Source organism: Vicugna pacos, chromosome X, assembly GCF_048564905.1.
Source record: "Vicugna pacos chromosome X, VicPac4, whole genome shotgun sequence".
Taxonomy (NCBI): Eukaryota; Metazoa; Chordata; class Mammalia; order Artiodactyla; family Camelidae; genus Vicugna; species Vicugna pacos.
The window spans coordinates 77295173-77367261 of record NC_133023.1 but is presented as its reverse complement, the minus strand read 5'-3'; the positions used below and the strand labels follow the sequence as shown (position 1 = coordinate 77367261).

Here is a 72089-nt window from a genome sequence, read left to right as displayed (position 1 = left end):
GACCTCTAGGTACCAAGACCCTGGGTAGCCTCAGGGCCATCTTTTCGATTAAGCATAGTAGTCACAATGCCTAGGTCTCATGATACTTTCAGGGGTCCATGAAAATTTAGGGAAGTGATGTCACTCAAAATGGTAGAATAGCAAACTCCAGGGCCCTGTTCATCTACAAAGCAACTAAGCTGGCAAAACTGTCAGACTCAACTTTTACAGAACTCTGGAATCTAATCAAAATCTTACAACACATCAGGAGAAAGCTTAATGAAGAAAGAAGCTGTGACATTTTAGTAAGAGAGAGCTATGGCATTTTAAATAACTCTCTTCCCACCCTCATCCCTCAGATCAGCAGCAGCCATGAAGATTCCTGGTGCAGGTTGCTAAGTGCCAGAGGGAACAGTGCAGACCTTAATCTCAAAGAATAGTAATTGTGTGCTTTGACTAGTCTGGCCAGCTCTGTGAAAGACTATATCAAGGGCTTCCCTTTGTTTTTTGACTTGGAGAGTTCTCAGGGCTAGCTTGACTTCCCAGGCAGCATTTATTGACAGCATTTGTGATGGTTGGTTTTATGTGTCAACTTGGCTGGGCCATGGTGACAGATATTTGGTCATACGTCTTTCTGTGTGTTTCTATGAAGGTGTTTTTCTGTGTGTGTGTTGATGGAAATTAATCAATAAACCAATCTATAAGAAGAATAGAGGAGAATTTTATTTGAGCCACTATAGCCCAGGAGACAGCCTCTCAGATAGCTCTGAGGAACTGCTCCAGAGAAGCATGGTTTTCAGCACAGTTTTGTATCTTGTCAGAAAAAAGAACATCGAACATCAAATATAAAAGAAGTACATTCATTCAAGATTTCAAAAAAGGCAGATCAGCACATACACAGCAAGTCAGTATGGCCTTGGTGCCAGGGAAGGAGTACTAGCATTGATGTCCCAGAAAAGGAAAAATGTATCTCTATTTTCCAAATGGACTTGGTTTCTGGACAATGTACCCTTTTCTTTAATGATTAAAGCAGATGCACAATGTATGTTTAATAAGCCACAAAACAGGCTGTTCTAGTTAGCATAAATCAGCCATCTCAGCAGAAGCCATGTATAGAGATGGGGTTATATCAGCAGAAACACTGCCAGCCTCTACTGAAGGGGACAGAGATGAGACAAAATGAAGGAAGGCTGTCAGACATCTGGGATTCTACAGGGCAGGACAACAGATCTATCCAGCTATGAACATGTGTTATCCTTCAAGAAACCATTCAAAGCGAAGTAAGCCAGAAAGTGAAAGAAAAATACTGTATGAGATAGTTCATATATGGAATCTAAAAAAAAAAGAACATAAATACAAAACAGAAACAGACCCATAGACATAGAATACAAACGTGTGGTTGCCAAAGGGAAGGGGATGGGAAGGGACAGACCGCGATTTCAAAATTTGTAGATACTGACAGGCATATGCAGAATAGAGAAACAAGATTATACTGTATAGTACAAGGAAATATATACAAGATCTTGTGGTGGCTCACAGCGAAAAAAAAATGTGACAATTAATATATGTTGTTCTTCTCTCCAACCTGGAAGAGTGAGGAATGACAGGATCAGGTTCATGATCAAGTAAACTTTATTGTAGCTCTGGTATCATTGGGGAAAATGTTTACAAGACTTTCTGAGCATATATGGACCCCTTTCTTGTCTCCACTTCCCCACAGTGCTCCCTATGCCATTCCACCCTCTCATCAGAGAGGCAATTTTCAGGAAGGAGACCAAGCTCATGTTAACATGGAGACAGAGCAGAAGCCTCCAGAGAGAAGAATGGAGAGAAGCAGGCGGGCTGAGACCATGGGAAGCTGGTTCAAGATCACAGTGAGTGTCCTGACTAAATGGACCTAATACGTAGAAGAAGGTGAACAGAGGGAGTTGTGTTGGAATCGGGTAGAGATGGTATGAACTTTTCTGGGGCAGAGGAGTTGGTTATGTGTCTTGTTATTATTAGAAGTTAACATCCTAGACCATCTAAGAGAAGATTCAGAGAAGCAATATGAAGGGAACAGACTGACTGCAGGGAGCATGGGAGAGGTTGTCTAAAAGCAAAGGAGGAAACTACTGTCAAGATGGAGCAACTTCATACCACAAAGCTCAGTTTGGCTCAGGCTGAGTGTGGGAGGAGGCTGCGTCTCTGGGGTCCTTGTCAGAGGGGCAGGCCAGGTCTGCCTTAGGTAGGGTCTCTTGGAACTTTACAAAAAGAAGTACGTGTTAAGCATATTAAGTTGATTATTTCAAGAAAAGTGTTTGAGGGGAAGAAACGATATTTAGAAAATCCACATGTGGTACAATAACAAATATCGACCTAGCGTAAAAAATTATTTAAAGCTTGAAAAAAAAAAGTCTGAAAGGAAGACCTGGTTGGGTCTTATCTTAAACTTATATTCTATTGTATCAATTTCCTCTCCCATTTTTCTCTTTGCCCCCCAGATTCCATTTGGCATAAAATATGAGGAGAAGTGGCTGCTGAATTTGATTCAGAAGTACTGCAGTGTCCCCTTCACTCCAGTTGAAGTAAGAGAGGACGTCGAGGCCAATGAGAGGAAACGGGGTAGATGGATGGTCCAGATGAGAAATGACTCTGGTCTCATATTGTCTTTCTCTTGTCACTCCCCGTAGTTTCATTATAAGCAAATGCAGGCCCAGTTCTTTGTTGAGAATGCCAACGTTGCCTTTGCTCTGAAGAATGTCAGTGGCAAGATTTGCACTGAGAACAATGAAAGGGTATGTGTCAAGGGCACCTGGGAGCAAGAGGGCAGGGCAGGGGCATGGTCTTGCTTGATCCCAAGGCTCAGATTTCTGGTGCTTACCCAGCCCCTCTTATGCTCCCTGCAGATATCTGTCTTTGTTGACCCCTGTGATGCACCGTATTCTATGCAGAAGGAGCTGCAGTCAGAAAAGGTGGAGCAGATAAAGGTAATGCAGACTCAACACAAGTTCTGCCCCACAGCCAGATCCACCTATTGCTCCCCGATCAACACCTCAGACTCAGAGCCACTGAACCCCGTCTTTAACTCTGCAGCTGACCATGAACAAACTGTTTGATGCCTCCCAGGCATTTCTTAACAGCCAGAGACTCTGCTTTGGATCTGATATGGCTATAGCAGTAATCCCAGGGCAGGTGAGGGCAGAGGGGTCTGCCTGGGAAAGACCTTCGGGATCGTAACTCTGGGAGGGGTTGGTGCAGGCAGGACCCTCTCAGCTTTCTGTTTCCCTCCTGTTGGCTTCCTGGAGGCTTGATGACCTGTAATGTTGAAATGCCACGGAATCCGAGATATCGCATGCCTGCCCCTCTGCAGATCCGTGGAGAGAACATGCCCAAGGTGAGGACTTAGGCCCAATGTTGGGACTGATGGTGAGGGTGGGACAGATTAGGCAGAAGAGGCAGATTGGCCTCAAACATCCCCTGTTGGGGTCCTCACTCTCTTTCTCCATCATAGATTTTGTCCTTGGATTTGAGCAACAAGAGACTCTGCCAGCTGGGTGGCCTGTCTGATGCTACACAGAATGCTTCTGACATCAAGAATTTGAACGTCTCCAGTAGTGAGGTGAGGTGTGGTACCCAGATCCCTCTTTGAAGAGGAGATGGGAGGGCTCATGGGAAGGTGACAGAGGAAGCGAAGTGAATTTGTTGGAAAAGGAAGGGACGACTGGGGGTGCAGTACCATCCTGGCTCTCTTTCTCTGGTTCGTGTGGTTTCTCTACATAATTACAGGCAAAGTCTTCAGGGGAGTTGGGCAAGGGCCAGAGGCTGGAACAAGATGGAATGTGTGCAGATAAAAACCCTCTGTGCACCACCCTTCCTGATAAGTCAACCAACATAAGGTCAGATGTACCCTCTGTCACCTGAACTATTCCTGACAGTGCCTGTTTGCAAAAAGCAGCAGTCTTGGTCCTCTCAGAGGGCCACAGGCCCTATGCTATCCTCTCTGTGTCACATAGGTGACAAAGGTTCATATGGCATCCAGGAGGCCCCCAGCCCAACATATGCATAGTTTCCATTTCCACCACAGGTCCCTGGGACGAGCCAGTTCCCCTTCTTCTCTCTTCTTCCCTGATCCACCTCCAAACCATTGGAGAGGTTCTTTCCCTTCCCTTCACTTTGCTTTCTCTCTCTCCCTTGTCTCTATGCCCCTATGTCTCTGTCTTCTCTTCTTCATCCTTCACTTCTTTTTTGTCTTAATCCCCCTCCATTTCCCTCCCTGCCTCACTAACCTCCTTGGCCCAGCATCCTGGGCCATCCCTGGTGGGTGTCCTTGTGTTGGCAGGATGCAGGACCCCCAGGAAGGATGAAGAGCCCCTAGCTCCAACCTCATTCCCTCTTCCCTCCAAAGCCTACAGTGGGGACCTGCAGGAAGGGAGGGAAGGGAAGGAAGCCTGCTTCCTTGTTGCTTCTTGTGGCACCTGGAGAACAGAGTCAGGGCAGTCTAGGTGGGAGGTACCCAGGAGGGAAGGAGTGGAAGGAGAGGGATGGAGGGAGGCAGGCAGGTAGGGAACACTCTTCTGGTGCATCAGTCCATGTGGAAGGTGCCCAGGGCCGGGGAGTGTAGGTGGACACACTGGACTGTGTCTGGTGTAAGTGTACTTGCTCCCACGAGAAGAGACCGCTTTGTAGTTTCACTGACTTTTCATCTTGGCAGCTCCATCCTGGAATTGTTCCCCAAGTTATTACGCTTGGTAAGTGTATTCCTCAATCACTGACTCCTCTAACTGACACTGACACTGCCCACAAACTACTCTGAACCCTTTAGGTCTTGCCTGAGTTCGATTTTTGAATGTGACCCTTAAACGTTCTGGGGGCAGAGGGAGGGTACAGCCTCTGTGGGAAGCTCACAACAGCTCTGGGTCTTCTTCGACCACGTCTGCCACAGCCTTCAGGGACCTCGTGGTGATGACCCGAAGTGTAGTCCTGCCCTCAGATTTTCCAGGGCCCTTCCACAGTTGACCTCTGACCCTCACCCTCCTGGGCCCGTCCTTTTCCTTGACCATCCAGAAGTGCCTCTTGGTCTGCACCACTGACTTCCTCTTCCCTCTCACAGGATGGCCAGGAGACACCCCCACCAGCTAAGTTAGGTGTGGACACCCGTAAGAGCTTACCAGCCTGCGAGGTGAGCACGGAGAATCAAGCAGGGCTTTGGGTGGTGCGTGAGGAGAGGGTATCAGCCCTGGTGCTGAGGACTGTTTTGATTCCAGGAAAGCAGTGAAGGATCTGATCAGCTGAAGAGTCTGATCCTGCAATTCCTGCAGCAGTGAGTACTGCTGGCAACCTGAGGAAGGGGAGGGCTGGGACAGCTGAGGCCACCCAAGCTCAGCTCTGCTCACGGGAGTTTCCAAGTCTCATTTGAGGTCCGGACCACAGAGACAGACTGTGCTCATGGCTCCCCGACAGGTATTACTTGATCCACGACTCTGGAGACCGACAGGATCTCCTGGGTGCTTATCACGACGAGGCCTGCTTCTCCCTGACCATTCCCTTCAACCCCGAGGACCCAGCCCCGTGAGTATCACAGCTCACAGTGTGCTCCTGGGCCGTGTGGCTCCCCAGCAGACGCAGGGCAGCTCCTGCAAACCCCCACACTGGGGCCGCCCACCTCCCCCTGCTTCTCTTTTTCTCCCAGGAGCAGCTTGTGGGAGTACATCAAGGACAGTAGGAATATGAAGAAGCTTAAGGACCCCTGTGAGTGTGTGATGAGGAGGCGGGGCGGGAAAGGGGGCGGGAAGGGGTCAGTCCTAGGGCCCAGGGCGTGGCAGCCCCTGACCTTCCCTCGCTTCTCCTCCCCCCACAGACCTGCGGGTCCAGCTGCTGAAACACACAAAACGTGACATTGTGCGCTCCCTCTGCCTGTTGCCCAAAACTCAGCATGACCTCAGCTCCTTCGTGGTGGACATGTGGCTCCACACGGTGAGCATCTGCTTCCATCTTGGGCAGGACCAGTTGCTTCAGGTGGGTAGGAGGTTTAGGTGGTGACTGAGCGCCTGGGCTCTTCCTTTTCAGGACACAATGCTCTGCTTCTCTGTCAACGGGGTGTTCAAGGAAGGTGAGTGTGTGTAGACCCCCGTCCCCAGATGCCCCACTGCTCCGTGCCCCTGGCCGGGCTCCCTCTCAGCACCCTCCCAGCCACCCCGATCCCTCTCCTTCTCTTCCCGGCCCCTCTGTGTTCTCCAGCCCTCGCTCTTCCCACAAAGGACCCAGGTCTGACCTGCGTTCATGCCTGTCTGCCCCGCACACCCTGGGCGTTAGGGACACAGGCTGTGGAGTTTGATGGCTCTCATCCCAGAGCCTTCCTATGAGATCCGGGGACCATTACTTAACCTCTCAGTTTCCTCATTTGCAGAATGAGGTATTAGCATCCATGTCTTGGGCAGCAGTGACAAATGCATCAATGAACTGGTGAAGTGGTTGTCACGGGCCCGCGCACAGTAGAGGTCCTGCCACCGGCAGCAGGTTGCTCCTATAGCTGCCCTCCACATTCCCGACACCCTGGCGCCCAGTGAGCACCTGTCCCCTCAGCATGAGTTTCCAGTCAGACTCTGTCTGCAGACCCCTGTGTGAGCGTGTAAAGCAGGTGGGGCTCTCGGGGGTACTGATGTTTGCTTTTTGTCGTTGAAGTGGAAGGAAGGTCTCAGGGTTTTGTTCGTGCCTTCACCCAGACCTTCATCGCTATCCCTGCCAGCCATTCCAGGTGAGTGCTGTGTGGTGGGTGGGAACCCCCGTCCCAGCCTGGGCTCAGGGGTGTGGGAATGTGATGGTGCCCACCTTAGGTTTTCTCAATACTGTGGAAAGCCAGCAGGTAGATCCAAGGAGCAGTCTAGCCTAGTGGTTAAGAAGGGCATGGGCTCTGGAACTGGAATGTGGCTTCTCTCCTTGGTCCCAGCACTCATTGGCTGTGTGACCTTGGTCAAGTCACGTGGCCTCTGTGCGACTCAGTGTCTTCCTATGACAGCGGGGATCAGACTGTCTACTCCCTGGGCTGTTGTAAAGGGTAAACATGAAACTGTCCCTGAGTTGCAGGGAAATGTCCAAATGTCATGAAGATGGTGGATAATCTCCCTAAAGGTGGGCTTGTGGGAGGGGCATAGGTACCAGCCAAGGAACATGCCTCTGTGTGTGTATATATATTTATGTATATATATGTGTGTGTATATATGTGCATATATATAAATATATAAATATGTATACATATAAATATGTACATAAAATTACATGCACTTTTACCATCTATGTAGACTTTGTAACTATCACTACAAACAAGGTACAAAACTATTCCATCTCAAGTTTCCCTCATGCTAGCCTTTATAGCCATATCCACCTTCTGCCTGGTCCCACGTCCCTAAACACTATTACAATTTTATAAATGTCATATAAATGGAGTTATGTAGTATATAATCTTTAGGAATGGATTTCTTTCACTCAGCATAAATGCCCTGAGATCCATCCAAGTTGTTAAGTGTATCCATAGTCTATTCTTTTTTATTGCTGAATAGTATTCTATGGTATGAATGTACCGTAGTTTGTTTAGCTATTCCTCTGCTGAAGGACATCTAGGCTATTTCCACTTTTTTTAACCATTATTAATAAAACTTATGAACATTTATGTACAGATTTATGTGTAAACATATATTTTCATTTCTCTGGGTAAATTGCCCTGAGTGCAATTGCTGTATCATATGGTAATTGCATGATTAGTTTTGAAAAATTGTTTTGCCAAATTGTTTTACAGAGTGCCTGTACCATTTTGCATTCCCATTGGCAATGTATGAGTGACTCAGTTTATCCATAGCCTTGCCTGCATTTAGTGTTGTCAGTATTCTTTTCAGCTATTCTGATAAGTGGGTTTAATATTTTATTGTGCTTTTAATTCACATTTCCATGATGACTAAAGATGTTGAATACCTTTTCCCATGCCTGTTTGCTCTCAGTAAAATGTCTGTTCACCTCCCTTGCCCATTTTATAATTGTATTAAGAGGCAAGAAAGTGTATCTAGAGGGCAGCCCTGGCTCAAGCTAACAGGCAGAATAAGAGAATGTGAGGCCCCACGAGACTCACTTTTCTTGACTGGGAGGGCAGAAGTGGGGCTGAAGCTTCTAAATGTGCCTCAAATAAGAATTGAACTTTGATTTGGAACAACACTGAGAGGTGGGAGAATCTCTGGGTCCATCTGTGGAGATCTAGATAAAACAGGAAAACAAGGGAGATGTGGGATTGGAGAAAAACAGTGGAAGGAAGGAGATATGGGGGCAGGGAATGCCTTCTAAGTAATGCTAGATTCATCACTGTCAGGCTTCTCAATGGGATGCAAAAAACTATTCTCCTAGACTTGTGGTCTTCAAGTCTGGATATCTATTAGAATCCCCTCCAATGCTCAGACTCAGCCAACTGAATCAGAATCTCTAGGGGTAAGTTCAGTCATCAATATCCTTAAGGTTCTCCTCAGCTGATTCTAGTGAGCTGTCAGAATTGAAAATGTTATTTGCTGGTGTATTAGTTTGCTAGGGCTGCCATAACAGGATACCACAGACTGAGTGGCCTAAACAACAGAAATTTATTTCTCACAGTTCTAAAGGCTGAGAGTCCAAGATACAAGTGTCCACAGGTTTGATTTCTTCTGAGGCCTCTTTCCTTGGCTTGAAGATGACCACCCTCTTACTGCCTCTTCACATGGTTGTCCCTCTATGCATTTGCACCCCTGGTATCTCTTTGTGTATCCTAAACTCCTCTTATAAAGATATCAAGCATATTGTATTGGGCCCATCCTAACAGACGGTATGAGAAATATCTTGCTCTGAGAAATTCAACTCCCTTTTAGCTACTTTCCTGAAACTACTAAACAACACTTCTACAATCACCTCATTGGGCAGAAGTTGGTCATGTGACCATATTTAGCTGCAAAGGAGGCAATAAAGATGGTCTTTTACTGGGAACATACTTTACCAAATAAATTTGGGGTTCTTTTATTAAGAAAGAAGAATTAGTATAAAATATATGGTATACTTTTATACCCAAGGCAGCTAGAAGCACTACCTCAATTACTGTGTTCTTTCTACTCAATTTTATAACAATTTTCATAGGTTATAACAAAAGTGCTGCTTCAGAGAGACCTGGGGTCATTATCCCATCCTCCCAAATCCCCTGTTCCAGACCATGCTTGGGTTATCACAACTCAGCATTCATATGTTTAATCCATGTCAAACACTCATTCATTCATTCAACAAATACTTATTGGTTACCAATGAAATGAGAGGTATTGTTATAGGCACTGGAGATAATTCAGAGAACCTGACAGATAAGGCCATGGTTCTCATGAAGCTTACATTCTAGAGGGGTTGATACACTCAAGAATTAAGCGCTATTAAGAAAATAATATAGGGAAATGTGACACAGAATGACTAGGGTGGGAAAGGTAAGGCAGGATTTTCTGAGGATGTGGCTTTGTTCTAATACTCAAATAGTAAAAAATAGTCAGCAGTGGGAAGATATAGGAGCTGAGCCCTCTAGACACAGGGAACAGCAAGAAGAAAGCCCTAAGATGTGAGCAAACTTAGCACTTTTAGAAAACAGCTTGTATGCCAGTGTGTATTGAGAGTACAGTGTTAGTAAATGAGGTTAAAATGGTAAGAAGGGCCCAGTAGCAAAAGGTTTTGTGAGCCCTTCTAAGGACTTTGGGTTTTGTTCTTATTACGAGGGATCCATTGGGTACTTTAAAGAGGGAAAGAATATTATTATAATCTACTTTATTAAAGCTCACTCTAAATGTTCTTTGGAGAACAGACTGAAATAGAGCTACCATAAGATCATGGAGATGAATTAGGATGCTGCTACAGACATGAGAGTGAAAAGTTACAGTCTCATAGACAAGGGTTTTAGCAATGGAAGGGGTGAGAAAGGTTTTGAAATGGGATGTATCCTGGAAATTCTGAACGTTGATGAAGTCCATGTTTGTGGTAAAGGATATTAAGGAATTAAGTGTGTCTCTTGGAATGTGAATCTTTGCAGCTGAATTCAGGTGGTTTTCTCAGCTGGGGAAGTGAGTGGAGGACCAAGTTTGGTGCAATGACTGGAAATTGACAGTTCTGTTTTAACCATGTTGTTTGTGAAGCCTTTGGAATATCTGAGTGGAGCCATATGTTTGGGTATATAAGTCGGGAGCTCCTGAAAATAGTCTTGTCTGTGGCAAAACAAAACAAAATGAAAAACAAGCAAGTTATCAAACAGACAAAAACTTCACTGTGCAGCTTAACAGAATAATTCAGAAAATACGTTTTGATTCCACATATGAGAAGGATACAGCTCTAGATTCTAAAAGGGATACAAAGGCATATTAAAAACCAACCTTACTGAGCTATAATTTATGTTCAACATAATGTATCCATTTTAGGTGAATTTAGATAAATGCATTCACACTTATAACCACTACAATCAATGTATGGATCATTGATAGGAAGGTTTTTGAAAACACTGTCACTTTCTTCATGAAGCTCATCATGGTTTTAGAGAGAAAGAAATGCATACACATAAGTTAGGGAAAGATATAAAGAGGTAAAGGATAAGTTTCAGTGATTGGAACAGTTCTTGAAGGTTGTGGCTTTGGTGAGGATATCCATTGGGAAATGCTTAGTTCTAATGCAAATACATTTGGGGCAGGAGGCTTGCCATCAACATAGGTCAAGGGAGAAGTCAGGCTAGGGTATGATAAGATTTTCTTGTCCCAAAATACCTCACCAAACTGAAATGCCCATAATTATTCACTACTTTGGCTTAAAATATTTGTAATTATCTTTGAAATATGAGTGATAAAAATGCACATAAATTTCTCAAAAGAGATATCTTTAGGATATACGGAAGTCAACACTCTGCTAGCATGAACATGGAGTAATTTGTAGGATTTGCTGGCTACCACTTCATTAGAGGATAGGGAACTCTAGGACAAATGAAGAACTAGCAAAGCAAGTACTCAGTAGCCATTTATCTCCTCTAATTATATTTTTTGACATGAGAAGAGAGAGACTTCCTGCCTTTAAGATATTTTAAATCACTTCATGTTGGTAAGCCCCATTAAGAAGCATAAGACATTTGTTTTAATCCAGAGAAAATGAGAATTTTATTGGAAGCATGAGTTCATCTAAGGATTGGAGGAAGCCTTAGTAACTAATACACGTGGGAGGGGCATATACACAAGGTCCTTGGGTTAATACAATTTTAATAACTTGTTTATCCATATTTATGAAAACAAAACAAGTACAAAGTGACCATGGTGTGAGAGATGGAGGCTATGCCTGGGTCTTGACTTACCTAAGTAGATATAGCTTTGCTACTGTTGAATGTCTAACCTTCTAGCAACAGAAACTATTGTTGGTCCCCAAACATGGGGACTAGTTGTATAAATTGTCCCTTTTCACTCTGAAGAAGACAGTGAGTCTTTTTAGAGGAAAATACATGTACTCCAGGTAATTGTTTGCCTTCAGGGTCTCAGCCATCACCTCTATCTGAGAGCATACAGAATGTTAGATCCACTGTCTGGCATGGGATTCCCAGAAAACACCACATTAGATGAAGAGACCCACTATAAAGCAACAACATGTGGAAATGGACAAATGAACATGGAATTCACTAGACATTTGGCATTCTGCATCATCCAGAAGTTGCTGCCTGGGAGAGGATTGGAGTGAACTACTGAAGGCCTAAGTAAAGTTCTGTTTGAAGGCAATATTTTAGTAGCACTGGGACTCATCCTCTAGGACTCAGCATACACCATGAGTGAGACTTTTGTGTGGTTCTGGTCCTCAAAAGGAATAATACATGAATCTGGAAAACAAGAGGTATGAGCAGGAGTGATCTCATTTGCCATAATTTCAATTAATTCTGGTTGGAGAAATTTGAGTGCCTGGTTCCTAGAATTCTGAGATATTGAATTATAAGCTACAAATGCCGCTTGTGAATTTTGTTCTCCTTGTGTCCATCAATCATCCTGCAGAAAAAAGAGCCCCCATATTGGCAGAGGTAATTGACTCTGATTATCAGGAGAGGGTAAAGATATTATTACACAAGGGAGCAGGGAGAAATATGTTTGGCTCCCAAGTGATCTAATGAGTGCTTCTTGGTATTTCTCTGCCCAGTTTTAACAGGAAAAGAAACCAAGGAAGAAACCCAGGCCAGGGAAGGGTTAAGTGATGAGGGACAGGGGTCTGGATAATGCCACTCATAATACATTAACATTATCAGATGTGAGTTGAAGATGAAGGGAATCTAGAATGAATAGTGGAAGGAGATGAGTATTAGTTCTCCACAAGACCATCTGCAAAAGTATAGGCTGGTAATGATTATCTCCTAACTTTCCTTCAGTAATATAGACCCATTGGATCCTAGAAAATCTATTCCCTAGACATAGATGTAGAAAGAGATCCAATCAGAGCAAAGGTAGACTGTGATGAACACAGAATTATGCTGCCTAGATTCTCCCTTCAAGGAAGGACTTGTGCCCATCTTGCTGGCATAGTAACAGATAGCCTTCAGCTGTCAGTAGTTTCAGGGATAACCTCTGGTGCATACAGCTGTCTTGTCCATAGTTATGCCCTCCTTATGGTGTTCCTTACTGATGGGGGTAGGGTATAAAGGCTCAGCCATTTAGGCCCAATGCTTGACAAATCTGGTGGAACATTTTAGCTCCACAGCTCCACACATGGTGAGCAAAACCTATCACTAGGCTGGCATAATAGACTAATTTTTCCCTTGGCCCAATCCTACTTCTTCCTCCTCCATTCTACAGGTTTTGATTCCTGTAGCACTCTTTAATAAACATCCAGCATGCTAAATTCAATCTCAGAGGTTGCATCCTAGAGACAACCTTGTGACCCCCGCCAGCTCTGCTGAATGAACACTTGCATATTTGTCTGCTATGTTCAATACTAGATCCTTAGAATCTAGAAGAATGCCTAGAACATAGTAGAATCTCAATAATCATTGGTTGAATGGGAATGTAAAATGATACAAACACTTTGAAGAACAGTTTGGAAGTTTAAAAAAATTAAACTTAGATCTATCACATAATCTACTTGTTCTACTCCTAGATAATTATCCAAGATAAATGAAAGCATAAGTCCACCCAAAGACTTGTACATGAGTTTTGTAACAGCTTTATTCATAATATCTCAAATCTAGAAACATCTGAAACATTTACCACTTGCTGAATGGAAAAACAAATTATGGAACACTACTCATTAGTAAAAGTAATAAACTCATTAGTAAAAATAACAAAAGTATTGATACACTTAACAACATGAATGAATCTCAAAACAATTATGCAAAATCAAAAAATCTGAAAGAAAGTTAGTATGAACTCTGTTCTTCCATTTATATAAAGCTCCAGAACATGCAAACTGATTTATAGTAACTGAAATCAAAACAGTGGTAGTCTGGGATGGTGGAGGGTTTGCAGGAGGGAGTCTAGAGAAATTTAAAAATTGGGCATGAAGAATTTGGTGGGTAATTAATGTGTTCATTATGTTTATAGTGGTTATGATATCATGGGTGCATGAATGTATCAAAACTTAGATATGTACAATTGATTTCATATCAATTATACATAAAAATCTGTTAAAATAATTATTGATTGGATAAAAGAATAAATTAATAATCCAGGACAGTCATTCCCCAGAAATCTACCTCAAATGCACATTCTCTGCTCCACATTTCACAATTCAGGAACCAGGCTTCTGAATGTTCACTCTCTGGGGGTCTTAGGAATGGGCTTAAGAAACATGGCTGCCCCCTCCACCCTTATCTTTTGTCTAGAAAGCCCCAAAACTCGGCCTCACCCTAAACCTTAGTAAAAATTGATGTGAAATAAGTCTTTTTAGGTAAGCATCTCTGATCTTGCCAAGACTAGGCAGCAATGAACACCTTGATATTTCATGGACAAAAAAGAGGGACTTGGTGAAATTGCTGGCTCCAGGCAGTAACAACAGTGCAGCCTGCACAATCTGTTCAAAAGAGACACTGTGGGCCATGGCTGAAAATCCCTGTGGTGAGGAGGAACTATATTGGAAGTTATGAGAAGGAAATGAGAAAATCAATGTGACAGTGAAAAAAATAATTACATACAACTCTCCCATATTTTAAAGAGGAGGGATTATAAAGAAGGATCCTCTTTGTTCTGAACAGAGCAATAGTGTGTGATGATTCAGTCATGAGAAGCTGAGGGAGTTAAATGGCTCCGTTTAGGGTAAAGATTTGGAGAGAAGGAGATTGTTCAGGAAGGGCAGGAGCTGATGCTTGTTTATCTCATGAGGCTCAGGGAAAGCAGGCAAGAGTGTCTAATGAAAGGAGTTTGATGAGGTTTTGCTGTGCAATGTGCCAGAGAACCTCTTCTTTGTTCCCCTGAAGATACCAATACAAGGTACCTTGAATGTTTTTGTAGTTAGATTTATCATTGGTTGAGAAGTGAGGGATGGATTTCAGCACCTCCTCTCAAAGTTGAGGAAAGACAAAATGTGGCCCTGGGTTCCCCAAAAATATCTGTCTTCAGTAAGGTAGCAAATTATTTCAGCAGAAGTTAAGTGGTTAAATATGGGTTTTACCTTCAGAGAAACAGAATAATTCTGAAGAAGCAGAGATAAGATTCAACATGTGCAGCAGGTGCTCCAGTCTTCTTCAGAGAAGTTTTTTAAAACATTGCATAGCTTTTGACAGGTGTCTGGTACTCCCCACTCTTGCCCAGTCCTTTCCACTCTGCCATGCCTTTTGATCAACTGACCCACTAGTCCTAAGAAGAGAAGATCTAGATTTCTCTGGTCCTTTTTTTCTTGGTAGTTGAATTTTTTAAATAAACATTTATTAACCTTCCCCTACCCTAGTGTCCATAGAATAAAAGAACTGACTGTTGTAGGATGAGGTGCAATGGCTGCTACAGAGACCAGTAAAACAGAGTGAGGATGTGAAGAAAACTGGGGTTGATGTTGACCCTGATGTGGGAACCCTAGCAGTTTCAGATGGCACAAAATATAAGGGGTGATTAAATGCTGTTTTTCAGGTACTTTCCATGAATCCTCCAGTAATCAGACTCATATTTTTCTCTCTGACTTGGAAGATACTTAGTATTTCTAGTTCTTCAATCTTTTAAGGTTCTACAATTTGTTTCTTGAAGGCTTGATGTTCAGTTTCTGTGGTCTGCTCAGAAGTTACTACAGGTCCATCTCTTTCGCAGCTTCTAAAATTTTGCTCATATTTTTTGTCTGATGTCCTTTTTTCTCTACTTTCTGATTTTTTCCCCTTTAAATCTTTTCTTCACTTTAGGAAGTTTTCTGGTGGGATCAAAAAAGCATTTGTAGAAGAGGGGATTCAAGATGGGAGAATAGAAGGACACAGAGCTCACCTCTGACAAATGCATCAAAAATACATCTATATATGGAACAATTCTCACAGAATACATACTGAACTCTGGCAGAAGATCTCATACAAGTAAAGCTACAAGACAAACCTCCACACAACTGGGTAGGAAGAAAAAAAAGAATTGGGATGGGCCTTGCACCCTGGGGAGGGAGCACTGAAAGAAAAGTGCGCTCACCCTGGTAAGCACCTTCACCAAAGGAGGGATCAGCTGGGATAGAAGGGGAGCTTCAGAGGCTTGGAGGAGAGTGTAGCAGCCACTTTGCAGCAGGCAGAACAGAGAGACTGACACAAAGGATATGTGCAATCCCCAGCCAGAGACATAAGCCTATTTGTGCATGCTGGGACTGAGTGCTGAGGCTCGAGCTTTAGAAGACATACCTGGGGAGATGACTGGGTTTGGATGCACAGAGACAGCTTAAGGAGGTTGGAGAGTGGTACAGGCTGAAACTGGGAGTGTGTGCAAAGGAGCCCAGGTCCGCCAGGGAAAGCCCCATTGTTGGCATGCACAAGGTGAGGGGCAGGACCGCACCATAGCAGCCTCCTTCTCAGCGGCTCACAGGGGATGGTCCTGCCATAAAAGCCCCATTGTTAATGTGCACTCATGAAGGGAGGAGTGGGACCCTGCCATAGAAGTCTCCTTCTGGCTTGCTTTGGAAGGGTGCAGTCACTGGTGGTTTCCCCCAAGCTGAGGCAGGGCTGATATCTGAGCCTATTCCCAGGGGTCACACAACTTTAGAAGCAGGGCTGAAATTTGAGCTGTGTCCCAGGTGGATTTGGTGGATTCATGCCATCAGTGCCTTTGTAAACTCACACATGCAGGACAACTGAGCAGAATACTGTTGCCCAGCTGGGACAGGTCTGGTGTTAATAGTAGGTGCGTGCATGAGGAAGCAGGGCTGGGGTCAGGGCTGACCTTATAGCCCATGGTAGATCCAGGTGTGCAACAATTTTTGACTATGGTGGGTCCTGGTGCCTGACTTCAGCAGATCTGCGCTGTTGGCCTTGTGAGCACAGTGCCTGAGGGACACCAGGGCAGACTGCCTGCATCCCCATGGCTGAGGGGCGCTCAAGGGCAGCACCAATGCCAGCATACATTAGGAGCCCACACAGTGGGTGACAGGTGACACCACAGAAGGCACTTCACAGTGGACATGTCCTGTGGAGGATTACTCAGTGGCTCCTCTTCTAGTAGGAATGCTTCAGTCCTGCTTACCTCACACAGCAGCTCAGAAATGGATCTGGGGACTTCTACTCACAACCAGGAAACAAACCTGGACCCTGGCAGGGCTGTGACAACCACAGAGCAAAAAGGAGGCCCCACTTAACATTCAGTGCAGGCTCTAGTCACCACAACACTGATTACACCCCCTATCAAAGGAATAGCAGCCAGCACACACAGAGGAAAGACATGGCAGCCATCCACACTAAAAACAGCCCTTGTGACAAAAATATCAGATGCATGCAGGCTACAGGGGGACGCTCCCACATATAAATAGCCCTTTGAGACCACAGTAGATAACTATTACTCCTAAATTCATAGTCAGAGAAATATAAGTAAAATGAAGAAGCAGAGGAACTACTGCCAATTAAAAGAACAAGAGAAATCCCCTGAAAGAACAATGAAACACACTTCTCCAGGCTACCAGATCCTGAGCTCAAAACGAAGATAATAAAAATACTGAAGGAATTAAGAAAGGCTATCAATAGAAATGCAGATCACTGTAACAAGGAACTAGAAACTATAAAGAGGAACCAATTAAAATTAGAAAACTCATTTGCCAAGACAAAAGCTGAGCTAAAGGCAATAAATAGCAGACTAAATAAGGCAGAAGAATGAATAAGTGATCTGGGAGATAGAATAATGGAAATCACCCAATCAGAACAGCAGACAGAAAAACAAATGGAAAAAAGAAAGAAGGCAATATAAGAGATCTATGAGATAATATAAAGAGTGCCAACCTACACATAATAGGGATCCCAGAAGGAGAAGAAAGAGAAAAGAGGATCAAAAATGTATTTGAAGAAATTATGGCTGAAAACTTCCCAAACCTCAAAGAAGGAAACCGATCTCCAGGTACAGGAAGCACAGAGGGTCCCAAACAGACCTACACCAAGACATATTACAATTAAAATAGTTAAAGATAAAGAGAAGATTTTGAAGGCAGCGGAGAAAAACAGAGTTAGTTACAAGGGAACCCTCATAAGGCTATCGGCTGATTTCTCTACAGAAACGTTGCAGGCCAGAAAAGAGTGGCAAGATATATTTAAAGTCCTGAGAGAGAGAAACCTGCAACCTAGTAAGACTCTACCCATACTCTACCCAGCAACACTATTCTATTTCTTTCATTTTGTATCAGTATGAGGTAATGGATGTTCACTAAACTTACTGTGATAATTGTTTCATGGTGTATGTAAGCCAAATCATTATGCTGTACACCTTAAAATTATACAGTGCTGTGTGTCAACTAAACTGGAAGAGAAAAGAAGGAATATTTGTCTTAACAGACACAAAATGTGCATGTGAGAGAAAATTTAAAATAAGACAATAATCCAATCTACAAATATGCAGATTTGAAAACCAAATATCAAGATAAAAATGTAAATTTTAATAAAGATGTTTTATGTCAGATAGACAAATTGTTCTGGTATTTTGGTTTTGCTCACATTTTGTCTTAGGCTGCATCTACACAAACTAGTTTAATCATGTTTATTCTTTAGTTTGTTCTTTTTATAGTTATTTGAGGTGTAAGGTTTGGTTGTTTGAGATTGTTCTTCTTTAATGTAGGTTTTTTCACTATAAATTTCCCTCTTAATACTGCTTTTGTGATATCCCATAAGTTTTAATATGTTGTATTTTTGTTTTCATTTGTCTCAAGATAGTTTTAAATTTCCCTTTTGGTTTTCTCTTTGATTCATTGGTTGTACAAAAGTGTATTGTTTAATTTTCATGTATTTATGGATCTTCCAGTTTTCTTTCCACTATTGATTTCTTTTTTGTTTTATTTTTTAATTAAAAAATGTTTATTATATACACTTTCATCATTTATGCTGTTGATTTCTAGTTTCATTCCATTGTGGTCAGAAAAGATACTTGGTATGATTTCAGTCATAAACTTGTTAAGACTTGTTTTGTGATCTAACATGTGATCCACTCTGGAGAATGTTGCATGGGTGCTTGAGAAGAACATATATTCTATTGTTGGGTTGAAAGTTCTGTGTGTGTGTGTTAGGTTCATTTGGTCTATGGTGTTATCTGAATCCATTATTTTTTGTTGATTGTCTAGTTGATCTATCTATTAGTAAAGCTGGGGTATTGAAGTCTCTTACTCTTACTGTATTGTTGTCTACTTCTCTCTTCAGTTTTGGCAATGTCTCTTTTATTTTTGGGGGGGTCATTAGATTTACTTACTTATTTGTTTTAATGGAAGGACTGGGGATTGAACCCAGAACCTCACGCATGCTAAGCATGCGGTCTACCATTGAGCTATATCCTTCCCCCTGGCAATGTCTGTTTTTACACATTTAAGTGCTCTGATGTGAGGTGCCTATATATTTATAGATGTTATGTCTTCCAGGTGTATTGATTCTTTTATCTTTATGTGATGTCCTTCGTTATCTCTTCTCACAGTTTTTGTCTTAAAATCTATTTTGTCTGATATATGTATAGCCACTCTGCTCCCTTTCCATTACCATTTGCATGGAATATCTTTTTCCATCCCTTTACTTTCACCTTTGTGTGTCCTTAAATCTAAAGTTGGCCTTCTATAGACAGCATATAGTTCAACCTTGTTTATCATTCCTTCAGCCACTGTATGTCTTTTGAGTTGAATTCATTTACATTTAAAGTAATTACTTATAAGGAATTATTTACTATTGTCATTTAAAAAAACTGTTTTCTGTTTGTCTTATAATTCTTTTGTCCCTCTTTCTCTGTCTTGCCATCTTCCATTGTGCTAAAGACTTAAATAGACATTTTTCCAAAGAAGACATACAGATGGCTAACAGGCACATGAAAAGATGCTCAACATCACTAACCATCAGCGAAATGCAAGATAAAACTACAATGAAATTTCACCTCACATTTACTAGGATGGTCATTATTTAAAATAACCAAAAAACAAATGTTGGCAAGGATGTGAAGAAATTGGTACTGTTGGTGGGAGTGCAAAATAATGCAGTCTCTATGGAAAACAGCATAGAGACTACTCAAAAAATTAAAAATAAAACAACCATATGTTACCTAAAAGAATTATAATCAGAATCTTTAAGAAATATTAGCAGTCTCATGTTCTTTGCAGTGCTATTCACAGTAGCTAAGATGTGAAAGCAACCTAAATGTCTATTTTTTTACAACAAAATGTGTAATGAGTTTAATAACATAATGCTTGCTGTAGAGAATTCTTACATACTCACTTGACTAAAACATACTATATTAATGCTGTACATTTTTACAAAAAAAGTTTCCAAATGAAAAAAAAGAATTAAACATTTATGAATGGAGTTAGTTGTAGTAAACAATTGAATGTGAGCGTTTGACTGCTCCTTGTGCCTTCAAAGTTCTGCAGAAAATTTTATCTTTTTTGTTGTCCATCCAAAATGACTGAATTATTAGATGCCAGACTCTGTGTCCATGGAGAATCTATTCCACTATCTCCTGCCATGTGTGATTTTCTGTTCCTTCCAAGTGACTGAGCTCATTTTGGATCTCCTGAGCCAACACAGGTGTATGTGAAGTGTTGAAAATTTCTAACTTTTGTGTGAACGATTTTCTCATTTCCTGATTCTGAGCACTCTGACTCCAGCTAGCTGGTTTCTTTCTTGTGTCACAAAGATAGTCTTGGAGAGTTTCAGCCTCAGAAGCATCTTTCCTTGTGCCATAGTAATCAAATATACTTCCATCGGCAGGTGCTGAGGCCTGTACACAGTTAGCTACACTGGGTTCCTCTTCATCATTAAAACCAGACTGGGTCCCTGAATTGAAGACACAGCTTTCAGCAGAGAGATTAGGGGTTTGGCTTTCACCTGGGTTAGTGAGCAACCCAGTGGGTTTGTAATGCTCATTTCCTTCAAGTACCTGAGGCTCAGATGCCTCTATGTATGTTGCTAGTGTACTCAGTCAGACATTTCAGTGACCTTTTGTTTTCCTGAATGATTCCACTTGCTTCCTCCTGTAAAGGGATACTGAAAGTGGCCAGGCAGCATTTTAATTAAGTCATCATTCTCAGAAAAGTCGTCCTCATCTAGATATAATGAACTGCAGGCCCCATCACCATCTTCCACTTAATTCTGATACAAGGCCTGGTTATCATCAGAAAGCCCTTCATTGTCTAAACTCTGCTTCCTGGACAAATGCCTTTCTCATTACACTTTCCTTTGAGTCTCTGTCTTGTCTCTCAGGTTGTCTCAAATGGTTTGCACCAATCGGGTAATTTAAAAGACCAAGATTTTGGAGTTGGCATATTGTTTTATCAATTAATCTATAAGCAGAGGATACTAGGTCTGAGGAAGAGGACCCTCATGATGGCAGGGCATGCTGTGTTTCTTTTGTCTCTTCTAGTGTGTCAAAGTGAGAATAACTTTTCCTTAAGACTTCAAGGATTGCCTCATTTTCTCCACCATACATATCATATCTCAACATGCTTTCCCTCAAGGAACAGCATTTACAATCATTTTGCAAAACACTACATTGAAAGTAATTTAAGAGGGAATCTCAAGTCATCGCTGATAGGTTTGACAATAGAGTTAGTCATACAAATGGATTCTGTTCTCAATTTATCATTACACTATTCAGCACATGGCTATTCGACTTCATTCTCAAAGATTCTTAAGGAATCCAAGGACCCTGACCTTTGGAAAGGCTTTCCCTTTGGTGCAATCTGACTGGGTTTCAGATCACTAGTCTTCTGGATGTTGTACCTTTTGGTATTGGGTTCCCTCAGTGAGACAAACCCTGGAAAAGATTACTAATTTGTTTTTGTAAAACAAATAAGAATCTGCACTGATGGATTCTCATCAAGTGGTTTCTGAACTACTGCTTCATTTGAGCTTTTAATTCTGGGGGTGGGCTGTGTAGCAGGAATATTGGGTTGTTTCTCCAGTCTAACGCTTCCTGGCTGCATCCCACTTACCTGACTCCTGGTTTTGTGTCTTTCCCTACGAGAATGGACCTACCTTCGAACTTTACAGACTGGCCTTGCTTTTTCTTAACTCACACTTTTGAAAGATATTTGTGCCTGACTGTCAACATATCAGTGGAAGTGCCCTGGCTGTTACATTTCTTCTGTTCTTCATATTTTTGCACTAGGACAGTAATGTTTGATTAAGTTGTCAACAGTCAGAATGGGATTGATTTGTTTGATTACCTCATGTCTCAAGGGATATTGTCCAAGTTATCTTCATCTCGGACAGGCCATTCCTCTGGTGGGAATTGAACAGAGAAACTGCTGTGCTATGTTCTGGACTTCTCCTTTCTGGATATACTGAGCCAGACAAGGCTAAAACCAAGCTTCTTGACTTTTTATCTGTCTTTTGTGTGTAGTAAAGTTTTTGTGCACTCACAGAAGTGATTCTTCTCAGACACTGAAACTGCTCAATTCTGTACCAAAGATTTGGATTCCCCAAGACCTTTCTGGCCTTTTCTAGTCACTTGTGCAGCAGCTGATAGTTCCAGTATACCCTGAGTGCACACATCAGGGAAACAGCAGCAAGACTGACAGTGGGAAATGGGGCTGCAGTTTCTTTGACTAACTCTGCACAGCTCTCCACATTCACCAGATATGTAGTGGAAGTTGGCATCCAGGGGCTTTCATTTGATAGGACTCTCTTATTTTCTTGGGGGGTTGTATTTGTGATGAAGTAAGTGTGAGGAGTAACTACGAAGTATCCAGTGTGAGAAATCTTCCTTTCTTTAATCAGAGTTCTCAGAGAGGTATAGAGACTATCTTGAGGTGGAATTGTAATGCTGGGGTAATATTTCATCAGATATTCCAAGAGTGACTCCTGTGTTACTACAACCTGAGTGGAATTCATATCTGATACAGCACAGCAAAGAACTTCATCCAAAGGTATGAACTGAGATTGAGCTATTGGATTCATTTGCACTGGAAAGACATCATCCACCTGTGACTCCTACCTGGCATGGTGATCAAAGGCAGGAGGCTGGGCAAATCTGGAGATGTGATCCTAAAAAAGCAGAGAGAAGATGCAGAGGTACACCATGTGGTTGGGCCCAAGAACCAAAGAGAGTCTCAAGGGCCAGAGATAGAGGAAGGGAGAGAAAGAGGAGGGGAGAGAAGGGTACTTAGAAAACAAAATATACCTTTCCCATGTGCATTCGCCACTAAGGGCTGGGGGTCATTACTGTCTGTCAGACTGAGTTTCAGAGCCCACTGAGAGTAGCCCAGCCAGGGTTCCTCAATTCTTGGCAAGACTTCAGGGAATTTCCGAACAATAGGAAGAGCAGAAAAGTATGAGAAAGGAAAGGAAAGCAGAAAATGGAAGACTTCCCTGATGATTCTGGCCTCCAGAACAGAGCATCCGATCAAGCCAGGGGGAGAAGGGAGTCAGCCCTGACGATCTGGCCTCCTGGGAGGGCCCGATCAAGCCAGGGGGAGACTCCTGTAGGGAGGAGGAGAAAGAGGGAGAAGCCCAAAGGGCTCCCCCAGAGTCCTAGCTATGTACAGGCCACCAAATGTTGTGGGACACAACACAGTGGCCCCTTGATGTGGTGACACGAAGGTTGGTGAAAGAATTTACCAGAGATAAAGTATGGGAATAGAAAAGGAGTTTATTAGGGTATGCTGTCATAGACAACAGTGGGCCACACAGATGAGAGGTGCCTGTGTGAGCCCTGGGGCAAAGAACAAGGGAAAAGTTTAGTAGCTATGCTGCTATAGACAACAGCAGGCCACACAGGTAAGGGGTGCCTGCGTGAGCACAACCTAAATGTCTATTGATGGATGAATGGATAAAGAAAAATGGTATACAAGGGAATAGTGTTCAACCTTGAAAAAGAAGCAAATTCTAATTAAACCTGAAAGCTTTTGCACAGCAAATAAAACCATCAACAAAATTAAAAGACAACCTACTGAATGGTGAAAAACATTTGAAAATGATATGACTAATAAGGGATTAAAATTCAACATGTGTAAACAGCTCATACAATTCAACATAAAAAAAACTCAATTATAAATGAGCAGAATGATTGAATAGATGCTTTTCCAAAGAAGATATGCAGATGGTCAACAGGCACATGAAAAGATACTCAACATCACTAATCATCAGAGAAATGCAAATCAAAACTACAATGAGATATCACTTCATACCTGTCAGATGGCTATCATGAAAAAGAAGACAACAAATGTCGGCATGGATGTGGAGGAAAGGGAACCCTTGTACACTGTTGGTGGGAATGTCAATTGGCACAGCCACCATGAAAAACAGTATGGAGATTTCTCAAAAAGCTGAAAATAGAACTACAATAAGACCCAGCAATTCCACTCTTGGGTATATATTCAAAAAAATCAAAAACTAATTTGGAAAGATATATGCACCCCAATGTTCATAGTAGAATTATTTACAATTTCCAAGATATGGAAGCAATATAAGTGTCCATCAACAGATGAATGAATAAAGAAATATGGAATTCTATGGAATTATAAAAAAGAATGAAATTTTGCCATTTGCAGCAACATGGATGGACTTGAAAGGTTTTATGCTAAGTAAAATAAGTCATAAAGATTAATAGTGAATGATATAACTTATATGTAGACTCTAAAAAGTACAACAAAGTAGTGAATATAACAAAAGAGAATATACTCATAGATATAGAGAACAAACTAGTGGTTACCAGTGGGCATAGGGAAAGGAGGAGGAATAAGGAGGAGGAATAAGAGGTACAAACTATTAGGTATAAAATAAATTACAAAGATATACTGTAAATATATACTTCAACAAAAAAGAAGGAAATCCTGCCATTTGTGACAACATGGATGAATCTTGAGGACATTTGCTATGTGAAATAAGCTAGTCACAGAAGGACAAATACTGCATGACTACACATATATGAGGTATGTAAAATAGTCAATCTCATAGAAGTAAAGAAAAGAATGGTGGCTACCAGAGGCTAGGGGGAGGCAGAAATGGGAAGTTGTTAATCAACATATATAAATTCAGTTATGCAAGATGAATAAGCTTTAGAGATGATGTACAACATTTGTGCCTATAGATAACAATACTGTATTGTACTATTAATCTGTTAAGAAGATAAATCTCATGTTGTTTTCATGCCAAAATGGATAAATAAAAATAATCATGTTTATTGTTTCATTTTTAAATAATCTCATGATTGACTAAGCCAGCTGAGCAACTTGACCAATGAGTCATTTTCTATCAGTCAATACAGTTTTTGATGTTTTCAATAGAAGAATTTTTTAAAACACTGATTATCCTGCCTTTTCACCAGGTCTAATTACTGATAATGATTTATCAGAGATAAGTTTATTACAAGAAACAAATCATAAGCTTACTACAATCTCTTTCAAAAGAATGTGTTCCCTTTAAGAAACTACACCAAGAAAAATCACCTCCCTCTTCTGAAGTTTTAAAATTTCTGCCTGATGATACTTTTGTTTTATGATGTTGAGTGTAAGTTTGCTGAATTTACCAGTTAAAAATTGTGTAGATAGAGTAGGATTTTATGATTAAGGTAGCAAATGTGAAAAAAAAGAAAATTATTTAATTTCCAATTACATACAGTTTTATAATAACATGTGTTTTGATGGCTGCTACTCCATAAGTGACATGAGTGAATTTAAGTCTAAATTTCCAATTTTTCTGGTCTGCCCATCTATACATATTAACTTTTATACTATTCGAGAAATTTTTTTGAAATATAGTTGATTTACAATATTGTGTTAGTTTCAGGTGTACAGCAAAGTGATTCAGAAATATATATATATTTTTTCAGATTATCTTCCATTATAGGTTATTACAAGATACTGAATATAGCTCTCTGTGTTATACAGTAAACTCTTGTTGTTTATCTATTTTATGTATAGTAGTTTGTATCTGTTAATCCCATACTCCTAATTTATCCCTCCCCCTCTCTTTCCCCTTTGATACCCATAAGTTTGTCTTCTGTCTGTGAGCCTGTTTCTGTTCTGTATATAGATTCATTTATATTATTTTTTAGATTCCACATATAAATAATATTTGTCTTTCTCTAAGTTACTTCATTCAGTATAATATTGGCTAGGTCCATCTATGTTGCTGCAAATGGCAATATTTCATTCTTTTTATGGTCGAGTAATATTCCATTGTGTATATATATATATACCACATATTCTTAAAGCAATCATCTGTTCATGGGCACTTGGATGGTTTCCATGTTTTGACTATTGTAAATAGTGCTGCTATGGACATTGAGGTGCATGTATCTTTTTGAATTAGAGTTTTTGTCTTTTCCAGATAGGCATAGGATTGCTGGATCATATAGTAGTTTTTTAGTTTTTTAAGGAACTTCCATACTCTTCAATAGTGGCTGCACCAATTTATATTCCCATCAACAGTGTACAAGAGTTCACTTTTCTCCAAATCCTCTCCAGCATTTATTTCTCATAGATTTTTTTGATGACGGCCATTCTGACTAGTGTGAAGTGATGCATCATTGTGGTTTTGATCTGCATTTCTCTAATAATTAGAGATGTTGAACATCTTTTTGTGGGCCTGTTGTCCATCTGGATGTCTTCTTTGGAGAAATGTAAATTTAGGTCTTCTGCCCATTTTTTGATTGGGTTGTTTGTTTTTTCAATATTGAGTTGTATGAGTTGTTTGTATATTTTGGATAGGAATCCCTTGTCAGTCAAATTGTTTGCAAATATTTTCTCTCTGTCTTTTCATTTCGTTGGTGGTTTCCTTTGTGATGCAAAAGCTTTTAAGTTTCATAACATCCCACTTGTTTATTTTTGCTTTTATTTCTTTTGCCTTGGGAGACTGATCTAAGAAAATATTGCTATGTTTTATATCTGAGAATGTTTTGCATATGTTCTCTTCTAGGAGTTTCATGGTGTCATTTCTTCTATTTAGATCTTTAAAATATTCTGAATTTATTTTTGCATATAGTGTGAGAACAGTGGCATAATTTCATTGATTTACATGTAGCTGTCCAGCTATCCCAACACCAGTTGTTGAAGAGATTGTCTTTTCTCCATTGTATACTCTTGCCTCTTTTGTCATAGATTAATTGACCAGAGGTGTGTAGGTTTATTTCTGGGCTCTCTATTCTGTTCCATTGATCTACATGTCTGTTTTTGTGCCAGTATCATGCTTTTTGAATTACTGTAGCTTTGTAGTATTGTCTGAAGTCTGTAAGGGTTATGCCTACAGCTTTTCCACATAGCTAGATTGAGTCCTCTCCCTGGGTCTGCCTGCCTGAGATTCAGTGCTCAGCTGTTGTGTGTCTTTGTGGTCTTGCCCAGTGTGTGCTTTAGATTGGGAAGTGCAGCAAGGCAGCAGCCACCAGCTACGGTTTCTGTCTGCCCTAATCGTTAGCAAACCAGCATGCACACACTCTTCACGAATAGATTATAGGCTGCTCTAGCCCATCTGTCTGTCCCACTGGTTTTCCCAACAGGCAAGGGGGCTCCCCAAGGTGAGGATTTGCCTATGTGCACCTTCTCTCCTTTACATATCCCTTCCTGTACAGGGGCGCTGATACAATCCTGATGCCTTTTTAAGTTTTTTCCATCCTTCCTGGTTATGTCGATATATTTCTTACAGCTTTGGTTGTACAATCTTCTGCTAGTTTCCAGTTGGTTTTCTGTGAGAATTGTTTTACATGTAGATGTATTTTTGATGTGTTTGTGGGGGGAGGTGAGCTCCAAGTCTTCCTATTCCACCATCTTGATTCCCCTCTCTATTTGAGAAACTTAATTACTGGTTTGTATAAAAGTATCCCATATAAAAACAGATACAACAGACTAAATTCAAATTTCAGAATCCAGTTCTAATCAACTATTGAAAGTACCTGTCAGTTTTTAGAGAGCACAGGACATGCCATGTTTTCTTAGATTTTGTGAAAAAAAAAATTGGTAGAGCATCTTGTACATATTAGATTATAATTGGGCCCAAATAGGCTACTGATTTTAAGATGATTAAGAAATCATTTGGTGATGTTATGAAAATAAAAACTCCATTGATATCACTTAGTCTTCAAAGTCCAATTTTCTTCTAAAGAAAGTAGATTGAAGTGTGATATTATAACAAGAAAACAATGTGCCTGCTTACATAAAAACTGATCTCACAATACTATCAAAGACAATAGTTAAAATTATTTTGGGGTGTGGCAAAAAATAGTAACAGTGAGTGGATAACAAGAGCCAACCTGGGACCATATAAATTCTCCCCTTCCACTAATTTTAAATGCCTAATTACACATTTATTTGTTAATGGTCTTCATGCGGATGGGATTTTCAAACTGTATCAGAGAATCACACCATCACAAATGGCACAGTTTATGAGCAAAAGCCCTATAAGGAATCCCTGCCTTCTCTCTCCATTCCAACCTTTGGCCTCAAAAAAGTTTTCATTGTGAATGCAATTTTCTATTTCCGTGCTGTAGTAGTCCCCAAGAATGAGTTCATCACCTACAGCTGTTAAATTTTACATTTTTTTTGCGGAGAAGGGGAGCCCATTGAGCACTTTGACAGGGAGCCCTATCTACAGTTGGTTCTCTTCTTTCCCATTTCTTGACACTGACCTAGTTAATGAATGAATTACTTAAAGGAACAAATAAAAACATGTTTTGATTATAGTTTTTATATAGGTACAGCCATACCTGATAAATCCCCTCAGATAATATTACCAGATTAAGTCAATTTTACTTTCTGAGAGTACACTCACATAGCATCTCTACTTCAGTTGTACGTGTTTGTGTTTGAACCCAAAGCATTTGAGTATTTGCATTTAACAGTATCACAACTGTTATTCCCTTTGCCCATTTCTCTGTGTTAAGTAAAGCCACTAGCAGTGACCTCCAAAATGTCCACCACAGAACAGAAGTATAAGAGAAGTAAAAGTTGTTCTCAGTAAATCTTGCCAAATAGCATTCAAGACGAATAATTTATCAACCTGCCTCACCTGAATAGACACGGTGCCTGATAAATGTAGTGCCTAAACTGCCTAGCACGTATAAGCTGTGTTCATATAGGTGTTTATCCATAGGCTTAGCTTCCCTTCCCCAATTTATACTAGAAAGGGCTGACAGGCACCCACTGATGTAAATTAATATATTTTTAATCCTAAGAAAAACTCCTGATAATCATCTCAGAGAAAGAATAAATGATATGACTACTAGAACTGACAGAACAATATCTGACTTTTCCCAAGAAAAGTTGTAATTAGAACTCCAGGGTTTGTTTTTGGAAGAAGTCAATCTCAATCACCATTGGTAGATTTGTCCTTCTGTAGGCAATTACAGAAACTAGAGTTGGGACAGACATCAGGTCTTGATATGAGATTCCATCCTGTGATTGTATATAGATGATTCCTAAATCCAACTTGAAGTTTCATAATGTAAATATGGCTCCATTTTCATATCCTGCATTTACATATGTCCATTAAATAATTTTCCAAAATTATCTAAGGAACACCAATTTGCCCAAATACAGTTACTCTAAAAATTCACAACTTCCTTCAATAGGCTTAAAACTACAAACACATAGTCTGTTGTCCTTACTAACTAGTATATTCAAATCTAAACATGGTGCGAAATTTAGTCTGTTGTATTTTCTTCAGTTTATTTATGTAGCCATACCATGTTGCAGGGTTCTAGCAAAATAATCCCACTGCTTGTACTGTATTAAGTTTGCCTAAGCCGGTAAACCAGAAAGATCACATTAAATTTATTTTGGATATACAGACAAAGCTTCAGTTTTCCACACAAATTAGCAAAAGAGGTGCTTATAAAACTGCAATTTAAAAAAACTATATTGTATATCTTCTTTCCCTTTTCTCTGTTCTTTTTAGGAAGACACAGACAAAATATAAGTAAGCTATTGTCTAATTCAGATTCCACTCATTTTTAATTTTTGGAATTCTGTCAAGAGCCAGGCATGATGTTCAAAGTCTGCAATATTTCTCTTTATAGTGTTTAAAAATAAAAGAAATGTTTTCAACTAACATCTAGCATTTTATACCACCTTTTAAATACACAAATATTTCACATATTAAGTGTAAGTTTATATTTTTATATTAAAATGAATCTGAGGTCCTTAATTGGCTTCAACTTTGATTATATCAAATTACTGGTAGTACTTGAAATGATTTAAATGGCATTTCAAAGAGGTCTTCCATGATCTCAACTTTTCAGTAACTGAAGATGGCTTTCCAGTTGGTTTGAATAATGAATTAATATTAATTTTCTTTGGATAATCTCGTGAGTGATCAAAACACAAAGTCTGGAGCCAGAGTGTCTGGGGGGTAAACCCTGGCTTGCCATCTATTAATTCAGTGACTTCATAAGCAAGTGACAACACTTCTGTGCTTCAACTTCCTCATCTGTGAAAACTGGAAAAATAACAATAGCATCTAGTTTACAAAATTGCCACTATTACATGAATTAATATTTTAAAGTGCTTGACACATAGTAATCATTATATACATTTAAAAATTAATAACTAAAATCCACTTACTAGGTTTGCTTTAATTTCTCTTAGACTTGCATAAAATTAAGTCAACAATTCTTACCTGTACCCACTCCTTAAGTTTTTAAGTAGTCCTTACAATATGGCATGGTTATGGTTTTAGGGATGACCTAGTTCATTGCTAAGTATTCATTTATGTATTAAATTTCATGTTTATTTAGAAAAAAACCAAATTAGCACATTTAAAAGGTGAACTAAAGCACATTAGCACATTAAAGAAGGGGGTGGGGCAGGTGAAACCCAAGTTTGTGTGCTAAGGAAGATCACCCAGAGGCACCACTGTGAATGGGGAGCTGGGAAATGTAGGCAACCTCAAATCTTCATGTCTCATTAAGAGAATGGTCTCCTGTAACATGCGGCCAGGAGAACCCTACTTTCACTGTACCCTGCTTTCAGGAAGCTGACCCAGCTTGTGAGCACTATGGGTTCCTAAGGTTGTGGTCATGTGTATGCTACCATCACGTGGACTACAGTTAGGCAGCAGGCCCAGACGTACTAGTCATGTCAGCACCATAAGCTCTTGAACTCTGAGCTCATGTAGTCTCCCTGGACATATTGACAATATGATCATGTTGTAGATCCAGCTCTTCAACTCACTAGAGCAAAGTGGACTCCTAAACCTTGCCCATCACTATGGATTTGTCCTACCATGTGGCTCTTACTAGCTAGTGGCATGTGGAAGTCTTAGCCTTCCAAGTCCTTCTGAGGGTAATATGGATGCAGTGATTACATATGCTCCTTGGTCACATGGCAAGCTCAGTCATCTCTATCTCCTGAAGATTGCTGGCCACCAAAATCTTCAGATCTATGTGTCTACAGTGACGTGGCTCCTACCATCACATGGAAGGCAAAGCCTTTTACAGTTGCGTGAACACTGCAGCTCTCCAATCGCTGTTGATCATGTAAATCCTATGGCATATTACAGGCTGTGGTCTTGTGAGGCTCAACTCTCTCAGTCAGGTAAGGATTGAGGGCTCCTGAACCCTGAGGTCACTTGGATCTTTCCATTAAGCCGTCCTCCCCCGCCCCTCCCCTCGCCACACAAGCCTTACATGGATTGCGCAGTGGCGCCTTACATGGACTGCGCAGTGGCACGTTACGTGGATTGCGCAGTCATGTGACGTTGTAGGATTGCGACCCAGGGTGCGCCCTAGGATGCGCCCTTTATGCGTGAGGAGAGTCCCCTGAACGGTAGCTCGGCTAAGCCTTCTGAGGAGACAGACTGGTAGGTGAAGATCTTTAGAACTAAGGCCCGCATCCTGGCTGAGGGGCGTAGGGAGAGAATTTAAATGAGACCCTGGCTCGAATCTCAGTCTTCCCACCAACTTTTTATATCCTGCTGTGGTGGGCAGTATTCGGTAGGAAGGGCGCCGGCTGGTACTAGAAATTTTCTCAGAGAATTGGCGGGACATGGGGTGGCAGGAGTTCATGGACTTCTTTTAGCAACCTGACTCTGGAAACTGGGTGAGGGGGTGGGATTCCCTGGTGGGAACTCCCCTCCCCTCCCCCTCCCCCTGGCCACCCCCCTTCCCCGCCGCGTTCCCCTTTCCCTTCCCCTCCCCCACACTAAAGCCCTACCCTTACCTATCGCCCTTCCACATTCAATGTCTACAGTACAGCACCCTCCTCTGCCCTCCTCAGAACGCGTTAGTTACTAAGGATGCCAGAGACCTCTTAGATGCCAATTTGTAGAGATGATTCTAAATCTGATCTTAATTTCTGTCTCTTAATTGGTTCTATAGAGAGAGGAAAGGAGAGAGTTTTTATTTTTAAGAATTTAACATTTTTTCAATAAAAGTGTGAAAGTAGCCATCATGTGAAAATTCAGGATTTATTTTTATTTACTTTGCTGTTCAGTAGTTTTTCAAAGTGCATTTGGGGTGGAATGCCTCAATCTTTTTCTGATTGCGATCTCCAACTGGCTTAAACTAGTCCAACCAGGCACTATTAGCTTCTGATTTTCCTCCTGATTTTCTAGCCATTCCTTCTTAGACTCCTTGAAAACTCCCTCCTTTTCTTTGTGTGGGAAAAAAGTAGTGAATTTATTTAAGAAAAACATATTAATTAAAATTATAGGTGATGCAGTTCATAAAAGTCATGTAGTTGGCACTTAACGGTAAAGTTCAGCAAATAAAAGGTTGTATTTACATTTATGAGGGATTTAATTATTGTTTGAGAGATAGTTAAAGGGATGATATTTTTATTATATAATAGCCACTTTATTTTTCTCTCATTTCAACACTTTCAGGTTTGTTCTACAAACAGCTATGTCTGAGAGACAGCAGCAACAAAAATGTTTTCTTCCATCAAAGAAATATGGGACATGCAGAAATGAAGGTAAAAGAATTTCTATATTGCCATATTTTTAAAGATAATATGCTAATATGCAACTTGAATCTCAGAGAGAGGGGTAGTGTCTTACTCTGTTCAGGGTACTATGATAGAACACCACGAATTGGGTGGCTTAAAAACAATATAAATTTATTTTTCACTGTTCTGGGAATGGAACATTTTCCCACAGACCATTTGAAGTACTAGTGTTTCTCAGGAAACATTTTGAGAAAGCCTGTTCAAACTAAATCTCTTCTACCACATTAATACCTTGTACTTTTGTTTACTAAGGATAATGTAATGTATATTTACTAATGATTATAATCTATTCTTCTCATTAAAAAAACTACTTATTGCTAACTCTGTCTTATTAGTCATTCTCTCTCTTGCTGAATCTTTCCACTTTTTCATTCTTTACATATAACCTCAATTTATGTTTCTGATATCATGATGGCAAGAAATAAGCACATAAGTGCTAGTCATTAGGAAATCTTATATATAAAATAAAATGCCCTACTCTTTTTTTTAATGAATATTTGCCCTTCTCTTGAAAGGATGATAAAACTTACCCGTAATGATGAACAGATGAAATATCTCTCATTTTATACCAATTTTCCACACTTTAAACAGTTTGTTATTATTTAATAATTGTATGTTCCATTTTTTTCAGTTCCTCTCATATGTTGAGCACTTTGATAACCTTGTCATATAAGTTATCTAATTTAATCTTCAGAAAAATCCTGAGAGGATGTTAATTTACAGATAAGATACAAGAGTCAGGAGAGGCTTGATTATGCTATGGTAGTAGACAATCCACAAATCTCAATGGCATGTTCCTCATTCCCACTACATGTTGATGGCAGGTGCATGTCCATCACAGGATGGTGGACATTTTAGGGTCTGAGCCATTCTTATTGGAATGACTTGGAGACCCAAACTAGCAGAGCAGCCACCAACTAGAAAGTTGTCTGTCACTGTGCCTGAGGGGGAGAGAGCCCTGGAGGGTCTCAAACCAACAACCATATGTTCTGGCCCAGAAATAACACATGTTACTCACAACTCATTAACCAGAACTAGTCACATACACAGCCCTGCCCAAACAAAGGAGGTTAAGAAGTGCAGTCTGCCAAGTCCCCAGAACAGGGAGAAATGGAAACTCGTGGCAAACAGCATTACTGACTACCACATAATGGAATTGAAACTCAGAAAGATTAAGTACTTGCCTAAAATCACATAGGCAGTAAGTGACATAACACATTCGAGATATATGATTTCACAGTCCATGCTGTTTCTACTCCTACTCCTTTCTACATTTTTGTATGCTACCCTCTTAAATGAAGTTCATGTATACTTATCATAGAAATTCCTTTACTTCATTGCTGCAATTCCATCTCCCTTAATCATCTGATACTCCAACAATGGGCTTGATTAAATCCCCAGCACTGGTAAGTCACAGGTCTTTTCCAAGTAATTAGATGTATTGGATATTTGGCTGTCCATGCTATTCAAGGATAACAATTATAAAAGAAAACCTGATGGTAGATGAAAAGACTGTTGATTTGTCATATACTTAATAAAAGTAATCTTGTGCCTTTCCATATTGTCAAGAAAAAAAATAAAAAAGAGCAAAAATTAATGAAATTGATAACAGATACAAAAGAGTTGAATAAAAATGCTAGGTGTTGGTGCTTTCAAAATATAAAAAAAATAAGGAAACCTTTGGCAAGATAGGTCAAGAAAATTAGAAGGCACAGATAAGCCACTTTTGAATGAAAAAGGTGTCATCCATGTACTTACAATAAAGATGTAAAAGATAATATTATGAAAAAGATATGCTGATAATTTGAAAATTTATATTAGGTGGGTAAATTCTAGAAAATTTTTATATTGAAGAAACAGAATATTAATATCAACAGTATTCTTGGCAAGGAATGCATGAGAAGGCAAAATTAGTAGTCAATCTTAATTGGTTATAAAAATGCAAAAAAATTAGAAATAAGATAATAGCAAATATAATCCAGCAATGGCTAAAACAATACAGCAAGGCAAAGTTGTGGTTATCTCAGACTGGCAATGTTGGCTTAACATTTGGAGATCCATAATGCTAAAGGAGCAAGAAAAGAATGATTATCACAAAGATTCCAGAAAAAAAGGTGTACAATAGAATTCAATAACCAATCAAGATTAAACACCAACAAAAATAACTCTCAGCTAACCAGGAATAGAAAGATATTTCCTTAAAATGATAATTGGTATTTAAAAAAAACTACGACATATACCATACATAGTAGTGAGACATTAAAAGCATTCCATTTTAAATCAGAAGGGGCAAAGGTGATTCATGTAATCACTTCTGTTCAACATTTTACTGAGTCTCCTAGACATTGCAGTAAGCCACAATATATATACATTAATTAATACATGTATAAAAGTGAAAGGAAACAAAACTGAGTATAATTGCCTTCACATAAAATTCAAGAGAATCTACAGAAAATTGTAATAATAGAGACTAACCAGTTTATTGGCTGTAAGACTAATATACACAAAATAATTGCAACAAATAGAAAATAATATTTTCATTGTGAATATACCATTTACAATAGCAAAAAAAAATCCTATGGAATATACCACGAATTGGCTCACTTCGCAACTTTTCCAACACTCATAAACATTTTTGTATGTTTTCCTGTACTGTGGAGACTGGAAAGCTAAAAACAAGAATGCAGAGCTATGTTAGTGTTAGACCCCCTACTTGCGTCTAGAGTCCCAAACAGGATCTCTGTGTATTAAACATATGCATCATAGTGAAACTTGGAGGTAAAACTGAGTAATGTGAGAGCCACGTGCAGGACCAGCTACATATGGTGGGAGAGGTGTCTGGGTTTTATGGGCAGCTACCACAGAGTGCCTGGAATTCAGTCTCTGTCATACATATTGGTTAGCGTGTAGACAGCAATAGTATTTCAGCTGTAACAGTCCTGTAGCTTGAGTGGGCTTCTCCTGGCTTTGCAGCATCTAAGCATGCTTTTATGAACCTCACAGAGTTTTTGTAAGTGATATAATATGTTTTTATTAAGGATGCCTTATTTTAATGAAATAGCTAGAATAAATAGCTAACAGAGGCAAGTGGGGACTGTGATTAATAGAGTACTTGACAGAAAATTTGGCTGCAAGCCAGAGGCCCTGAAGGAAGTGGGGATCTGGGAAAAGTTATCTGGCCAAGGTGGATCTGAAGATAGCAAGGATCCAGCTGATATGGGGGCATGAAGTTTTGGTGTTCCATGGCACGCAATGGTGAAACAGTTGCAAGAGTCACCACCTGCGGTCATTTGAGTGGAAATGCCTTTGAAGTCAATGTAAGTCGGTGGACCATGCACCTGCTGTAGGGACTCAGAGGACACTCCCTTCCCCACAGCTTTGAGAAACATATTAGTGAGGAGGGCATCTTCATCTTGAAGTGTTCTGAGGTGGCTGACTTGTGTAGACCACAGATGAGATGGGAGATCCTGTCATTGACATGGTCACCCTCATTTCAGTGGGGATGTGGGGATTCTGGAGTTGCAGGCGCAGTAGGAGCACTTAAGCTCCTGTGTTAACCTGAATGCTGTTTACCTTAATAAGGAGCAAGTACAAAAGGGTTTGCACGTTGGTTTGATCTATACCAACCTTTGAAGGTGGCTAGTTGATCAACAGATCCTCTGGATCTTGAAATATCTGAACATCCTTTAAGGTTGCATTTGATCAGCATAAAAATGAATAATAGATAAATAAGTATTTATTCATAGTAAAATATAAGAACATAAAATATAAATAAGTAAATCTCTAGATCTGGTGACTTGAGCTATCTTGATGGCAACTGGTAATCCCTTACTCAGTTCCCACACTTGACCCAGAACACCTTTAATGAATGGACTACTGGGGAAGGACTGTACAATGAAGTCACAAGTAACTACAGTAAATCTTCCTAGACTTAGCCAAAGGGACCATCAGACATTTACCACAGTTACTGTACATTTGTTTTAAGGACACTTTCCTAAGCCAGAGCTCGATAAACTTCTGAAAAGGGCCAGATCACAAATATTTGAGGTTTTGTGGGCCATTAGGTCCCTGTTGTAACTATTCAACTCTGCTTTGTAGAGTGAAAGCCTTCATGGACACAGTATGGCTGTGGTCCAATAAAACTTTGTGTATGAACACTAACGTGGATTTCAAATAATCTTCACATGTCGAGAAATATTATTTTTCAACCATTCAAATATGTAAAAACCATTCTTAGCTTGCAAACTGTAGAAAAATAGGCCACAAGCCAGGTTTAGCCCATGGGCTGTAGTTTGCCAATCTCTGATTTAAGCTAATGAAATCACTGAGTCCCTAAAACAGCAGAGTGGAAAGCCAGCAAAATGAGGTAGTATCCATTCCTAGGATCTCTGGCAAGCATAAACCAAAAGCTGATACTTTAATGAAGTGACTTTCAACCCTGGTTGCACACTGCAGTCACGTGGAGAATTTAGAAAATGTTGTTGCCTGGGTCTCACCCCAATTCCACTTTAATTGTTGTGAATGTAGCCTGGTGCTAGTGATATTCTCAATCTCCACAAGTGACTCTACTGTATAAACAAGGTTGAGAACTACAATGCATACAGTGAGATATTACTCAGCAATAAATTAGGCAAGAACATAAATGGCTCTCCAAAATATTACACTGACTTAAAAAAGCCAGACACAGTGGGGAGGGTATAGCTCAGTGGTAGAAGCACATGATTAGCATGCACGAGGTCCTGGATTCAATCCCCAGTACCTCCACACAAAAAAAGTGTTTCATATAATTTTTTAAAATAGCCAGACACAAAGGTGTACAGTATGTATGATTCCATTTATAAGAAACTCCTAGCAGGCAAAATGAATATACAGAGACTGAACACAGGTCAAGGTTTACATGGATCTGGGAAATGAAAAGATTAAGAGGGAATCATTTGGAGTATGGTATATGCTTTATATCTTGATCAAGGTGGGAGTTAGCTCTAAATCTTGATGTTTACATATATGTAATTTAAGATCAGAAGTTGGGTGAATCACTCAACGTGATTAGTTTAATAATCAGAGAGAGAAGACAGGTGGATCTGATTACCAGTAATTGTTTCTATTATGCTGTGTAATGAGTCATGGGAATAGTGCTTCCTCCCAAGCACCTGGAAAAACCCTCACCCAGCCTTTTATACAACTAAAGCATGAACATGAAAGTATATATAGTCTGTATTCCAGCTACTTATTTATGAACACAGTTGGTATTTTCCCGTGTTCCTTTACCTTGACTTCTTTGTATTTACATACCAAAACATAAACTTTCCTTAATATTTCCTTTTAAGTAATCATACTATAATATGCAGTTTTAAAAATTATGGTGAAAAACAAATAACATAAAATTCACTATCATAACCAATTTTAAATGTACAGTTTAGTATTGTTAAGTATATTCACATTGTTGTAAAACCAATCTTCAGAACTTTTCCATCCTGCAATTCTGAAACTCTATACATTAAATAGCAATTCCCCTTTGCTCCTTCCTCCCAGGCCCTGGTAAGCACATTCTACTGTCCATTTCTATAAATTTGCCTACTTTAGATACCTCTTATAAGTAGAATCATACAGTATTTGTCATCTCATGACTGGCTTATTTCATTTAGTATAATGTTCTCAAGGTTTATCCTTGCTGTAGCATATGACAGAATTTCCTTCCTTTAAAAAGCTAAATAATATTCTACTGCTTGTATGTACCATAATTTGTTCATCCATTTATCCATCGATGGACATTTTAATTGCTTCTACATCTTGGCTGTTGTGAATAGTGCTGCTATGTACATGGATGTGCAAATATATCTTAGAGACTCTACTTTAAATTTTTTTGGAAATATACCCAGCAGTTATAGTTATGATGGTGAATAAGAGATAAAGAGAGGCATTGCATAATGATAAAAGGATCAGTCCACGACAGAGACATAACGATCCTAAATTTGATGCACCAAACAACAGAGCCTCAAAGTACACAAAGCAAAAACCGATGGAGCTGAAAGGAGAAGTAGCCGGGTCCATGATTATATTTGGGGCCTTCAACACCCACTCTCCTTTTACCAAGTGATCCAATTGCTAGAGAGAAAAATCAGCAAGGATATAGGAGATCTGAAAAACACAATAAACTGACAGAATCTACATGGTATAAATAGAACAATCCACCCAACAACAGCAGAGTACAGTTGTTCCCCCTGAGGGTCTATGTAACATTCACCAAGTTAAACCATCTTCTGGACCGTCAACCTCAGTAAGTTCCAAAAGAATTGAAATCATACAGAGTATGTTCCCTGGCCATGATGGAGTCAAATTAGAAGTCAGTAATAGAGAGAAAAAAGAAGAATCCCTAAACACTTGGAAATGGTACTTGACACATCATTCCAGGTTGTCGTTCAGACACTTGTTATAGAAGAACTGAGGTTAGGAAGAGTTGCCTCCTGAGCTGAAAGACGTTTCAGGCTGGTCCAAAAGAGAGTTCATTCTGGGCATTTCAAACAGTGTACTGCTGAGGGCAAGGCTGGAGAGAGGGAGACAGTTTAGGAGGCTATTACATCAGTCCTACCTGACACTAATGCTTTAACTGCACTGTCAAAGGAAGGACAGCTTGCTGGTTGTTAGTGGAATCAGTCTGGTGACTGAATGGACTTGGGAAGCATGAGAGAGGTTGCTTCCCAAGTACTGGTGTGATTATTAGAAAGTCCTGAGAGGAGGCAAGATTCAGGTGCCTTCCTGGTGTATGACTGGTGTCCAGTCTAACCTGTGAATGCATATGCCTCTGTTCTTCATAAATCCTGCTCCATTGTTTTAAAGGGTTCAACACGGTTTTCCTCTTTCCTCTTCTCCTAATTCTTTCTCCTCCTCCTCCTGCTGCTCCCCCTTGATTCCTCCCCTGATAGTGCCTTCTATCTGCACAGGCAGAGAGTTTCCTTTCTGGGATTTGTGGGATTGGATCCTTAAGGTAGGTTGTGTGTGATTGGTCCCTTAGGGCAGGTTGGCACTTTGTTTTCCCTACCATCATGTTAGCCTAAGATGTGGTACATGGTAAGTGAACCACTGATGTGTCTTCAAATTTGTATTTTTGTTCCCCTTTCAGAATACAGTTATGGTAGTAGCTCATGTCAAGGAAGAAATGAAGGTTGGGGTTCTTTCCGAGGTAATTTTGGCAGGAGGAGCCCTCGTTATGAACGTGGTGGATGTGAGCCTCAGCCTTCACACCTCCAGGAGGAGGATGGAAACATGGTGATGGGGGATGTCCAGGAGGACCCCCAAGTGAGACAGTAAGTGACCAGGCAGCAGAGTTTGCATGCAGCAGCCCCTAGGACTGTGCAACCCTTTCACTCTCCATGCTCTTCTTTCTCTTCTCTCACTGGAAAACGGAAGTGTGCTAGAAGTGGAATAGAGGTTAAGTAATCCTAATCATAGTCCTGGTGTCAGAGAAGCAAGGCTGTACGGAAGACTTTCTTAGCATTTATGGCCACTCACCCTCCTTCTCTCCACATTCCCCTGCAGCACTCCGTATACCACCTACTGGAACAAGAGGAGAGTGAGATGTCATAGTGAAGGCTGCATCCGTGTTACTGTGTGGAGAGATAGAAAACCTCCGCAGAGAGAAATGAGAGAGAACGCACAAGATGGAACCCCAGGGAGCTGGTTCAAGATCACAGTGAGTGTCCTGAAAAATTTATGGAATGTTTAGGAGAGAAAAGTCAGGGAGAATTGTGTTGGTCTCATGTAGAGACACTAGTTTATTTTCTGGGGACAGTTTATAATCTGTACTATATTGCTAAGAGTTATCAATCTTGTTCATCTAAGGGCAAATTCAAAGAAACAGTATAAAGAGAACACACTGACTATAAGGAGAACAGATTAGACTGTCTCAAGGCAAAGATGGAAACTACTGCCAAGGATATGGAGCAACTCCACACTGGAGGTCTCAGCTTGGCAAGCTGAGTGTGGGAGATGGGGTGTCGAGTCTCTGTAGACCTTGTGTGAGGGACAGGCAGTGTCTGCACTAGGTAGGATCTCCTGAAACTTTAAGAAAGATCATCTCTAACACCTTGATAATTTCGAGGAGAGCTTTGTATGGAGAGAAAGAGTGTTTAGTAAATCCATATTAGGCACAAACATAAGAAATCATGCCAGTGGTCCCTTCTTTAAAAGTCCTTTCAAGCTCAGTAGAAGGTCGGAAAAGAACATTGTGTTGGGTCTGTTCTCCAGTCTTAATTCTATGTTGTCTCGCTTCTTTCCCATCCCTGCTTTTCATCCTTAGATTCCTTATGGGATAAATTATGACAAGATGTGGCTAATGAACTCAATCCAGAACCAATGCAGTGTCCCTTTCACTCCAGTGGATGTAAGAGAGGATGGTGAAGCCAGATGAGTGGGCAGAGGGAAGAGGGGGGATGGGGAGCCCACTGACGGGAAAGGCTTTGTCCTCTGAACTTATTGTTACCTCCCCATCCTGCAGTTCCACTATGTGAAAAACCGGGCTCGGTTCTTTGTCCAGGGTGCTAGCACTGCCTCTGCATTGAAGGATGTCAGCTACAAGATTTGTGATGAGGAGAATGAAAAGGTGTGTGTCAGGGGCATTACCTGTACCTTATCCCAGGACAGGACAGTCCAGGGGCTGGTCCTCTTCTTTGGAACTAAAGTTCCTGGTACTAACCTTACCTCTTCTTCCTGCAGGTGGCTATCTTTGTCAGTCCCTCTACTGTTCCCTACTCTGTGCTGAATAAGTTGGAGCCAAAAGAAATGGAGCAGCTAAAGGTAGTGTAGACTCAAGGCATGCGGTGTGCCAACACTCAGACCCACCTCTTCTTCCTCCAGCCCCCAGTTCCCCTCGCCCCCAAATTTCCTGTCACCATCGCAGCTTCAGAGTGGCTCTCTCCATCTCTCTCTGCAGCTGACTTTGAACAAACGATATAATGTCTCCCAGCAAGCCCTTGACCTCCAGAATCTCCGCTTTGACCCAGGTATGGCTGACAGCAGTAATTCTAGGACAGGGGAGGGCAGAGGGGTCTTCCTGGAGGGAGACTTAGGGAGGGTAACGTGTGTGGTGTGGGTGCTGGTTAGTGCTGGCCCCAGACCCCACTCAGCCTTCTGATTCACTTCCCTCGGCTTCCTGAAGACTTGGTGGGCCATGATATTGATATAATTCTGAATCGAAGAAACTGCATGGCTGCCACCCTGCAGATCATCGAAAAGGATTTCCCTGAGGTGAGGCTGTAGGCCTAGTGCTGGTATTATGGTAAGGGGTGGAAGACATGGGGCGGAGGGCAGGTTGGTCTCCCAGGCCCTAGATAGTAACTGTCACTCTAACTCTTCTCCCCCCAAAGCTGTTGTCCTTGAACTTGAGCAGCAACAAACTGTACCGTCTGGATGGCCTGTCTGACATTATACAGATGGCCCCCACAGTCAAGATTCTGAACCTCTGCAAAAATGAGGTGAGAGGAGGGAGCCAGATCAAAGTTGGGTTGAGAGCTGGGGAGTCGTGGTCATCACAGTGATGACAGGAGGCTGGCGAAGGTACCTGTCAGGGAGGGTGGGGGTGGAGGTGCAGGATCTGGAAGTGTCTCTTTCCCTGGGATTCGTTTTCCAATTTCCTCCCCATATTTCTCAGCTGAAGTCAGCCTGGGAGTTGAGCAAGATGAAAGGGCTGGATCTCGAAGAGCTGTGGTTGCAAGGAAACCCACTGTGTGGCACCTTCCCAGACCACTCCACCTACGTAAGGTTGGTGATAACCACTGGCACCTTTCCGGGGACCTTTGCCCCCTTGGGAGCCTGAACTGCCCCTGAGAGCGCATGTGTGCAGGAAGGGACAACCCAGGTACTCGAGAAGGAGCACAGACCCCACCTTCTGCTCTCTCTGTGTCCCTCACATTTGAGGAGTGTCCTTCCTCTGACCTGCTCACCTCTTCAGGTGCTCTGGGGTCTGTTTCCAAACGCTGCACCCAGCATTCTCTACCAAGTCCTCCCAAGAGCGTGCTCCACAAAGTGGGACTCCCCCCGTCACCAGAACGAGGAGCCAGATGCTGATTCCCTGGCCTGAGAAGGGTCCTCCAGCTCAGGGTCTCAGGCTGAGACAGGCTTTCCAACTCTATGCTGATATGGGGCTCCCCTCCCCCATTCTGAGAGAAGTCCTCTTTCCCTTCCTCCAAGACGGTCCTCCCTCCAACCCCAGGTTGACAAGGGGGCTTTCCTGCCACATACTCAGGGTAAAGCCCTGGTGGTTCCTGACATGACATCCGTTCCTCTGGCCCAACACCAGGAGCTGGGCCCTTCTTGTGGAAGAAGCAGGGTTCCTTGAGTCAAGGGGCCAGAAGTTTGTCACAGACAGTGAGCAGAGGGCTTCCCAAGGGGGAGTGGAAGGCAGAGGGCAGAGGAAGTAGAGGAGACAGAAAGAGAGGCCTCTCGGGGACACTTGCCCCTCCATCCCAACACACATCACATCATCTTGCCTGGTCCTTCAGAGGAGCCCTGGGCAGCCTGAGACAGATATGATTCCTCAGGTAAAGAACCAAGCAAGACAGGTGCAGGGACCATTGGGAGAGAAGACAGTGCTCGTGAGAGGGAGGCATAGACCCTCACTCAGCCCCACACTGAGCTGGGAGCTGACCCTTTACTCCTTCTGGGGAAGGTCTGCCCCTGTGGCTGCTGTTTCCAACGCCCAGCTCAGACTGAGCTCACACAGGTGACAGAGACTCAACCAGCATCCAGCAGGCCCCCAGCCCAACATGTTGCATGGTTACCATCCCTACCATGGGTGCCTAGAAGAGGAAGGAAGCCCTGCAGGATGGATTTGAAATGCTGCTTTTGGGGTACTGGAGAAGAGAGTCAGCGTAGTCTAGGTGAGAGGTAACCCGGAGGTAGGGAAAGGAAGGGAGGATAGGAAGCAATACTAAAGTGAAGGTGTTGAGAGAGATGAGGAGACTGCCTTTCAGAGATTCAGATGACAGGTGCTTAGTGCTCAGCAGGGAGGTGGACCCAAAACTCTTAAAATCAGAGGCTGAGGTGGGCAAAGGGGGCTGCTGGATGGGCCAGAACACACTGATGTCTGTTTATGGTGTCAGTGTTTTAACTCAAAAGAAGCGCTGCAACCTTGAACTATCAACCACCTGTCTCTGTATTTGGTTTTGGACAGTGCCATCAGAGAATGTTTCCCTAAGCTGTTACGCCTGGTAAGTGCTTATATTCATCACTGTCTCTTACTAACTTGGTGACTTCTGCAGATGCCCTCAAGCTCTTTGGGTCTTGCCTAGATTACATGTTTGCATCAGACCCTTGTCCATTTTAGGGGACATGGATGCCTGAAAAAGACATGGATATACTCCCTGGAAAAAACATCCATAAACACACACACACACACACAACTAAAGTTGCATGTAACAGTAGACACTTCTAGGACCTCATGATGAAGACGCCCACTGTATATTGCCCATAGAATTTCCAGGGCTCTTTTGCACCTGACCTCTGACCCTCACCCTCCTGGGCCTGTCCTTTTCTGGGATCATCCAGGGCTGCCTCCCTAGTCCCCAATGCTGACTTCCTTTTCTTTTCCCCAGGATGGCAAGGAGTTACCCCCACCAATTATCATTGACATTGACACTCCCTATGCAGTAAAGCCCTGCAAGGTGAGGAAGAAGAATCAAATAACATTTGCAGTGTTGCAAGGCAGGCTTTATCAGCCACATATCCTCGAATGCCTTTTGATTCCAGGAAAACTATAATGGATCTGAGATGCTGAAGAATCTGATCCTGACATTCCTGCAGCAGTAAGTACCCCTGGGACTATGAGAAACAGGGAATTCTGAGATGGCCCAGGCCACCCAAGAACCGTCCCTCACAGGGACTTCCAAGACTCACTTGGGTCGAGATCACACAGACAGCCTGTTTTCCTTGTTCCTTCTCAGGTATTACATGATCTACGACTCTGGAGACCGACATGGTCTCCTCAGTGCTTACCATCACAGGGCCTACTTCTCCCTGACCATTCCCTTCAACCCCGAGGACCCAGCTCCGTGAGTATCACAGCTCACACTCTGCTCCTGGGCCGTGTGGCTCCCCAGCAGACGCAGGGCAGCTCCTGCAAACTCCCACACTGGGGCCGCCCACCTCCCCCTGCTTCTCTTTTTCTCCCAGGAGCAGCTTGTGGGAGTACGTCAAGGACAGTAGGAATATGAAGAAGCTCAAGGACCCCTGTGAGTGTGTGATGGGGAGATGGAGCGGGAAAAGGGGCAGGAAGGGGTCAGTCCTAGAGCCCAGGGCATGGCAGCCCCTGACCTTCCCTCGCTTGTCCTCCCCCCACAGACCTGCGGGTCCAGCTGCTGAAACACACAAAACGTGACATTGTGCACTCCCTCTGCCTGTTGCCCAAAACTCAGCATGACTTCAGCTCCTTCGTGGTGGACATGTGGCTCCACACGGTGAGCATCTGCTTCCATCTTGGGCAGGACCAGTTGCTTCAGGTGGGTAGGAGGTTTAGGTGGTGACTGAGCGCCTGGGCTCTTCCTTTTCAGGACACAATGCTCTGCTTCTCTGTCAACGGGGTGTTCAAGGAAGGTGAGTGTGTGTAGACCCCCGTCCCCAGATGCCCCACTGCTCCGTGCCCCTGGCCGGGCTCCCTCTCAGCACCCTCCCAGCCACCCCGATCCCTCTCCTTCTCTTCCCGGCCCCTCTGTGTTCTCCAGCCCTCGCTCTTCCCACAAAGGACCCAGGTCTGACCTGCGTTCATGCCTGTCTGCCCCGCACACCCTGGGCGTTAGGGACACAGGCTGTGGAGTTTGATGGCTCTCATCCCAGAGCCTTCCTATGAGATCCGGGGACCATTACTTAACCTCTCAGTTTCCTCATTTGCAGAATGAGGTATTAGCATCCATGTTTTGGGCAGCAGTGACAAATGCATCAATGAACTGGTGAAGTGGTTGTCACGGGCCCACGCACAGTAGAGGTCCTGTCCCTGGGATCAGATTGCTCCTATAGCTGCCCTCCACATTCCCAACACCCTGGCCCCCAGTGAGCACCTGTCCCCTCAGCATGAGTTTCCAGTCAGACTCTGTCTGCAGACCCCTGTATGAGCATGTAAAGCAGGTGGGGCTCTCGGGGGTACTAATGTTTGCTTTTTGTCATTGAAGTGGAAGGAAGGTCTCAGGGTTCTGTTCGTGCCTTCACCCGGACCTTCATCTCTATCCCTGCCAGCTATTCCAGGTGAGTGCCGTATCATGGGTGGGAACCCCTGTCCCAGCCTGGGCTCAGGGGTGTGGGAATGTGGTGGTGCCCACCTTAGGTTTTCTCAATACTGTGGAAAGCCAGCAGGTAGATCCAAGGAGCAGTCTAGCCTAGTGGTTAAGAAGGGCATGGGCTCTGGAACTGGAATGTGGCTTCTCTCCTTGGTCCCAGCACTCATTGGCTGTGTGACCTTGGTCAAGTCACGTGGCCTCTGTGCGACTCAGTGTCTTCCTATGACAGCGGGGATCAGACTGTCTACTCCTTGGGCTGTTGTAAAGGGTAAATGTGAAATCTTCCCTGGCTTCAAGATGAACCTATAAATCTAATGAAGCTGGTAGACACTTCCCAGAGGTGGGCTTTGTGGGGATATAGGAATCCAAAGATCCTCGGGGACAGACACAGGAAGGTTATGGGATGAATCTGGTGGCTGAGTGGCTTGTTGTTGAGGGTGTGGTGGGTGGTCCATCCGTCCAGTTGTCTGAGGGCTTATTTTTCTTTCAGTCTTTTCATTGTGAATGACGAGCTGTTTGTGAGGGACACCAGCCTTAATAAGACCCTGAGCACTTTCTCCATCTCAGTTCCCACACCCTCTGCTAGTTCCATGCCCACGCTATCCCAGGAGCAGCAGCAAATGGTACAAGATTTCTCCACCCAGTCTGAGATGAACCTCCAGTGGTCTCAGAAGTGAGTATGGGGTGTGCATGGCGATAAGAGGAAGCTGGGAGACTGAGGGAGTGAATAATATGAACACACAGGCAATTTGAAAAAATAAGTATTTGGATATTTTACTTCCAGAAAAAAGTAAGCTCATGAAAAATGTATCTTAATTTTATGATAATATATGCAAAGAATTTTAAAACAGTATCATGCTCAGATGACATAATCTTTTATATGAAAAATCCTAAGATATCCACTAAGAAACTATCTGAATAGATAAACAAGTTCAGCAAAGTTTCAGGCTACAAAATTGATACACAAAAATCATTTATATTTCTATGCACTTACAGTGAATTATCCTACATCAGAATTAAGAAAAAATTTGATTTATAATAGCATCAGATGAATAAATACTTAGGAAGAAATGTAACTAAAGAAGTGAAAAATTTATACTTTGAAATCTTCAAAACAGTGAATAAATTAAAAAAAACCTTAAAAAAATGGAAGGACATTCTATGTTCATGGATAGGAAGGCTTAATATTGTTAAGATGGTAATAATATTCAGAGTGCGCTACACAGTCAACACCATATCTATTAAAACCCCAGCTGACTCCTTTCCAAAAATTGATGAGGTGATTCTAAAATTCACATGGAAATGCAGTGGACTCAGAATAGTCAGAACGATATTGAAAGGGAAGAGTAAAGTTGAGGATTCACAAGTCCTGATCCCCACAATTTCAAAACCTACTACAAAGGTACTGTAATCAAGACTACATGGCACTGACATTTGGATAGGCCAATGCAATAGAAGTGAGAGTCCAGAAATAAACCCTGACATTTGTAGCCAATTGATTTTCAATGAGGTGCCAGAAAAAATAATGGAGGAAAAAATAATCTTTTTAACAAATGGTGCTGGGACTCTTGGGTATTCACGTGCAAAAAAATGAATTTTGACCCCATCACACACCATATACAAATATTGACACAAAATGGATCAAAGACCTGTAAGCTCTACAAAGTAGAATCTCTTAGAAGAAAACATAGGTGTTTATCTTCATGACCTTGAATTAAGCAATGGTTTCTTATAATGACACCAAAACACAAGCAACCAAAGAAACAAATAAATTGCACTTCATCAAAAATAAAAGCTTTGTGCATCAAAGGATACTATCAAGAAAGTGAAAATACAACCCACAAAATGGGAGAAAATGTTTTCAAATCTCATATCTGTTAAGGTCTACTATCTGGAATACTGAAGGATTTTACAGCTCAACAGTCAAAAGATAAATACCCAATTGAAAAGTGGGGAAAGGATTTAAAAGACATTTCTCTAAAGATGATAAACAAATGACCAAAAAGCACACGAAAAAAGGCTCAACATCATTACCTATTAGGGAAATAAAAATTAAAACAGCTGTGAGATACCATTTCACACATACTAAGATGGCTTTAATCAATGAAATGAAAGATAAGCATAGGTGAATATGTGGAGAAATTAGAACTCTCATATATTATAGGTATGAAGGTTCAGTGGAGCATTCACTTTGGAAAAAAATTTGGCAGTTCCTCAAAATATTATACATGGTGTTACCATATGACCAAGTAATCTCACTCCTAAGTATATACCAAGAGAAATAAAACGTATGTTCACTCTAAAACTTGTACAGGAATGTTCATAGCAGCATTATTCATAATAGCCAAGAAGTGGGAACAACCCAAATGTCCTTTAGCTGATGAATGGATAAATAAATCTAGTACATACATACAGTAGACTTATTCAGCCATTAAAAAATACAGTTCTGATATATGTCATGACATGGATGAACCTTGAAAACACTAAGTGAAAGAAGCCAGCCACAAAAGGTCGTGATGGTAAATAGTATTGTTTCTTAATTACCCTTTCTGCTATTTGAACATCTTTCTTGATCAGTATATATTCAGTTTCCTTGTTCTTTGGCACAGCTCTACTTTTCTGTTTTGAATTCTAGTGGGAATGAATGCTAGTGGTAGGTATTTTGGTTTTCACTGGGTCTTTCTTCGTCATTACACATAGTGCTCTTACTGGTACATGTGTCCCAGCAAGACAGTGGCATAGATTTAGCGGTGGAATTGCACGGTCAGCATGTCCGTACTGTGGAACCAATGGAGATCACCTGTTCTTCTCCCACTGCAGGTGCCTTCAGGACAATGACTGGAACTACACCAGAGCTGGTCAGGTCTTCACTAAGTTCAAGGTGAGGTCTGGGAATCAGGTGGGTTAAAGATGAACATTTCTGAGCCTTCAGGAAAGCCAAGAAGGTGGAGGCCAGTGTCCTGGGGGTGAAACTCTGGGAACTGGCTCTTCTAATATCCTGACTCCTTCTCTCCAGGCCGAGGGCAAGATCCCAGAGGAGGCCTTCAAACAAATCCCCTAAAAGGAGCCCTTGGATGACTCTTTGTCTACATCCACATCATCTTTGTTTCTCTCTTCTCCAGCCTCAGGCCACGCCCATGGCTGAGGTTGGAGGCCTGGCCAACTAAGAAGCCAAAGTTATCTTGTAGGCCAGGTAACATAACCACCTGAAGGGTCAGTTGTTCTGTGTATTTTCATACTCACGATTGCTGTTTATTTTCTTAATAAAGAGTGATGTTGCATGTTGCATGCTGTGTGTCCTCCATCTCTCTTCCCTGCCTCAACAGTGAGCCAGTGGGTCCAGGACTAAAAGGCCCTGCCCTCCTCCCCCATCCCCATTGACCCTGGCAGTCCCTAGCAGATGCATCGGGCTTGACTTCATAGGTAGTTTGTCAATAAATTCTAATGAGAAGGGCACACACTGCATCCAGGGATTGTTTTTTGGAGACAGTGTGGCTCAGTCAGATGTTCTACCTGGAGGCTCTCAGAAGCAGGCACCTGACGGGAACAACAGGGTCTTTGCAAGGGATGCCTACTGGCTGGTGAGGACTGTGGAAGAAAGGAAAGAAAATGGAAATGCACACATATTTTACTTCTTATTCCTCATCATTTGAATATTTCCAAAGGCCATACCATGAACAGTTTTAAAATTTACACACAGGTGAATGAGAAACAGGCCTTTTCACACCTCTAACCTTTCTTCCATAGGGCTTCTCATCCATCCACTGTACTGCTTCCTCCCCCTTTCTGAAGGTGCACTGTGGGAGGGATCTCACTCAAGCACCTGAGGGTGGGGGAGAGTCAGTCTGTCTGCCCATTCGTTTCTCATAGAGCTGACACCATATGCTCCGTGTCCATATGCTTGAGGGGGTTCGGCTGTTTCATTTCACTTCCAAACAAACAACAGTAACGTGGAATCTCACATTATGGTCAGTTCTGTGCAACTTTCTCATCAACTGTCAACTAGCAGTTCAGAATTGGAGGCAAGAGTTGAAAGGGACACTTGCCCAACTTATTTTCTGCAGTTACATAGTGTTTGCACTTTAGACAACAAGCAAGTGTAATTTTTGAAATTAAAATAATAGCAGTACCAAATTGCAAGTTACAATTCTATAAATTATGACACAAGTGAGGTACCACCAGTTTACAAATTATGCCTCCACTTTTGAGTCTTGCATAAATTATTTACTTTTCACTTCTTCATGTTCATTTACATAAGGGATACATATATTGGCTTGTGAATGCCTTTAAAAAATGAAATAAGGGGACACTTGCATAACAGAAGGAGTAATTCCATGTTATTCCACGTAGTGCCTCAATGATCAGAGACAAGTCTCAGCCTTCTCACCTAGAGAACAAAGACCGCAGTGCACACTTCTCAGACGTATCATGAGGAACAGAGGCAGTCTCGTATGTAAGCAAATAATTGCACAATTTGTCTCAGCTCAGGCTCCCCAAGCTGTTTGAATTCCCTTGTGGACATGGAACATGGAACCCATCACATGGCCCCTCTACTTTCTCTATACCATCAGGCTTCCACATCCTTGGCCTCCTTCCCTAGCCAGCTCAGATGCCACAGTCTTCCATTCACTTGTTCTGACAATTGCCCCAACTCAATTCCCTTGGTCTCATGATTCTGGGAAAATGCTAATCTTGAAGTCTGCCTCTTTTTCTCTCTCTCTCCCCCTCTCTTTCTTTCTGTCTGTCTCTCTCTCTCTATGTCTCCATGTGCAAGTTGTCATGCAGGACAAGTTCTTGGAAATATAAATGTTGAGGTGTAAAGCTTGTGCTTTTTAAAATTATTTCTAAAATTGTGAGGCAACAGGTACCCTCACATTGTTTCTGATTATGGAAATTAGCATACCAATGTCTTAGTGTCATTTGGAGCAATTCATCATATGTGCATTCATAAATATGTATGTACACGCATTTTATATAAATAGGATCATAATGCAGATACAGTTTTGTATCCATTTCATTTTTGTTGTCAAATGAATTGACATAAAACTGCTTATAATATTCACTTGATATGCATTAAGTTTCTGTAGGATATCTAGTAATGGCTTTCTTTTATTCTTGGCATTCTTAATTTGCTTGTTAATTGTGTGAAGTGTGAGGTGTGAAGGCTTATTAGGATGGAAGACAGCAAATGGAAGTCCTGGCCAAGAGAGTCTACTCTTGTAGTGGCAGCTACTGGCAGCTACTCTGTTCATTTCCCTTGGCCCTGGCAAACTTTGCTTAAGGATAGGGTGTCAGGGAGGCTGGGGCTGTGGAATTCATATGGGACTGACTTCTCAAAGAGGCATTATTTCCAGTATGTAGCTTCTCTTTTTAAATTTTTTTAATGATTTATAATCATTTTACAATGTGTGTCAAATTCCAGTGTAGAGCACAATTTTTCAGTCATACATAAACATATACATATCCATTGTCACATTTTTTTCTCTGTGAGCTACCATAAAATCTTATGTATATTTCCCTGTGCTATACAGTATAATCTTGTTTATCTATTCTACAATTTTGAAATCCTGTCTATCCCTTCCCACCCTCTGCCCCCTTGGCAACCACAAGTTTATGTTCTATGTCTAACAGTCTATTTCTGTTTTGTATTTATGCTTTGTTTTTTTTGTTTTTGTTTTTGTTTCTGTTTTTCTTAGATTCTACATATGAGCAATCTCATATGGTATTTTTCTTTCTCTTTCTGGCTTACTTCACTTAGAATGACATTCTCCAGGAGCATCCATGTTGCTGCAAATGGCATTATGTTGTCAGTTTTTATGGCTGAGTAGTATTCCATTGTATAAATATACCACCTCTTCTTTATCCAGTCACCTGTTGATGGACATTTAGGCTGTCTCCATGTCTTGGCTATTGTAAATAGTGCTGCTATGAACATTGGGGTGCAGGGGTCATCCTGAAGTAGATTTCCTTCTGGATACAAGCCCAGGAGTGGGATTCCTGGGTCATATGGTAAGTCTATTCCTAGTCTTTTGAGGAATCTCCACACTGTTTTCCACAGTGGCTGCACCAAACTGCATTCCCACCAGCAGTGTAGGAGGGTTCCCCTTTCTCCACAGCCTCTCCAGCATTTCTCATTTGTGGACTTTTGAATGATGGCCGTTCTGACTGGTGTGAGGTGATACCTCATTGTAGTTTTGATTTGCATTTCTCTGATAATTAGTGATATTGAGCATTTTTCATGTGCCTAATGATCATTTCTATGTCTTCCCTGGAGAATTGTTTGTCTAGGTCTTTTGCCCATTTTTGGATTGGGTTATTTGGTTGTTACTTACTAAGTCGTATGAGCTGCTTATATAGTGTGGAGATCAAGCCTTTGTCAGTTTCATTTGTAAAAATTTTCTCCCATTCCGTAGGTTGTCTTTTTGTTTTACTTATGGTTTCCTTTCCTGTGCAGAAGCTTCTAAGTTTCATTAGGTCCCATTTGTTTATTCTTGCTCTTATTTCTATTGCTTGAGTAGACTGTTCTAGGAGAACATTGCTGAGATGTATGTGAGATAACGTTTTGCCTATATTTTCTTCTAGGAGGTTTATTGTATCTTGTCTTATGTTTAAGTCTTTGACCCATTTAGAGTTTATTTTTGCGTATGGGGTAAGGGAGTGTTCTGGCTTCATTGCTTTACATGGTGCCGTCCAGTTTTCCCAACACCATTTGCTGAAGAGACTGTCTTTATTCCATTGTATATTCTTGCCTCCTTTGTCAAAGATTATTTGACTGAAAGTTTGTGGGTTCATTTCTGGGCTCTCTATTCTGCTCCATTGGTCTATATGCCTGTTTTTGTACCAATACCATGTTGTCTGGATGACTGTAGCTCTATAGTGTTGTCTGAAGTCTGGGAGAGTGATTCCTCCAGCCTCTTTCTTTCTCTTCAGTAATGCTTTGGCAATTCTAGGTCTTTGATGGTTCCATATAAGTTTTATTGTGATTTGTTCTAGTTCTGTGAAATATGTCCTGGGTAATTTGATAGGGATTGCTTTAAATCTGTAGATTGCCTTGGGCAGTGTGACCATTTTAACAGTATTAATTCTTCCAATCCAAGAGCATGGGATATCTTTCCATTTTTTAAAGTCTTCTTTAATTTCCTTCATCAATGGTTGATAGTTTTCTGTGTATAATTCTTTCACCTCCTTGGTTAGATTTATTCCCAGATATTTTATTACTTTGGGTGCTATTTTAAAGGGGATTGTTTCTTTACTTTCTTTTTCTGTTGATTTATCATTAATGAAAAGAAATGCAACTGATTTTTGAACGTTAATCTTGTAATCTGCTACCTTGCTGAATTCTTCAATCAGCTCTAGTAGTTATTGTGGGGGCCATTTAGGGTTTTCTATACATAGTAACATGTCATTGGCATATAGTGACACTTTTACCTCTTCTTTTCCAATTTGGATCCCTTTTATTTCTCTCTCTTGCCTGATTGCTGTGGCTAGGACTTCCAGGACTATGTTGAATAGGAGTGGTGATAATGGGCAGCCTTGTCTTGTCCCAGATTTTAGTGAGAAGCTTTTGACCTTTTCACCGTTGAGTACTATGCTGGCTGTAGGTTTGTCATATATAGCTTTTATTACGTTGAGATATGTTCCCTCTATACCCACTTTGGTGAGAGTTTTTATCGTAAATGGGTGTTGAATTTTATCAAATGCTTTTTCTGCATCTATTGAGATGATCATGTGGTTTTTGTCCTTTCTCTTGTTGATGTGATGTATTACATTGATTGATTTGCGTATGTTGAACCACCCTTGTGTCCCTGGGATGAACCCCACTTGGTCATGATGTATAATCTATTTTATGTGTTGATGGGTTCTATCTGATAATATTTTGGTGAGGATTTTGGCATCTATGTTCATCAGTGATATTGGCCTATAATTCTCTTTTTTGGTGGTGTCTTTGCCTGGTTTTGGTATCAGGGTGATGGTGGCTTCATAGAATGAGTTTGGGAATATTCCCTCCTTTTCAATCTTCTGGAAGAGTTTGAGAAGGACTGGTATGAGTTTTTCTTTGTATGTTTGGTAGAATTCCCCAGTGAAGCTGTCCGGTCCTGGACTTTTATTTGTAGGGAGGTTTTTGATTGCTATTTCTATTTCCTTTCTAGTGATCGGATTGTTCAAGTGGTCAGTTTCTTCTTGATTCGGTCTTGGTGGGCAGTATGTTTCCAGAAACTTGTCCATCTCCTCTAGGTTATCCAGTTTGGTTCCATATAGTTTTTCATAATATTTTCATATGATGTTCTGTATTTGTATGTTATTTGTTGTAATTTCTCCATTTTCCTTTCTTATTTTGCTAATTTGTGCTCTCTCTTTTTTCTTCTTTGTAAGTTTGGCCATAGGCTTGTCGATTTTATTTACTTTTTTAAAAAAAACAGCTTTTGGTTTAATTGATTTTTTCTATAGTTTTTTAATCTCTATTTTATTTATTTCCTCCCTGATCTTTATAATTTCCTTCCTTCTGCTACATTTTGGGATTTTTGTTCTTCTTTTTCTAGTTCTTTTAGTTGGTGGCTTAAATTGTTTATTTGAGATTGTTCTTTTTTGAGGAAGGCCTGTGTCGCTATAAACTTCCCTCTTAGCACTGCCTTTGCTGTGTCCCATAAATTTTGTGTGGTTGTGCTTTCACTTTCATTTGTCTCAAGGTATGTTTTAATTTCAGCTTTGATTTCCTCATTGACCCATTGTTTTTTCAATAGCATATTGTTTAATCTCCATGCTTTCCTTTTTTTCTCCTTTGCTTCTCTGTTGTTGATTTCTAGTTTCATGGCATTGTGGTCAGTAAAGATGCTTGAGATAATTTCTATCTTCTTAAAATTGTTGAGGTTTCTTTTGTGCCCAAGTACATGATCAATCTTAGAAAATGTTCCATGTGTACTTCAAAAGAATGTATATCCTATTTTGGGGGGGGGGTGTAATCCTCTGAAAATATCCACCAAATCTAACTTTTCTATTGCGTTATTTAGTTTCTCTATTGCCTTATTTATTTTCCATCTGGAAGATCTGTCTAGTGATGTTAATGCTGTGTTAAAATCTCCAGCTATGGTTGTATTCCCATCAATAGCCCCCTTTATCTCTGTTAGTAATTGTTCTATGTATTTAGCTACTCCTATATTGGGTGCATATATATTAACGAGTGTAATATCCTCATCTTGTATCACTCCTTTAATCATTATAAAATATCCTTCTTTATCTTTCTTTATGGCCTTTGTTTTAAAGTCTATTTTGTCTGAAATCAGTACTGCAATGCCTGCTGTTTTGGCTTTTCCATTTACATGGAATATCCTTTTCCATCCTTTCACTCTCAATCTATATGTGTCCTTCTCCCTAAAGTGGATCTCTTGTATGCAGCATATTGAAGGTTCTTGCTTTATTATCCAGTCTGCCACTCTACATCTTTTGACTGGAGCATTTAGCCCATTAACATTTACAGTAGTTAATGATAGATGTGTGTTTATTGTCATTTTGAACTTATCTTTGCAGTTGCCTTGGTATTTCCTCTTTGTTCCTTTCTTCTTCCTTTTGTGGTTTGGTAATCTTCCTTTCTATTATCATGGATTTTATTTAGTGTTTGTGACTCCCTTGTAAGTTTTTGGCTTGTGGTTACCCATTTCTGTAAGTCTGTTAGCCCATAACTATATCTCGAACCCATCCTACCGAAAACAAAAAATTTAAAAAAGAAAGAAAAAAATACTCTATATTTTCTTGCTTCCCTCTCCCACTCTTAATGATTTAAATGTCTTCTTTTACAATTCGTGTTTAGTTTATTTGTAATTCATGAGTTATCACCTTTCCAGTTGTGAGTTTCTGATTTCTGTAGCATCCTGCTGCTTTTCTATTTAGAATAGCCTTTTCAATATTTCTTTTAACATGGGTCTAGTGTTGCTAAACTCCTGCAGCTTTTTTTTGTCTTTGAAACTCATAATCAGGTGGATTTTTTAAAATAATAATATAACTACTTTAAGAGAAAAATTTTAAAGGAATTAAAACCAGAAGTATATACAATTGTTTAGAAAGAAAATTTAAAAAGGAATTAAAACTAGAAGCATATACAATTGTTTAGGAAGTAGAAATTAAAAAGGTAATAAATAGAACAGATAAAAAAAGATACGATAAAGAGAATTTTGAAAAACGGGAGGAAAAAAGTTTTGAAAACAGTGTATAATGAATAATTGAAGAGTAAGTTGAAGCAGAATAGCAATCGGGTTGAGACGTCTCTTAAAAAGCTTTAAAATAGGAGAAAAGAGGGAAAAATATATTTGAAACCTGTGTATAATCAATAACAGGAGGTCAAAACCAAGAGAGATAAAAATGACATGACGTGGATTTTTAAAAATAATAGTATTATTTTAAAAGAAAAATTTAAAAGAGATTAAAACTGGGAGGATATATAATTGTTTTAAAAGTAAAAATTAAAAAGGTAATAGAAAATACAACAGGTAAAAACAGATTTTAAAAAAGGAGTGGGGAGGGGGTGTTCTCCTGGAAACTGTGTGCTTTTAATGAGAAGTCTTCCTGTCTTTGCCCTGTTTTGTGAGCTCGGCTTGGTGTTTCCAGAGGCCCACCGTTGGCGCCCTCATCTGTACTGTTCCCAGTGCCTGTTGGCAAGCAGATCGTGCCCCCTCCCAGCACAGCGTTCCTGCCGGAAAGGCAGGGTGCCACCCGCCGTCTCCCGGCGCTGGTCGTTCCGCAGCTGTGTGCTGCTACACGCTCTGCCCCGGGTCGGCGCTCCGCAGGTGGCCCGGGAAGACCGCGGAACAGCCCCACCCCTGCTCCGTGTCCAATGTTTGTTCTGGCGGCGCAAACTTTGCGAGGCACCTGGGTGGAAGGATCCTATCCAACTCGGACTGCAAACAAGTCACTATCTGGCCTTTGAGGCTGCCGAGCCTCCAGGCGCAGATTCAGGTTTTGCCCCCACCCCCACCTGGGTGCCAAGCGCCAGAGGATATGGTGGCTGCACCTGAGACCTGCCTCTCCTCCCCGAAAACCTTCCGTGGGTTTTCAGAGATGAGGGTATGCACACTTCCCCCCAGGGCACATCAGCCTGCTGTTTTATGGAGGGCCCAGGTTGTTCTGCCCTGTGCACCCATTCATCCACGTTGCGCAGCACCCTGCAGTTCCCTGGGGCTGCCTCAGTGCAGCCTTCCCTGTCCTCTGCCCACCTCAGGCAGCCTGTCCCCGCCCCCAGCTCCCAGCCTGGGTCTCGGGCTGGGTGTCGCAGGGACCCTCTGTGCCCATTTAACTTAATTCTGTCCGTCAAGGGCTGCTCCCTACACATCCGAGCTTCGGAAGCTCCCCCTCCTTTCCGCTGGCCTCTCTGTTGGAGAGGGGAGACCCAGTGCACTAGCGCCAGTCCTCCTTTTTCGCTCCCTCCCCTCAGGACCGGTCCCGCACTGTTTTGCCTTTTCACCTTCCTTGTTTTTCCTTTCTCCTACCAGATTTTTGGCATCTTTGTCTTTTGAAGAGGACAATGTTCTGTTTGAGTTCCACAGGTGCTCTGGTTGGCTGAGTGGGTCCGTGGATGTGAGCCTTGGTGTATCTGTGGGAGAGGGTGAGCCACGAGTGTCCTACTACTCCGCCATCTTGGCCTCTCTCTCCCCCAGTATGTAGCTTCTTATCCTGCCCATCATGCACAAAGGTAACCTCTACAGAAGAAGAAAAATAATCCTAAAATTTATATTGAACAACAAAAGACCCTGAATAACCAAAACAATACTGAGAAAGAGGAATAAAGTGAGAGACATCACACTTCCTGATTTCTTTTTTTATTTTTGAATTTCACACTTCCTGATTTCAAGCTATATTACGAATCTGTAGTAATCAAAACAGTATGGTACTAGCATAAAAACAAACACAAGACCAATGGAACAAAATGGAGAGGCCAGAAATAAACCCAAGCTTATGTGGTCAACTATCATTTGATAGGGGAACCAAGAATACTCAATGAAACATATTCTGTTCAATAAATAGTGCTGGGAAAATTAGATATATACATATAAAAGAATAAAACTAGACCCCTATCTTACACCACTAACAAAAATTAGTTTGAAATGGATTAAAGACTTAAATGTAAGACCTAAGCCATAACACTCCTGGAGGAAAACATAGGCAAAAGGCTCTTTGGCATGAGTTTTGGCAATGATTTTTTGGATTTGACACCAAAATCAAAGGCAGGAAAAGAAAAATTAACAAGTGGGACTATATCAAACTAAAAAGCTTCTGCAAAGCAAACAAAATGATCAACAAAATGAAAAGGCAACCTATGGAATGGGAGAAATTTTTGAAAATCATTTATCTACTAAATGGTTAATATTGAAAATATATAAACAACTCAATATTGAAAAGAACAATCCAAAAAAGGGAGGGGGCAAAGGACCCGATTATACATTTTTCCAAAGAAGTCATACAGATGGCCAACAGGTACATGAAAAGTTGTTCAACATTACTAATCATTAGGGAATTGAAAATCAAACCCATAATGGGCTATCTCATGCCCGTTAAAATGGTTGTCACCAAAAACACGAGATAATAAACACTGGTGAGCCCCATCTCGAGATGGATAAAGTGAAACTGAACCAGAAGAGATTGGGCCAAGAGCTCAACTTCATCCTGTCTCAGCAGAAGGAGCTGGAGTATATGCTGAGCCCACTGGAGGATTCAGTCAAGGAGCAGAGCTGACCGGTGTACCTGCAGCACGCTGACGAGGAGCTTGAGAAAACCTACAAATTGGCCAAAAACACAGGCACAACTGAAGCGCATGGCCCAGGACCTCAAGGACATCATCAAGCACCTGAACACGTCTGGGGGTCCCTGCCAACACCAGCGACCTGCAAGATCTTCAGTGCACACATAAACTCGCTGCAGTGGATCCACCAGAACTTGGCGTTGCAATGGAAGGTGGAGGAGGTGACCAGGCTGTGTGAGAGGTGGCACCAGGAGCCTGAGTGCAGCTTTTGCATCACATTCAACTGAGTCCCCTCTGGCTCCGAGGGTATTCAGCTGTGGGAATGTGCAGTTATATTCTCCTTTTCAGTTGCAATGAAATCCTGGTTTATGTGTTTCTTTCAAGCAGTTGTGTTGTTGAGAGAACTGTTCTGTGGTTTGACTTTTTCATGTTAGTGAATAGAAAGTATTCTAAACGCCCTGGTCCAAGCAGCAGCCTAGTAGGTGTGATTCTGTGTGTGTCGCTGTTGTATCCTACACCCTCTCCATCTACTGAAACCACCCTCTTCCAAGTGCTGGAGGAGTGCTGATCCGCCTGAGAACCAGCTCTCCCAGCCAGGGCATGCAGGCGGCCACTCTGCCCAACACACAGTCATAGGTGCAAGAGAGAAGACTCAGCTTAAAGAATCTCTATCCTCAAGGGGACAGTAGCCTAATATAAGTATAACCAGGACAAAGAAGGGACTTATTAATGGAACAGACAGCGGGATGTAGAATTTCAAATTAGGAAAGACAGGTCAGACTAGGGACTTGAATGAAGTTTTGAGAAAAGAAGTCTTTACATTTCCTGGCCAACACACCTCTTCATCCTCCAGGTCTCTTTATCTTAGGCCTCATTTCCTCTAAGAAGCCCTCTGGTCCATCCTGAAGTGGGATCAGGCGGCCATCCTGTGGGCCCCATGCCCCGCTGAACTTGCAAGCTTGCATCTTTGGTAATGCTTGCCACACTGTATTGTGCCAACTCTTTACTTCTCTGTCTTCTTGTTAGATTGTGAGCCTCTGTGGGTAGGGACTATTTCTTGTTCCCCTTGTGTCCTCAGCACAATCCCTGTCACATTGCTCAAATGGATAAACAATGGAGATGAAACCTGGCATAAAATTTTAATCCACAGAATGCCTGCTGAAGTGACCAGGGTGCCAGAGGCCACCAGACCTGGTTTTGAACCTCCCAAAGCCAAAGCAGCCCTGATCAGTTACAGTGAGATTCACATTGTCCAGGAGGCAGAAGCCAACCAGTATCCCAGTTGTCTTTTGTACTTGACTCCACATTCTGCTGCACTCTCTGAAATACCTATGATTTTATGTTGCTTTTTTAAATAAAATAAAATTTATTGTGGAACAAAGGGAAATACTGGTGAGGATGTAGAGAAGAGGGAACTCTTGTGCACTGTCAGTGGGATTATAAATTGATATAGCCACTATGGAAAATACTATGGAGGTTCCTCAAAAAATTACAAATAGAACTACCATATGATCCAGCAATTCCACTTCTGGGTGAATATCCATAGGAACCAAAATCACTATGTGGAGGAGGGTATAGCTCAAGTGGTAAGGCATGAGATCCTCAGTTCAATCCCCAGTACGTCCTCTAACAACAAATAAATAAACCTAATTACTTACCCCTCCAAAAAGTAAATAAACAAAATCACTACATCAAAGAGATACGTGCATCTCCATATTCATTGCATAATTATTTACAATAACCAAGTCATGGAAACAACCTAAGTGTCCATCAACAGATGAATGGGGAAAGAAAATGTGGTGTATATATACACACATGCAGTGGAATACTATTCAGCCTTCAAAACAGAAAGAAACCCTGCCATTTGCTACAACATGATGGACATTGAGGGCATTATGCTCAGTGAAATAAGTCAGACAGAGAAAGAAAAATACTGTATGATCTCACTTATACGTGGAATCTAAAAAAAACTCATAGAAAAATAGACCAGATTTGTGGTTACCAGAGGTGTGGTTTGAGGGGTGGGGGAGCTGGATGAAGTTGGTTAAAAGGTACAAACTTCCAGTTATAAGATTAATAAATACTGGGGATGGCATGTACAACATGATGACTATAGTTAAAACTGCTGCATAGTATATTGGAAAGTTGCTAGGAGAGTAGATTCTAAAAGTTCTCATCACAAGAAATAAACCTTTTTTTCTTTTTTATCTATGTGAGAGGATGGATGTTAAATAAATTTACCACGGTGATCTTTTCACAATATATGTAAGTGGAATCATGATGTTGTAAACCTTAAATTTCTATGGTGCTGTATGTCAATTATGTCTCAATAAAAATGAAAGAAAAAAGAAAGTACACACACACACACATACACACACGCTATTGGCTCTGTTTCTCTGTAGAACACTAATTAATACACCAAGCAGTGCAGAAATTGCTATTCCATGGATAACACTTTGAGTAGCAAGGAACTAGAGAATATCTGGTATGTGGGCACATAAGCTCATCTATAATAATGCTCATTTCAGCACTGGTTATGAGAGCAAACTTTTAGGAAAGAACAAGATGTCCATTAACAGTGGTCCAAAATACATCGTGATTGGTCTTTCAGTGGAATATTATACAGCAGTAAAAATGAATGCCCTAGACATATAAGATTCAGGCCACATGTATATCTGAAACCTGTAATGTTAAATCAAGTCATCAACTGGAAGATAAGGACAGCTATAGTAATGAAATATATGTGTATGTATATATATATATACAATCACATATATAAAACATTTTAAAAGATGCTTTCATTCATAGTAAAAGTATAAAGCAATTTATGGAGACTATAAACACTTCATTCTGGTTATTAGAATCTGAGGGAGAAGGAAGGACAATGAAATAAAGGAAGGGATTCAAAGCAACTGTCAAGTTTATTGCTTATAACCTGCATAGCAGGGTACACAAGTGTCCATCTTATAATTATCTATAAACTTTCATATATTTGATGGTTGATAAATAACAAACAAAGCTTTTAGGGGCTGAAGTTTTTATCATAAATGTAATGGATATTCACTTTACCAAATGATTAAAATACAGTTAACTACAGAGATGAAAACATCAGTAATCAGCAATTCCACCATCACTGGAAAAAAATTTTACTGAGTTCTATTCCCTTATTTTTAGTTTACTTGCATTTATTCAAATATATTGTAACATACATTACATTGACATTTCATAGAACTACGGTATCATATATGAAGTTTTATGTTATTACTGTCTTGTTGATTTTTGCAATTACTACTAAATCATTTGATATGGTATGGGGAAAGTATTTAACTTTGATTTTTTAAAAAGACTATTATTTTACAGCAGTTTTAGGTTCACAGCAAAACTGAGAAGATACAGAGATTTCTCATATACTCCCTGCTCCCACACATGCATGTCCTCCCCTATTATCAACATCTTGCAACAGAATTGTATGTTTGTTACCATTAATGAACCTATATTGACACATCATAATCACCCAAAGCCCATAGTTTACCTTAGAGTTCACTCTTGGAGTTGTACATTCTATGGGTTTGGACAAATGTATAGTGACATGCACTCATCATTTTAACTTTGCTTTTTATTGAAACTTTATAGCTGTACATTCCCATTTCCTTAGCTATGCATCTTAATCCACACTCTTGGAACTGCCACATTTCATATTAATGCTGTTTCATATTAAATAATGTATATATCTGGTCCTGCTCATGAGCTTTCTAGTCTTTCTTTCTCTGTATGTCAACCAGTCTGCTCCCAACAGTGATGAGATTACAGCACCACAGAACAATTATGGTTCCTGGCAATGTCGATCCAATCCACAGGACTCTCCTTTTGGATGGCTGGAGGAGTCATGGTAATTACAATGGATATTGCAAATATGTATTCAGCACTGAAGTTGCTGTGCATTGCTCTGAGTGCTTTCAATGTAGTGTTTCATTTGATCTTCACTGTACTCTTAAGCAGCAGGTACCATCCCGATTCCCACTTAACACAAAAGAAACAGTGAGACTCAGAGAAAGGAAAATGTTTACTGAAGAGCACGCACCCTGCAACTAAAGGTACCCAGGGATAAACCCACACCTGGAACCACTGTCTGTACTGAGCATTCTTCTGTGTTAAACTGAGGTCAGCACAGGGGAAGAGACTCACCCAAGGTCCTGTGGTTCAGCATGGGCACAGGCCTTCTGAAGCTAGCCTTTTGTCCAGCAAGCCTTTTATTGCTTTCTTATCATATAGACTCTTTATCTAAGGCTTAGTTGGAAACTGCCGCTTCAATTATCAAGCCAGAAGGTAAAAGAAGGGGACAGAGAATAACCTGGAATAAAAGCAAAGTATTTTCTTTTCTCTCTCAAAATTTGTGTAATTCGTCCTACAACACAGAAATGACACCAAAACTCATGCACTAGGTAAATGTCTGTACGTTTCTCTTCCTAGGCTGCATTTCTAGGTGCTCTCTATGACAGACATGTTCCTTGATTTATTTAAAAGTCACCTCTTTCATGGAGAGAGGAGCAGGCTGGGTAGTACTAACGTTTGTCCTAGTCCTACAATGTGCCATATGTTTCCACAGGGTTTCTCCTTTTTTACCCACCAGAGCCCTGTGAGGAAGGTTTCATTGTTTCCATTTTATGGATGATAAATGGTAGGCCCACACGATACTTTTCCAAGATCATGCATCGAGTGAGGAGCAAGAATGGAGTTCTCTCTCTTTCCCTTCCCACAATGTACCCATCAGCTTCCCTTTTCAAGGATGAGTTTCCAAAGCTTAAGGACTGATTGTTTTAAACTCTCCTGGAATTGTGTCCACATGGCTATTTACTCAACACAATACTCATTGTGAGATGAAACCTGGTACCGGATGGTCAAGCTGGTCCCTGAAGTTTTAAGCAAGGCTGACGTGAAAGCAGAACTGCTGCTCTCCAGAGGATGACCCGAGAAAAGGTTACTGACATTTACACAAAGATTTTAATCAATAGGTACTTTATATTTTATTTAATTTAATCCTTATGGCTATTCAAGTTGCTGTACATTGTTGACATTATTCAGATCAGGGTACAGGACTTATGAGAAGTTAGGCAAATTTCCCTAAAGAAATGAACCTTGTAAAATTATGCTCAGGAACTCAAAATCTGGAATTACACAGAGTGCCAATGTTTTCCTGCCCTACTATGTAGGCAGGCAGTCACTGAAGCTAAGTGTATTGTTTAGGGGTTCTCTTTAACAATGAGCTTTACCACTTTTATATCTGAATATATGTATATATACGTGTGTGTGTTGTATGGTATCTCTCTCTCTCTCTCTCTCTCTCTCTCTCTATATATATATATATATATATATACATACACACACACACACACACTGTATATACCTAAAAACAACATCCGTATAGCATAATGTAAAAGTACAAAGTATATAAAAGGGTGCAAGAAAATATTCACAACATGTATTGCAGATATGTTGTTACTATCCTCCATCTCTTAACCAACAGAGAAATGAGCCAAAGATTACAACAAAGAATGTGCATTAAAAGCAATATAAATACCCAATGAAACACTTAAAATCATGCCTAAATATAACTGATGAAATGCCAAATGAGCTCTCATTCTAACTGAAATAAGAAAATATCAACACAGTTGTAGAGAGTGATCACAAGTTTGTAAAAGAAGACATTTTATATTTGCATAGATATCTATATATTTTATTAAGATATATACTGGAAAGAATCAACAGATATGTATCAGATGGTTAATAATGAGTATTTTCTGGTTGGGGTGGGATTCTGGGCTAGACTATTAATATCCTGATACATTTATTTGGCAAAATGAATAAAATCTCCAAAATGCTATTTTCAAATACTAGTTATGGAACACTCTTTTCAATAGAACAATGATTACCCTTATTCTGAAATGACTATTTTCCCTTCTTTCTTATTTGAAAATATAATTCAAATTAAGAGTTACCATATCTAAAGGGCTACAACCCCGTGCTGAGAAAGCCAGTGGACAAAACTGCCTAGGGTCAGAACACAGAAGCCACAAGGTGCACAGATGTAATTCCCCCAGAGCAGTGGCCTGGATCTCAGAAGGGGTTGGTGCCAGCATATGTCACCTCCCTAAAGGAAGAAGGGACCAGTCACAGCTCAGTAGTGGTAAGTCCAGCGTGGATGCCAGACCACCCTTTCCCAGGAGAGTATCCATAACATGACTGTGCAGGGGGAAAGGAGGCAGATGCAGGATCAGTGTGGGGCGGGGGTCTACACTGGACACAACATATTTGCAACATAATTTACAGACATAATTAGTATGCCTGACATATAAGGAAATCTGACTAGCTAAAAGATTCATGTTCACATGTACCAACAAGTAATTCAAAGAAATAAAAAGAATGACAATTAAAATATAAGTAAAATTGCTTCCATGCCAAGAATTAAAGAAATGTAATAACACGATACAGAACATAATGTACAACATGACCTAAATTTTGAAGAATATATATTTTCATAAGAACATAAAATGTCATTTAAAGATATAAACAATCTTGCACAAATTTATCTGAAGAATATTAAGAAATATATCAGCTGGTTTGACATAGAAGTTGAAGACGGGAACTGCAAGATAATTCCTCCTATAAAAGCATACTTCTCCAGTGTGGGGGAACATGTACACTGATTTTTAATTAGCAAAATAGCTAAGATAAAATTATGACAGCATGGGATAAACCTAGTTGTGCCTATATTTACAAAAGTAATACTGAAAAATATATATTCAGAATATTAAGAGATGTTAAATATACTGTAAAATTAAAAGGCTACACAGAGCTCTATATTTATAACCACATATATACAAGCACTCCTTTGTTTAATTTGAGAGAACACCCAAAGAAAACTTCTCGTCAAAGGAGTTAATATCCATGGATAACCATTTAATTCTTCCTTTGCCATATAAACCCCAGAAAGTTTCCTCCAGTGGGCTTCAACAGGGAAAGCCATCTTTCCTTCTCTCCTTCCTTGGTTGGCCTCTTGCTAAAGTGATGGCCAAGCTGCAGTTCTGGATTTGGTCACCAGATGGCACTGACCTCCAATTCTAATTTTACTTTCCAAAGGAAAAAATAATCATTTGGCAAAATGAGCAAATTGTACTTTAAATAGAGGTTATGAAACAGCACGTAAAATAAAATCATGATTAATTCCTTATGCTTAGCAATAAAAGCTTTTCAAAGCATTCCTTCAAAACTTTGACAATGCAATGTACTGATTTCTTCATTGTAAAAATCAATGAGACTTAAAGATATTTTTTAATATAAGAAAAATTGGAGAGGAAATTATCTACATATACCTCAGAAAACACTTTTTATACCAAGAATTCTCTTGAAGTATGATACAGATAAAATAAAAACTAAAAACATCATAGAACAATGATCTAGCAATCCCACTCCTGGGCATATATCTGGAGGGAACACTAATTTGAAAAGATATATGCACTCCAATGTTCATATCAGCACTATATACAATAGCCAAGACATGGAAGTAACCTAAATGTCCACTGACAGATGACTGGATAAAGAAGTTGTGGTATATTTATACAATGGAATGCTACTTGTCCATAAAAAAGAATAAAATAATGTTACTTGCAGCAACATGGATGGACCTAGTGATCGTCATTCTAAGTGAAGTAAGCCACAAAGAGAAAGAAAAATACCTTATATTACTCACATGTGGAATCTAAAAAAAAAAAGGACACTATGAACTCATCTACAAAAAAGAAACAGACTTGCAGACATAGTAAACAATCTTATGGTTACTGAGGGAAAAGGGGATGTGAAGGAATAAATTTGGGAGTTTGAGATTTGCAAATGTTAGGCACATAAAAATAGATTTAAAAAAACAAACAAATTTCTCCTGTATAGCACAGGGAACTATATTCAATACCTTGTAATAACCTTTAATGAAAAAGAATATGAAAAGGAATATATGTATACATATGGATGACTGGGACATTGTGCTGTACACCAGAAATTGACACACTGTAACTGACTGTATAATAAAAAGATCATAGAACACTATAGGATTGCAATTAAGCTTATGAAAAGATATCCAACAACAATCAGTATACAAATAAAAGTTCTGGCAATTTTATCCTCAGCTAAAAAAAGGCAAATTGCATGATAAAGTTTGCTGTTATCCTATTCTCACACACAAAAAAATGTGTATATCTGCTCATACATATTGTGCATATGCATGTATTGTGTACATATATGTTTGAGAAAAGCATCTGCAGAATATGCTCCACACCATTAACAAAGGATATCTCAGCAGGGAGAAATAAGGGATACAGGATCATTTCATTTTCTACATATACATATCTTTATTATTTGATTCCTATCAACTACAAACATACATTAGTTTTATAATTGAGGAAAGTAAATGAGATACATTTTTGAATACAGGAAAAAAATTGCTATAGTCCAATCCCAGAAACTTATTTCATATAAATCTACTGGGCTAGAAAGGAATTCACAGCTGTTAAATTCAAAAACAAACAAAAAGCAATGTTTGCACATGATGTATGCACAGTTTAATCCTAGTTGCTGTTAATACACCTATGTGTATGTGCAAGTATATGCATAAAGCAAATGTGTCTAAAAATATATAACCAAAAATAGTACATTCTCACCACCCCCAAACAGATACACATTTCTTCAGAGACCTTCACCCTGGCAGCTTCCTCTTCATGAAACAGAGGTGGAACTTCCTGCCAGAAGCTCAGAGAACCAGGCAGCACCTGATTCTGCAGGAAGGCCTGCCTGTACCATTCAAACCTCTAGAAGGCCGCGTTTGTGGGTCAGACTAGAGACTCCTCCCTCCCCAAATCCTTACTTACTTAGCCACCTCGCAGACACTGAGAGATGTAGTTTTGGCTCTGACCAGAAGGTGGCGATCATCTCAATTTGCTACCTTCGCTGCAAAGAAAATATATCAATTTTTGCAAACAAGCAAATACGAAATGAACAGTCCTAACTATATTTGAAAAAATTATATATACATACATATATAAATACTGAAAGTGTAGTAGTTTCATTTGGTGATGACTCCCAAAGCTGAGTCTCTCCTATCCATTTATTCAATACACATATGTGGGGCACTGCTAGCTTGAGTCTGTTTGTCAATTTCACTCTTCTGTCTGATCCCCAGACTCTCATTTCCAACCACCTACAGGACATGTTAACATTAACTCGGAGAAAGACAACTACAATTCCTTTCTCCGTGTGTGGAGTGCATGCGTGCATGTGTGTGTGTTAAACCGAAGAGTTAAGAATCAGACAGGATAGCTCATTTAAGAATAAAAAGAAAAAGGACAAATATCCTTTTCTCTTCCCAATCCCATCAGAAAACATATGCTATAACAAAAACAACAAAATAGCACCACAGCCCATAAATGTGTGTACATTTCATGTCTTGCGTGTATATTTTCATATGCCATCTATCACAGCTATGCTATTTATTTTACATCAGAATCTCCTCATTTATGGAAGGAAGGATTCTGGGACTAACTTTTCTAACATTTCTTAAAGGCTCAGTATGTGCCAGATATGTTCTATAGATCATCTGATCTTCTCCATAAAAATTCTGTTAGCAGGATTTTTGCTACTTAGCAATATCTATTTCTTTTGTTATTATTTTCCATCTGTACATATGATAAAATATTATATATGTGCATATAATAATAAAGATATGATTATCTATGAAAACATTGTAGTGATGAAAGGGGTGAGGACAAAGCGAAAAGGTCACAGCCAACATCTGTCCCACCTCAGCAGTCACCAATGCTGGGAGCAACTTGGTGCTACAGGGTCAAGTAAGCCACCACTGTCCCTTGCCTCCCTACCCTACCTGACAAACACCCCATAACCAAAACCTCATGAAGGATAATGGTTGGACTGAGGGCAAAGCCAACCTGAGATACTGCATATTCTCAAGGGGACAGACGAAGGTGCTGGACTAGGCAAAGCCCAGTGCAGTGGGAGAATGACCAGACCAGTTATGCTGAGATAAAGGCCCTAAGTAGTTTTGTTCGTGTAGTGCTCAGTGAGCAAATTTGGATGCCACTATGCTAGAAGATAATCAAGTTGGAACTCTCAGTTTAATGCTTAATGTATAAATTCATATTTTCAAGTAGAAAGTCTATTATTGCCTTTTCATTGTAGATATTCACCTCTTCACTTTAATCTAGCACCCTGTATTCATGCCATCTGCAAAAGCATTTCTGTTCTCAGTGCATGAAAATTGATTGTCTCAATGGGAGAACAAGGATGCTTTGTATTCAGCCATATATTTTGAGAATTTAATAGAGAATATTCATAGTGAAACTTTTTTTTGGTGAAACATCCCTTAAATAAGAATGAAGACAACCTAATTTTGTTCTCAATTTGTATATTCTGAATTTATATTACCCACAAGCAAATATATTGTCATTCAATCTTAAATTGGTGGTTGCATTAAAATTAAAATATTTAATTTGAAGAAAAATCATGCCATAAGAAATTATGTTTTTGTATGCTTCCTGCTTAGTTTTGACAATGAGATTTTTTTTAACTGGTGAATTTTTTTTTCAGGGTCAAATGAAAAATAGGTTTCTTTCTCTTGTAAACACTGTCCATGTATTAGCAGATAAAACTTTATAAATTAGGGTAAATGGTGTCCTGATTCTTTCATGTCATAGGATTTTAAAAATAGTATTTAAGGCTCAGCAAAGACTAGTGCTGACTTTCTATAATCTAGACATCCGGTTCACATTTCCACCTTCACTATGTGAACTTAAAACTGAGATTTGCATGAATAAAAGGTTACTTATTTCTAGTCCTTTCTCTGTCACATCGTTTCTGCCCTTGATTTCCTGATCTATGAAATGCAGATAATCACTCCTTAATGAAAAGGGGACTGTGGTCATTTTACAAGAGCCTATAAACAGCATCTCTGTATAACACAAGAGAGTGGCATTTATACTACTCATAGCAGGTAAAAAATGAGAGCCATTCTTATTTTAGTAAGGCTTTTGAAGGCCAATTATGGTGTCCTTATTTTTCTCTTTGAATAATATATTTATCCTGGATAGTCCTGCTTTTCGGTAAACATTTTCATTACCTTCCATAATAACTCAAGCAATAAACTCTTCTCATCTCCTATTGTCTGAAAGAAGTATGTAATGTCAGCTTCTTTGTGTTTCTACTCAATTTCATTCCTTCTTTTTCTACTTCTAATTCTCTGATTGACTTTTTGCTTATCTAAAGATAATTGCAAAATATTAATCAAATCTGCCTTTAGTCTTTTGATTTTAGCTTATCTGGTTTTGGTATCTTATATTCCTTCAATTAATGTTAGTTTACAACAGAGGATAAAAATTGGTGATTTGAGGAACACCATTTTTTCCACACAATGTTTAATTTTTAAAATAGTTTCCAGCATCTATAAACTGCAAGATTTCATAGATAAATGCAGCTCCCTGGCTTATTTTGAAAAATGAGGTTTGGTCTCTCAGGGCCTACATTTTTACATTCCCTCAAGGAAACAAGTGGCTGGACCTGATAGCAGTTTCCTCATCCCATTCACCACAGTTCTTACCACTCTCTATTGTATGACCCTCCCATACACACGCTGACACAGAATGTTTGTTAGTTTCTATTTTACTATTATTGCTATTGCCTTTCTTACAGTAAAAAAAAAATTGAAATATTTCTTGCTTCTACTTAGTCAATCAAAACTGAAGGACCAAAAAATAGAGAGTGTTTTTCATTTCAAGAAACCTGGAGAGAGAGAACATTTACCTGTAGAAGCAAAGGCTCTTCCCAAGATTTTTATAGACACCTACCTCCATTATTTACATTAGCAAAGTGGCCTCCATAGGTCTTTGAGTTTGGCCTTTCTGGAGTTAAAAGCTTTCCATTTCACACCACTAATTTGCCACACAGCCTTTCTGAGGAGAATATGATAAATATGTCCATTCTATAATCTTTAATAAGTAAAGAATAAGCATATTTGCAGCAACTTTTTGACAGATTAGACACATGTTTGATAGGATATAATGAACCATCATTTGCCAAATTTAGTGCTGTCATATTTTCTTACCAGAAAAAGGATTATAGTCTTCCTGCTGGCAGGTTACAATGGGATTTTTGAAGATAATATGTTATCTGTACTTATTAGATAAATTCAGTTCTGCGCCAAGTTACCTCTGGCCATGATATATTCCTCTGACCCAATGAGTGAAATTCTGTGGGAACAGCATTTCAATTGTGTCACCTCAGTTTTGAAGGTAGATATTGTTCTGGATTAGGAACTTCTAAGAGCTTCTTTGCCTATTTTCAGAGTGCTTTGCTTTATGCTCTTAGAAGAATTGCATTGCAAATATTCAATATAACTATAAGTGCCTAAAAGGGAATGTATCTAATGGACTTGAATTGTAGGTGACAGAAGCAATTCCTGCTACTTTCTACATTAGTAACTTTTATTTGTGAACCATGGGAAAGCATTAACTTAAACTAAATGCCCTTTCTTAAAATTTCAGATTTTTAATTTGTCCATATTCCCTGCTGGTCCTTGCTCATAACCAGCCATTTGGTAATGCCATGAAAACAGGTTTGTTTATATGCTTGTCCATTTGTTTCAAGCAATTTGCACATTTATTATCTGTTTTGGTTTAAAAATGAACACATTATTTGCAATTCCACTCCTAGTACACAAGAGAATTTAAAACAGGTGTTCAAATAATAACTTATATGTGAATGTTTATAGCAGCATTATTTATAATTGCCAAAAGGTAGAAATAACAGAGGTGTCCATCAATGGATGAATGAACAAATGAGATGTGATATATCCATATAATGGAATATTATTCAAGCATAAAAGCACTGTTACATGCTCCAACATGGATGAACCTTGAAACATTATGCTAAACAAAAGAAGCCAGACACAAAAGATCACATATTGTATGATTCCATTTATATGACATGTCCCTAAATAAACATAGCCATAGAGACAGAAAATAGATTAGTGGTTGCTTAAGGCTGCTCGGGAGAATAAGGGGCCGGGAGAGAGATCGGTAAAGGTATAGGGTTTCTCTTTATGATAATGAAAATGTTCCAAGATTGACTCTGATGATAGTTGCACGTATCTGTAAATATACTAAAAGCCATTGGATTGTACACTTTAAATAAGCTGTAAGGGATGTGTAAACTGTATAGTATGTGAATGATATCTCAATAAGCTGTTACAAAAATATAAATTTTAAAAGTGAACACATTAGCCCACAGCTTTTGATCACTGAACTTTCAATTCAAGGAGTACTTAGGTCCACCATATCCAAGTTTTCAGATTGACTCACAGTGCAACTTCAGCAGGGCAGAGATTTTTGTTTGTTTTGTTTACCACTGTATCTTCTATGTTGGGTACAGTGCCAATGAATTCCCTTTCGAACACTATGGGTAATTCTTCAACATTTAAAATCATTATCTACTAAAATATAAGCTTCAGGATGGTAAGGATTTGGGTCTGTTTTCTTCAGTGTTGATTCTCTTGACCT

The 72089-nt window shown here is 40.4% G+C and overlaps 2 protein-coding genes and 1 pseudogene across 2 annotated transcripts; 2 read left to right on the top strand and 1 right to left on the bottom strand.

The window, feature by feature from the left end:
• The first annotated feature begins 1705 nt into the window (after nucleotides 1-1705).
• LOC140691786 (nuclear RNA export factor 3-like) lies at nucleotides 1706-7019 on the top strand. Its single transcript, XM_072955918.1, has 16 exons — nucleotides 1706-1853; nucleotides 2463-2546; nucleotides 2652-2756; nucleotides 2868-3071; nucleotides 3224-3355; nucleotides 3473-3580; nucleotides 3748-3857; nucleotides 4673-4709; nucleotides 5072-5140; nucleotides 5226-5281; nucleotides 5422-5529; nucleotides 5651-5709; nucleotides 5819-5934; nucleotides 6028-6070; nucleotides 6643-6715; nucleotides 6908-7019. Exons 1-16 carry the CDS (start codon nucleotides 1770-1772, stop codon nucleotides 7017-7019), a joined length of 1500 nt encoding a protein of 499 aa, XP_072812019.1. The 5' UTR covers nucleotides 1706-1769.
• Nucleotides 7020-19899: 12880 nt separating this feature from the next.
• On the bottom strand, nucleotides 19900-22525 carry LOC102545030 (storkhead-box protein 1 pseudogene; annotated as a pseudogene).
• An 8733-nt stretch (nucleotides 22526-31258) lies between these two features.
• LOC102545703 (nuclear RNA export factor 2) lies at nucleotides 31259-49038 on the top strand. Its single transcript, XM_072956351.1, has 22 exons — nucleotides 31259-31345; nucleotides 32369-32457; nucleotides 39611-39794; nucleotides 40027-40180; nucleotides 40787-40870; nucleotides 40985-41089; nucleotides 41203-41283; nucleotides 41420-41489; nucleotides 41645-41733; nucleotides 41853-41960; nucleotides 42137-42246; nucleotides 43658-43694; nucleotides 44079-44147; nucleotides 44233-44288; nucleotides 44427-44534; nucleotides 44656-44714; nucleotides 44824-44939; nucleotides 45033-45075; nucleotides 45648-45720; nucleotides 46243-46425; nucleotides 48573-48633; nucleotides 48769-49038. Exons 1-22 carry the CDS (start codon nucleotides 31287-31289, stop codon nucleotides 48811-48813), a joined length of 1983 nt encoding a protein of 660 aa, XP_072812452.1. The 5' UTR covers nucleotides 31259-31286; the 3' UTR covers nucleotides 48814-49038.
• The last annotated feature ends 23051 nt before the right edge of the window (nucleotides 49039-72089 follow it).

Bases quoted from the DNA above. Each gene is read 5' to 3' on its own strand.
- LOC140691786 (XM_072955918.1), top strand. From the start codon at position 1,770: ATGGAGACAGAGCAGAAGCCTCCAGAGAGAAGAATGGAGAGAAGCAGG. The intron at 5,530-5,650 runs GTGAGTATCACA...TTTTTCTCCCAG, and splicing joins AACCCCGAGGACCCAGCCCC to GAGCAGCTTGTGGGAGTACA. The intron at 6,071-6,642 runs GTGAGTGTGTGT...TTGTCGTTGAAG, and splicing joins CAACGGGGTGTTCAAGGAAG to TGGAAGGAAGGTCTCAGGGT.
- LOC102545703 (XM_072956351.1), top strand. From the start codon at position 31,287: ATGCGTGAGGAGAGTCCCCTGAACGGTAGCTCGGCTAAGCCTTCTGAG. The intron at 41,734-41,852 runs GTGAGGCTGTAG...CTCCCCCCAAAG, and splicing joins TCGAAAAGGATTTCCCTGAG to CTGTTGTCCTTGAACTTGAG. The intron at 45,721-46,242 runs GTGAGTGCCGTA...TTTTTCTTTCAG, and splicing joins ATCCCTGCCAGCTATTCCAG to TCTTTTCATTGTGAATGACG.